At 42.3% G+C, this 72,089-nt stretch overlaps 1 protein-coding gene across 3 annotated transcripts; it reads left to right on the plus strand.

Moving 5' to 3' along the window:
* Positions 1-36,351: 36,351 nt before the first annotated feature.
* On the plus strand, positions 36,352-38,381 carry LOC147430913 (peroxidase 21-like). Of its 3 annotated transcripts, XM_086493453.1 has the most exons (4): positions 36,352-36,781; positions 37,066-37,254; positions 37,445-37,613; positions 37,758-38,381. In XM_086493453.1, the coding sequence occupies exons 1-4, from the start codon at positions 36,551-36,553 to the stop codon at positions 38,156-38,158; spliced, it is 990 nt and encodes a 329-aa protein (XP_086349579.1). In that variant the 5' UTR covers positions 36,352-36,550; the 3' UTR covers positions 38,159-38,381. The 3 variants fall into 3 exon arrangements, with proteins under 3 accessions (XP_086349579.1, XP_086349580.1, XP_086349581.1); XM_086493454.1 differs by lacking the exon at positions 37,066-37,254 and having other exon boundaries at positions 36,354-36,781; XM_086493455.1 differs by lacking the exon at positions 36,352-36,781 and having other exon boundaries at positions 37,104-37,342.
* Positions 38,382-72,089: the final 33,708 nt, after the last annotated feature.

Below are 72,089 nucleotides of genomic sequence, written 5' to 3' on the forward strand. Positions count from 1 at the left end.
TAGTTTCTCTCTTTGTACCAAGCTTGCCTTGTGTGAGGGGGTGTGTGTTCTCTCTCTAGCTCCTACAAAGAGGGCTCACCCCCTCATGTGAATAGAGATGTGCTTTGACTTTTTGAACACCATAACCCCTCAAGCACCTCAGGCACCTTAGTTAGCTAGCACGACAAGCACCTCAAGGTTGGGCCACATTCCCACCTCAAGATCATTGCCTAAGGTCAAAGGACTTTTAACACTAACCTTTGGAGGTCTTTAATGAAGCTAACCCTAAGGTATTTAAGCTCCATTAGTTAACCTTGCTCTTTGACAGACCATCTCTCATTTGGACCCCTTTACCATTGGCCCCGTGTTGAGATAGATCTATAAGCACGTGTCTAAAGTCTAACCCTCGTTCCTGTTTATTCTTTCACATTAAATGATCAGTTTAATATGAGAAAATCATTTGGGTAGGTTAGCTATTAGATTTATGACAGCTTTGGGAGCTACTGGCTCAGCCCTGAATTGTTGGGAATTATTTTTAACCTACACATAGAGGACGATAACCAAGTTGGTAAGGCCTCTAACAAATTGATGGACTCAAAGTTTGGTCTTGCACAAGGTAATAGAAGCTACTATCCCATTGCCAAGATGCAAAACCCTTTTAGATTTTAGCAAATCAGGTGGTACTTAGAGCGGGTATGAGTGCTAGTGAAGCTTGAGTATATTTCAAAGGAGAACTATGCAATCCTGCATATTGCTTAATCTGGAGGAAAAATAGTATGGTCCAATTTGTTGTTCCACAGGTTGAATATACTGAAATCCACCAAAAGTAGAAGAGGAAGGATAGGACTACCAAAATTGGATCCTTCTTATTAGCCTTGCAAATACATGCCATGTGTATGACTTCTTTGGGGGCGGGGAGCACCCCTGAGAAGATTGAAATGTAGTCATTGGCAGGTAAGGGTTATTCCATGTCCGAGAGTGGAGATGAGAGAAGTAGGTATGTGCATCTAGAAAGAGAACATAGGGAACTCAAAAAGGAGAACTTGCAAGATGTAAACCAAGGTCAAGCCACATCTTCAGTCAATATGCAGGATCAAGAGAATACCTAGAAATCTTTAGGGGTGGAATTTGATGCAGATATGGAGACATTATTAGCAACCCCTAAAGAAAATTCAAAGCAGGATGCACAAAGTATGTTCTCCACTAAGCCCTCATTGAAGCTGAAAAGGAAGAAGATGGACATCAAGAAATTGATGACAGAGGAGACTAGCTGTTGGGAGCCAAATAATCATTGTTGATGCTTGTAAGGCCCAGGAGTTGGTCAAGACTGTTGTGGGGTAGAGTCAAATGTTGTTCTTGAAAGGGAGAAATTTCAGTTGCAGAGTCAAATTTTTTATTTGCAACAATATCAAAGAGATTAGAGGAGGATGCAAAACTAATTAAAGACCAAGAGGATTCTATTGAATATTTAAAGCTGGACTTGGGGAAGGCAAAGGAAAATGCAATGTTTTACAAACCTCAGTTGGGTAGAAGACAAAGTGTGGCAGAATAACTCAAAGAATGAAAGGAGAAGTGGGTTGCAAGCATGACTGAACAAACGAAGTTATCACAATATTATTACTCCAAAATTCAATCAAAAAATAGTATTATCGAGCATATTCAAACTTGTAAAGAATTAGAAAGAAAACTGAGCGACATGTCAAAGGATGATCTTAACTTAAATGGTTGGTATATGTCAATCCAAGATGTAGTGTTGAAGTCTGAGATCAGAAAACAGGGAGAGCAAGTGTGGCTGGAATTGAGGGAAAATCTGTTTTCCTAGGTAAATATTCCTTTGCTAAGGAGGAGCATAGTGTTGAATACATGTTGTTCTGAAGAAGAGTTGAAAAGTTATACATGGAGATAGTTGGGTTGGAGAAGACAATTGCTACAAAAACAGTTCATGTGCAAATTCAGGAGGTGGAGACAATTGTAGGAGCTAGTCATGGAAGTGAATCACAGGAGACATGTTTACATTGGTCCAAGCTACAGAGAGTCAAGAAGGCATATAGAAAGATCAAAAGTGCAAGAAATTGAAGATATTATCACAGGTTTGCTTGACAAGGAAGTTAAAACCAAGAGCATGATTGCAGAAGTTATTCAAGAAGTACTTGGGAAACTGCAGGAGCAAAGGAATCTGTGGATGTAACTAATAAGGAGGAGTAGATTCAAGAAAAGAAGGAATCTGAAGTATCAAGAATGTTTAGAGAAGTTGATGTGGAGATGTCTAAGCCAGTGAATACTTTGGAGGTGCCCCTCGGGGAGTTGCCAAAGTGTTCAACATTTAAGATGATAAATTGAAAGAGTGTGTCATAGTCTTTTATGGTGTAGCTTGTGTATCTTGGTTTGAGTACCAAGCACTGCCCTTTGCACTATAATAGTTTATGAACACTTAATTCTAAACAAGGGATTTTGTGGGTTCAAGTCAAAAGTTTTTGTTGGAAAAAAATTTCCACCACCGAGTTGTGGCAAGTGTTGAAGCCATACTTAGCATCTTTCTTACTTTTAGTCAAGTGTTTGTAGGTTCAAGATTTATTCAATAATTTTGTAATGCAAATGGGTAAAAACCTCTTCAGATCATGGGCAAGTATTATCCCAAGGATTTGTAACATTTTGAACATATTCAATGAAGGAGAAGAGAGAGTTTTGCACCCTATGTACTCTGTATCCATGGTATTCTTAAGTAATATGTTTTCAATTGTTGTGCAGTTAACTCTTTCTTCCCTAATTCTCATTTAGGACCTGAAAAGCATCTATCTGTAATTTTTTTCAATGGTGCACTTAGAGTAGGAAGTGTTTGTATCTTTTGGCAATCTCCCATAGCCCCAATAACAATGTGTCTCATCCCTCCAAAATGTATAAACCAACTCTTTCATTTCATATGTGATTGGACTTTGATGACATTGCTTGTGGCATGTAACCAATGAAAAAAGTCCACCGTTGACATCAATGTCCACACACAACTTTGTCTTGTGTAGGATGTGATGGGAAACCTTTAGGACCCATCAAAATTTTACAATAGAAATGTGCTCTTGAAAAATCGTTATCGTCAATGTTTCATTCTTCATGAACAACTCCTAATTAGAAGTTTGTTTCTTGAGAAGGTTCAATGTGTTGCAATCCTTGGAAAATATTGTGTGTTGAATGATGGCCTCCTCATTGGAGGAGGGCACATGATTTGTTTGCAAAGCAAGATGTTTAGCAACTACATTCTAGGTTTTTGGTCTAAATTCTAGGGCAATGGGTTCAATACTCCATTTGAAGAAATTCACAACTTTTGAAGTAAGTTTCTTTTGCCTTGAATGTCAAGGTCATGCGCTAGATTTTGCTCTTGTGAGAAGTTTTGCACCTTAATGGTTTCTCTTTCTTTCTCTCTCATATTTCCTATTATGTAATGATAGTAGCAAGGCTTGGATCGTGTGATTATTGTGTGTTGGTGTTACTGACATCAATGAAAAACTCATGTACCTTTATCTAGACATAATTAGGCATAGTTAATGTTCCAAAGATTGGGCATGCCATTAAAAAAATATCTCTAATGTTTCTTACCTCCATAGCACGACAAATGGAGTGCCATAAGAAGTGTGTTTCATTGCATTATAAGCTTATTGTTTTTTTTGCAAAGAGTCCAATCTCCATATATATATATATTTTTATTTATTTATGTATTTATTTATATAGGGGGAGAGAGAGAGAGAGAGAGAGAGAGAGAGAGAGAGAGAGAGAGAGATTCTCTTACATAATACCAATAATCGACTCATGACCAAATATTACTATTGTAGCCAAAATAGGCCCTTTTGTTGTTGTGTGCATGTTTGAACTTTTAGAGGGGATGGAAAATTATTGTTTGAATGTATTACATTCTCTTTAAAAAGAGAGGTTGTGATAGTGCACAATGACCTACATTTGGTTTTCTTGTTCTTATAGTGCTTGATAGCCCCGCAGTGGTCACTCATCAAAAGCACCCTCTTGCATTCAACAAATTATAATACCCGGTAAAAACATGTTATATTTACATGTAAAACCTCCATCCCACTCTAATGGATACATAAAAGTATACATTTTGAATTAATACTAATCTTCTTTAGGTAACTCACATGACATGATACACATTTTGAAAAGTGACCTCTTTGGGTTGCTAGCATTGTTCGGACTTGCACTTTTTGTACATAATAACCCACATGTAAGTATGGATCATCTACATAAAGAATGAGAAGTGTAGCATCATGCCCTTCATGCTTGATGTGAAGAGTAGGATTTGCAACACTATTACAAAATCCATGAGAAGCAAGAATCCTATCATTCTTCTTATAATAGTCTTTTAGAGCTTGTTTGATACCATAGAAAAACTTCCTCATTTTATAGGATTTGTGTGGATAAGTGGGATCCACGTAACCTTAGGGCTGATGTGTAGACTTCTTCTTGCAAATATCCATTGAGAAATCAAAACTTCACTTGTATTTGATGAATTGAATGAACAATTAGATCTATGGCCATTATCATTGTTGAAAATTCTACATCTTGAACAAAGATTTTATCATAATCTTCTCCATAGAATTGGGTAGATCCCTTGGCACATATTTTTCCCTTGTGCTTGTGAATAGAGACAACTAGACTAAGCTTCACTATGTAGATTTTCTTGCTTTTAATACCCTTTTCCTTGAAGGGGATTAGCTAACTCCCATGTATCATTCTTCAAGAGAGCATTGTAGTCCTCTTCCATCGTTAGAATCCATATCTCCTTTATGGATGCTTCTTCCTACACTTGGGTCTCCTCAATGTGTGAAATTTTAGCCATAAATGCTAAATATGGGCTTGAAATTTTTGATGTACAAGTGAACCTTTGATGTGGTAGCCTTAACTTTGTACATTTCTTTAGCCTTGCTATGGAATTCTCTTGTACTATGCTTGTTTATATACTTAATGTAGGACTGTTTGGATACAATGTAGCACTCCCTTTGAGCACTCTCATGGTTGATTCTAAACTCCATAGTTGATTTTTGACTTTGTGTGTAAGTGTGTAGTATGGCAAAAAGTGAAGTATAACAAGCTGAAAGAAATGGGCCTCATATAGCATCTATCCATTTTAGAGCAATCATATGAGAGTAAAACTATGGATCTCATCGTTGACCTTTTGATGAATTTGAGTGGGCTTGATGGAATTTGGACTATGAGGATCGATTTAATGAGAAGGCTTACTTCATACTATGGACCACAGACACTAAAGACCGACCATTTGGAAAAGTTGTTTGTCTCACACATCTTTTTGCTACATGCAAAACCCAAATCTATTTTGCTAGATAAAGACCTCCTATTTAGGATCTTTAATCTAGAGAGAAGCGTGTGAGAATTTAGTCAAATTCTATTTGTTGTCTTCTCCACAAACTGACGTGCTACTAGAGATTACCAACTCCATGGTTCTAGACTTGTAAAAGTGTTATATCTTTGAAAATAAGTCTTAGTGAGAAAAGTGTTTGCCATTGGTGGAGTTTTCTTACAACAACATGATTCACACTTTGACGAAGAAGGTACCATTTGAGATGATCAAGGTTGGGGAGAAGGTTTTGCCTATCTTAGTGGGTTGAATTTGGAGTAGTGTGTGTTGCACAAGAGAGCATCCACTCCACAAATTGAGATAGAGCCAACCAATTTGACTTTGACATTTTGGGGGTGCTAATGTGATGACAACGCTCTTCCTATTGACTCCCACAAAGAATGTTTTATCATAATGTGTGTTGTTATGCTTGGAATTTTGTTAAACTAATTGATGGACGTACTCTTGCAACAAATGTGTTGAAATGTATTTAGCATTCTGTTTTGATTTTCCCGTGAGGTGATACGAATGATAAATATGAAAAGATTTAATTCATCTCAATATCTACCAAAGGTTTCTAAGATTTGGATGTATGGCTAAACAATTTATAATGATCAAGATTTGTGTTTAAGATCTTGATAGGGATAATGATGTGAATATTATTGCTGATTGTCAACGACCAATGTTCTTTGTGCTAGTGCATGGTTTCAATAGTCAAATGCATGAATGCATGAAGTTTGTGTCTATGAGCTAGTTTATTATTTATTATCTCTTTTGCAAGCATAATCAAGGGGCTGATCTAAATCGAAGGACCCAAGTTTGAGTCTGGGCGTAAAACACGATGAGATATACATCCATTTCATATTGTTTGGAAGGTAGAGCACTCAAATATTTTCAAGGAGTTCAAAGTTTGTACTCTCAAATCCCAAGCTAGGACAGTGACCATGGCAATTTAGGGATATTGATCTCGGAGAATCTTACTCCCCTATATTTATTTCTCTCTTTAGTTTCTTGGGCTCAATGTATTTCAAGTTGTTTGTACATTTCTATATTCCTAAAAAGATTTTTCTCTAACTCCCCTTAGTATGTATACATTTGTAAGTCAAAGTCTTTCAACATAACCTTGTATGTTCTCACATAATATCATACATAAGTTAAGAGTGACACCTTGGGTTGATCCATGAGTATGCGTCATCTAGAGTTTTCTTGTTAAGAGATTTAGTGGGACTCCTATTCTCAAGATAGACTAAGGTGTAGATTGCTTCAGCCCAAAGAATCTTCACAAGGTTTTCTTCCTCGACCATGGCTCTTGTGTCATCCTAAGCGAATCTATTCTTCCTCTTTGCTACTCCATTTTTCTATGGAGTGTAAGCACATGTGTAATGCCTCTTTTTCCCTTGTTCCAAGCAAAAATATTCAAAATCCTTAGACTTGAAATCCTATGACTCTATTCTTACTCTTTGCTACTCCATTTTTCTATGGAGTGTAAGCACTTGAGTAATGCCTCTTTTTCCCTTGTTAACTGAAAAGCCTTCCATTTCTTTCTCGACGAGCAATGGTCTTTCTTGGTCCAAGATGCCTCGATATCTTTTCCCCTCCACCTATGTGACACTTAGGCCTTTTTCAAATGGGGCAAATAAAAAAATTTGTATTTTTTCTATCAACACTTCTACATATTCACACAACTCAAAAAAACTGGCATGATGTGTTGGGGTAAAGGCGTTCTGTTTTTGCCCACGATCGAGCAACCAGCCATCCATCCACTGTGTGTACACCCATTCCTTGATTCTTCATATACCAAAAAGAATAAGGAGCTCTTCTTCTAATTGAGGGAAGCTCCACCCACACAGTGTAGTCTTTGCCCCTTCTCCCCTTTCACGCACGCATCCACATATGCACTTTCAATTGGTATCAAAGTTATGGTGGTAGATATGAAGGCCTCACAGTGAGCTCATTGGTAATGGCAATCATGGATCTTGAAGGATTTGAGTCGTCGCGGATCTCGGATCGGAGGCAGAAGGGAGACCTTGGAGCTTGGAGCTCCTAGCATTTGTAGGTCCACTTGAGCTCAAGAAAGAACCTTGAGAAAAATGGCATCTCTACAAAGAATCGAGTAGCTAAGGAGAACCGACGGATTTGTGCAGTAGAGTTGAGTAGCAGGAATTAGGTAGCCACATAGCAGTAGAGCAAGCCATTTGTTTATGAAAATCAGCCACAACAAAGATTTTTTAGAAGATACGAGGAGATTATGGATGTGTGTGTGTGTGTGTACCACACACATTCTCTCTCTCTCTCTCTCTCTCTCTCTCTCTCTCTCTCTCTCTCTCTCTCTCTCTCTCTCTCTCTCTCTCTCTCTCTCTCTCTCTCTCTCTCTCTCTCTCTCTCTCTCTCTCTCTCTCTCTCTCTCTCTCTCTCTCTCTCTCTCTCTCTCTCTCTCTCTCTCTCTCTCTCTCTCTCTTTGTGTTTGTGGGAATCAAGTAGAGTGAGAGGAATCATTAGGTGTAGAAGTGGGAAACTTGGGATCTTGTAGCAACTTGTCGTTGAAAGCAAGGGAATTTTCATGCCTCACAATAGGAGTCGAATAGTAGCAAAGGCAAGCAAGCATTGGGTAGGCAAAGAAGCGGGCAATATGCAATAAATTATATTTTATTTTTGGCCTAAGTTGTGTATCACACACATACACACACAAAAGATGACAAACAACAAGAAGAGTCTAAAAACTTGTGTGTGCATCAACACCACACACACACACACACACCTAATTGCATGTGAACTTTTCATAAGTGGCGCATGCACTCCGCATCGGCAAGTCCTTCTACTCGGCATTTTCTCTTTGTGGTGGCCTTTTGATTTAGAGAGAGAGAGGGAGAGAGAGAGAGAGAGAGACGTTGGAAGATGACCTTGGATCTTCTTCTCGGATTTGACATAGCGAGAGCAAGAGAGAACATGTTTTGGCTCTCCTCTGGTGTAGACTTTCCATTGGCTCTTCTCCCATGCCCATTCCAAAGCGGTTTTGCTCTGATGGGCTCTTCTGGGAATCCTAACCTCGACTTACCAAGAAACAGATCAAGAGAGAGCAGCATTGGCTCTCCTCTAGCCTGCATCTGGAGTAGCTTGGCTCCAATGTTGTCTTCTCTTAATGATTTTGGCTTTGAAAATCCTCCCTTTTTGTCTTCAGCAACACACATCTAGCACATACGACTCCGACATACCATTTTGGAGCGGATTGCCCATGAGAGAGTTCGGCTCTTGAACTGCATTTATAACCATAGGCAAGGGTTGTTATATATATTCAATTTTTGGTCGATGAGTTTTTGATCGATAAGGTAGTGTGCCAGGCTTTGGCATTTCTACTCACAAGTTGCATCCTTTTCCATGCAGATTATATGGCACGGGTGTTGTGCTCATGTATGACTGTGTGGGTCACTCCAAAGAGTATTTTTAGCATGGTTTTGTACGTTTTTATGCTATGTATGCATATGCAGATATCAAGTGAGCTAGTTACAACTCACGAGAGACAGATTCATAGGTTTATATGTATTTTGGATAGGTACAATTGTCCAAAGAGTTGCACGTTCCAGAGTGAGCTACATTGCCAAGATTTTGGTAGTTCATGTATACCATATGTGGTCTTGCTACTTAGACATTGAGTGTCTATTCATACTTTCTGCAGTTTAAGTGAGGTTTTTGAGATTTTTCTCAAATTTTAGGGGGAACTTTGTCTGTTTTTCCTAGATTCTGATGGTTAAGTAGTCGAGTGTGATTGTCACTTTGTTAGTGATCAAGTTTTTAACTCTCACTTTGATATGTTTTTTTCAGTTTGGAAATGGATTTAATGTTCTTGTATCCACTCTTGCACGAGTGCGAGTTGCATATGCTCGTGTGGCTACATATTACAAGTAGTCATAGGTTTTGGTTCTACAGGTTACATATACAAGTTATTTGCAATTGTTAAATTGTGCATGCAATTTTGTAGGATGCATATTGAGCATCCTTTTTGCTCGCTACTTATGTATATGGTTATGCATTTGATGCTTTGGTGAGAGTTATTTATCCTTGAGTCTTTGCTACTCATTGTGCATGCATTATCACTTTGCGCTTGTCTATGTGCTGACTTTGATTGTTTTAGAGCAGAGGTTGGACACTATTATTGTACCTTGTTTTCATAGAGCTACATTTTTCATATGCGAGCATTGTTTTTTGATGTGGTTCATCATGGTTAGTGGTTGAGTGAACTCCCACTTTGTTGCCATTTTGGCATGGTTTATGGTTGAGTTTTTTCTTGAGATTTTACTCAGTTTACAAGGGAGCCTCTGTCAAATTTCTTCCAATATTTCTTGCCATACTTTTGGTTTTTTGACATCCATCATGCATGGTAGTTCAGAGTCGACAGTGATGACTTGTGAGAGATGGTGGTCTCGTAGTTGCCGATATATCAAATGTTGGTATTGTGCTCACACATGGCATATAAGGTGCCACTGTTTCAAACGTATGACGTAGAAAAAAAGATGTATGTGTGATGCAGATGAGGTTTTGACACATGCCAGGGTGGTGGCTTCCTATGCCACTAATAGTGATGCCAAGTTCACCTTTAGCGTTCCTCTTGCTTATATTTCTTTGAGAGGTGGCACTTCTCCCTATTGATTACTAGATGAGGATGCAATTCTCCACGTCACACCACACTGTGATCAGTGATTTAGCACTTTCTCCAGTGGGAGATTTGTTTGTGTACACTTGGTTGAAGGTTCAACATTTTGACATTACATGGCAAGAGATGTTTTCTTGTCATTACCTAGTGGTGCGTCCATATGCTATGACATGTTTTCTATGTTTCTCAGCTGAGATAGAGCTTGATCTAAGTGGGACAGTTAGGAGACTATGGGTGTTTACTAAAAGAGAAATCTTTCTAGATGCATTTTAGATCACTAGTGGTTGCCATGGATCTCAGAGTGCCTTGGTCTACCCTATGTATGTATATGAGGTACAAGACGATATAGTCTCAATTTTGTTGTTGGCATGCATTGAATGAGAGACAAGACATATCTCCTTCATGAGTGAGCTCCACCATGAATTTTAGATCACTAGTGGTTGCCAGGAATCTCAGAGTGCCTTGTTCTACCCTATGCATGTATATGAGGTACAAGACAACATAGTCTCGATTTTGTTGTTGGCATGCATTGAATGAGAGACAAGACATATCTCCTTCACGAGTGAGCTCCACCACGCTCACAAGATAGAGCTTTTAGCTATGCAAGACATGCCAATAGATTGTGTAGAGACAGAGGTAGAGTGGCAATTTTCTAGTGAGACAACATTTGTAATTGACGTCTATGCAGGCAGAGTGCAGATAGATGTAGAGCAAGTATGCTCCCTAGAGACACATACAGAGATGACGAACATGAAATTCTTTGATATGCTCATGCTAGTGATGAGTTGATGCCAGGACACAAGTTCCACCTATGGAAGAGAAGGATGTAGCCATCCTAGTGTCGGCAATAGCACATCCATACGTCATGAGTAGTCATGGTGACGGAGTGCATGAAGATACCGCTAAGAAGGCTAGGACAACTAGGTTTGTGCAGACACCAGCATTTGGGCGTCTCATGTACAACCTACTAGTGTTGATGCTCGACCTAGCATTTGCATTGGGAGCTAGTGTAGATTATCAATCGTATGATACTTAACACTAGCATCATGCAGTGTGGAGCTATGTAGACCATACAACTTTGTCTGTGGAATTTGCATGCAAGCTCTAACATGGATACACATACTCACCTATCACTAGAGATGATGCAACTACATGTAGATCGAGCGAGCGATCTAGTGGACATAGGTTGAGATAGTCTCTCACCTATTTTCTTGTACAAACTATTAGTTTAGCTAGTAGGATTACTCATCGCATGTCACCTTTAAGTGGGAGTATATTGGGGTAAAGAAGTTATGCCTTTGCACATGGCCAGGTGGCCGACCGTCCTTTCACTATGTGTACACCCATTCCCTTATTCTTCATATACCAAAAAGAATAAGGAGCTCTTCTTTTTCTTGAGGGAAGCTCCACCCACACAATATAGCCTCTACTCTTTCTCCCCTTCCTTGCACCCATCTGCATCCCCACTTTCATGATGATTGGGTCGACCATGTGGTTGGAGCAAGAATTTAAAGGCTCTACTATTTTGGAGTCCATGCATGTGACTAGGAGTCATGTTTTTAAGCAACAACACTCAAGTGTGATGGGCAAAGTCCAAAAGAAACTTGAGAGCGTGTCAATTTTCCTATAGAATCATGGGTAGACCTATGGCAGTGAACTCAATTTTGGAAAGGTTACAAGTGGCATTGTCCATTGTGTGAGAAAGGTTTGCCTTAGCTTAGCTTATGGCCCACCAAAAATTGAGATTGGCCACTTTCCAATGACGAGAAGAAGAAGAAAAATTGGAAAAAAATTCAAGAAAGTAGCTACAAAATCTTGCAAATTTAAGAAAAACTTGTAGTTGCTTCTAGTTTGCATCTTAACATGGAGAAAACTTGGTTGACTATGGAAAAGACTCTCACACATTGCCCTTGCCTTGTCGGAAATGAGCCTTAGCTTAGATTCACATAGAGGCATCACCCATCCTCAACCTTTGTTGCATTGCACAGCTTCAAAAGTGAGCTATCAAGTCTTTAGGCATTGAGGCATTCTACACTTACTAGAGAAACATACTTTTTCTTGCATTGTTAAGCACAAATGGTGATTGGGTGAGTTGCATATCGCTTGGAAACCTCTGCAAGCGTGTGCAAGTATTGAATCTCCCTCTCTCTCAATCATCTTTAAAAGTGGACTTTTTCTATCCATGATTTGGTCGGGGGAGGATATTATAAAGTGAGTGAAGGGCGTGACATGTTGCTATGTATTTCCCATGCAATTATGTGTGAATGAACAGTCTTGAGAACGCCTAATCTCATGTAGCAACAATCCATTGGCTTGTTCTTTCGTTTGCCAATGATGTGAACATTTGTGAAGGGCCCCTTAGGGTCAGTTTAGACTGCAAAAAAACGAGTATATGGTAATGAATTGCATCCCTCATGGCATCATGTGAGTGTGTGGGGCAAAAGGTTATGCTCACCTTTGTAGACCTACAAAACTTTGGTTAGCCTCCAACCCTTGAACGAGATGGTGTCCACACACTTTTGCAGTGCGAAAAATGGACGAATGTTGATCTTGCAACCTAATCATCTCCAACCTTACAAGGTAGCCAAGAGGCCATACATCATTTGCTACCTGTTTGTCAACACTTTTTAAGGTTGACGAGGTTGTAAGCAATGTGAATAGGCTTGCTTAGGAAGGGTCTTGGGGGCGGATGTGCTCTCGTGTAGTTTGAATGAACCCTTAGCCATGATGATTGCTCTTGAAACTTTTGAAGTTAAAGACCCCCCCCCCCCCCCCCAACCCCCCTCCAAAATGATCGTAGAATGGCAAGGGCCCTATATGCATGCACATGTCAGGACAAGTGTAGGACCAGTCACCGCCAAGGGCCAAGATGGACATGCAGTCAATGGGGTCCCTATATTTAGCAGGCCAAGGGCCTATATAGGGCATGGCTGGGTGGAGATTAGCATGTTCAGTTCCCTTGCCCTTTCACTGGTATCAGAGCAAGGTGGAGAGGAAAAAAGAGGGTGGAGCCATGGCGGGGAGAAGATGGATTTCTCAAGAGTACCTAAGCATGGTTTTCTTTCTCTCTCCCTCTCTCCCGGAATCTATCTCTCTCTCTCTCTCTCTCTCTCTCTCTCTCTCTCTCTCTCTCTCTCTCTCTCTCTCTCTCTCTCTCTCTCTCTCTCTCTCTCTCTCTCTCTCTCTCTCTCTCTCTCTCTCTCTCTCTCTCTCTCTCTCTCTCTCTCTCTCTCTCTGTGAGGTCGTGGACAAACCCTCTGACAAGAGAGGTGCGGGATGCCGTGGGCAGGCACCCTAAGCAGGAGATGGAGGAGATCTCGAAAACCGTGGGCATGGCTCCTTAAGAGGCAAGGAGGTCAAAACCGAGAACCAACGGGTGTGCAAGGTCGCTTGTGGCGAGGGAGGAGAGAATGTCGACCATCACGTATCACGGCGAGGACGGTCTCAATAGGAGCGTGCAGCCATAGCGGGGCGATCACGTCACAGGAGCGACACAGTGGTCACACCACAGCGAGCGGAAACTCTTTCTCTCTCTCGCGGCACTCTGAAGTGCCATAGCTACGCAGTTGACAGTTTTGGGGTTCATATTCAAATGCCCAAAGACTTAGGAAAAGGACTTTTTTATTAAAAAAATTAGCCTAAGGGCACGTGCCCACAGGATTTTCGACTGTAGCTTTGAAGCTTTTGGCTCAGGAGATTTTGGCAAGGAAGCCGCCTCTTGGAAGGTACCGCAAGCTGCAGCTTGAAGATCCTTTAAGCTAGTTTTTTGCAGTGGCTAGATTTTAGTGATGGATAGATTGTCGATGTTCATGCCAGTTGTAATGGTCAGCTAACTAGACAACCATGGATCCATTAACGTCGCTTCATGTCTGACGGAGGTTTTTGATATAGACGTCTTCGATGGACGGTAAGTACCATGACCTGGAGATTAATGTTTGAGATTAATGTCTTATCTTCATTTAATTTTTTTTGCTAAAAGCAAGATTTGAGACTCTTCCTTATGATAGAAGGGGAGCTAGTTTCCAGGTATATTTGTCACAGATAAATATCATGCTGTTCAGGCAAGACCTGTGACATACCAATACAGGCAAGAATCAATGCAGCATGGCATGCATTAAACAAATGATGCAAATGATAAGTATTTGTTGAAGTTCAATGGGATTACACGGGAGTCCGGCTCGTCAAAGGTATAGTTTGTGTAACACCACTAGAGCATTGCACTTCCACTATAACACCAGACACTCTGTCAAGGACGAGGGAACTTCTGGAGTCTTTCGACATGCTTTTTGGTTGCTGTCAACACACAACAACAATACAAGGAATCCAAATCTAAGACTTACGACTTCATTCACAGGCAACGAGCCATTGTTAAGTCATTTTCGTACAGTCACGATCCCCTACACGATAGGTGAGGCAAGATGTGACTTGTGACCTCTCTCAATGCGAGCGTTATCCAATCAGATTGTTGCAAGCTTATAGGATAAGCTGAACGCTACGCATAAGATGCACACAAGCATGGGCGCAATACATACAAGGCAGTAACTTAAGGAAAGTTCCTCAGCCCATCATACTCTCTATCTCTCTCTCTTATTTCTCTCGAAGAATAATGCACCCTTTCTAAGAAGCTTTTGCTACATGTTTCGCTGGTGAGTCCTCCTGAACCAAGGTGCTGTAACTCTCAGCTAGAAATTGGGCAAAATGCCATCTACATTAGTCTTCATTGGTTTGACGATTAAACACTAACTGCCATGAGGGCTATGAGCCACACACGCTAGGTAAGAGCCATTGTTCAATCTAGGGTAAACCCCAATTGTTGGTATTCATTGGATGAGTGTTCTCAAGATCCAATAGCTCTACCCAGTGGAGTACACATTGACGTTAATGGACAAGCAAGAGTCTTGTCATTGATGTTTAGTGTGTCATTTTGCACTACATGTTTCACTGTGACGTTCGACTTGAGTTTTTGATAACCTTAAACTCCCATTAGCTGATCTCTACCACGGAGTATAGATGCAACAATAGGTTGAGACAGCATGGCTGTCCATAAGAGCTAGGCATTTCACTTGTGTGGATCTCCGGCTCCCTCTATAGCATTACAGATTGTCTATGGACATACTGTTGTGGGGTAATACCCGGCGGTGATTGTTACATCTCCCCATAGGCATTAAGGATCATAGTTGGATCTATCCCAGTTCTACTTTCAAGGAAAGAAGCCAGTAATCTACCATTGGGTAGCATAAAAATTAAATTTGGCTCTATTTTCAAGGAAAGAATCCAGTAATCTACCATGGGGTAGAAGAAAAATTCAACTTTTCAAGTTGATTATCATCATTCTGTACAAGGTTAACTGGGTTGGTTACCGTTACCTGCTAGTTGAGCAGTTTTTACAAAAGGTCTTACCAAGGGATTTGACTACGTAGATTCTACCCAACGGGTTTGGATTGCGAAGGCAACACCCAGGGCTTCTAGTGCAAAGTTGCTTGTTTTTTTACAGGTGGGAGATGTACTCCTTGCATTTGAATACGGGTAACTTAACTTTTAGTTCAATCCCCAGGGCCATGCCAAGGGCATGTCAAAACAAGTATTTTGGGTCGTAGAGTCCAATGTACATTATGCTATTATGAATCCACTTGTAGGATTTGATTTGGCACATGTTGTCACATGGGATACAACATGGTCTAGGGACTCAAGGAGTTCGGTTTAGCCAGTGTGGAGCAAGGATAATGAGAGTCCCTCTCACTCCCATCGTAGAGTGTTTGCAATTACCTCCACGCACAAGTACATCTTGTACTTGACGAATGTTCTTTTTTAGACATTCTTACATGAGACATATTCCACATGTGGAGGATATGAGTCTTTGGGACTGACACTGGCGTCCACTATTTCAAATATGTGTCATGACAAAGTCCCTAAGTGCTGGTCACATCTGTTTTCTAGACCATTTTTAGCACGACGTATCAGGAGCAATTTTAGTGGCCAAAAAATTGTCAGATACTTAGCGTGACTTGTTCATGTACAAGTACTACTAAACAACATTAAAGATGGTTGTTTATACATATAGCAAGGCTCTAAGTTGTTAATGAAAAAGTTTCATTGTTGTACCTAGAAGTGATCAATGTTTCACCTTCTATTACGGTTCAGACGTTTCAGCAAAGCTTGCAAAAGATTGCAACTGAAAGTATTTAGTTTCTTTTCAGAACTATTTACGTTCCTTTAAACGTGTGCTAGACACATCACGTTTGCCATAAATATTGGCAAGAGTTACCACGGATATACAGGTTCAGATCGATTTTTTGCTAAATGCATGCACACTAGGTGTTATGGGCCCTTGTGTTTAGCAAAGGCTGATTTGGAATGGCATGCATATTCCTCAAGTTGTGGCTTACGAAGCATTTTGTACTCTATGTGCAGTATCTCAATGAGTTTACTTTTTGGTCTACCAATCATCAATAGAGGTCATGGCTCGGTTTGGGTGTTTGTGGATTTCTCAAGTTAACCACGATGGTTATTCCGGACATTGTTGATTCCTCAACAATGTTACACAATATTGTGATTCCCATTTACCATTCATTTGGTAAATGGGAACACACCTCAGTACTGTCAGTTGTCCAAGGGGATAGGCAGATTACAAAGTGTAATCTGGTGCTGAAGGATATGCAAAGTGTGTACGTTAGCACCAAACGATCCAATCAGTAAGCATTTATTGCTCTACTTAGAGTTTGATTACTATAAGTTAAAACATGTTTGTGACTAGGTGTAGTCTCTTCATGTATAACTCAGGTTCTCAACCTTGAACACTCGTTAGGGTGGGGTTGTTTACTGATGATGAAAATTGGGAACAAGTCAAGGACTTAAACTTGGCTGATGAGTTATGTCAGTAAGTTACTTTCATGGAAAGTGACAAGAAGTACTCTTTTTGGTACATCTTTTTGTGATAAACTCGTTTACCACGCTCATGAGTGTTGTAAATGGAGTCTACACACTATGTTTGGATAGAAACCGGTACCATCATATGGTTACAAATGGACAACAATGTAGAAAATCAAGATGTTACTCTTGGTTTCATTGAACCTCCTATTGAACCAGTGTCGTGAAGCTCCGCTGCCATGTAGAGAAAAAGAGTAGAGAAATGCAAGCTAAGCTTCTTTGAAGCCTACACATTTAGTGAGTAGTGATCAGGGCTTGATAACAGGCCAAGCTTAATGATTCATGTATGCCAGATGCGGCTTAAAAGGGCCAACATATGCCTCAATGATGTCAAAAATGAGTACGCTTGCAATGACCACAGATGAGAGATTATGATCTAAAACTGCAGTGCTTAAAGTGCTCTATCGGCCTGTCTTTACGGCTCGTCGATTGGAGCTACGGTGAAGAAGTTATGGCAGTTTGAAGTTCAAGTCGATTGCAGATCCGTACCGGATTGGGCAACTGCAGCAGTTGAGGTGACAGAAATGAAATGATTGCATGGGCCTGGAGTGCTCACTTTGTGGAGCGTGTCGATCTTTTCATATCAGTGATCGGAGTCCCGGTCGCCAAGATATTGGCCAATAAAGATTCACCGGGGGCCGGCTCCGTACCAGTCGAGTCCGCTCGATCGGTGTCCCATTTTGGAATTTTGAGCAGCGACCAGGGTTTTGAACGCAGTAGAATAAGTGCTCGAGGTAACAGTGCTTTGGTTGAGATGTATGCTGGATGTGATGCACTTCAGAGAGCACAATAAATGCTTGAGTGGAATATCTTTTAAGGTCGTCTCTTGATACGGACAGCAGATTTCATGATGAGGTTGCTCGACGGAGGCTGCTAGGGAAAGATGTTATGCTTACCAATGCCTTGCCCGATATTTTAACAGAGTGGCGCCTTTACGAAAGCATCATTTGCATGCCAAATGTGGTGCCCTTATAGAGGAAGCCGGCCGCCAAAAGGCCGCCCAATTTAACCCATGAAGGCCGCCTAATTGTTTTGCTTGGCAATGCTTTGGCCGCTATGCATGTCGAATGTGGTGCCCTCATAAAATTGGCTAGACCGTCCTACGGCAACCAAGTGGCAAGGCCACCCAAGAGCTTAAATCAATGGCCGCCCAATTTCTTAAATGAAATAGGGCTTTTGTGTGTGAACAAGGAGGAAAAGAAAGCGTGAAGGCCAGGGGCGACGAGCAGGCAGCGTGACGGAGGAAGAGAGATGCGCAGGCTGCGTGGGTGCTCCAATGAGCGCGATGGAGAGAAGAGAGTTGCTCAGCTAGCATGGGTGATGCTGTTCAGAGCCACTCGCGGCACATTCTGCGTGGGTCAAAATCCCGCCGTGCCACATCATCATGCCGCTTCCCACGTCCCTAGTAATGACGACGCCGTCATTGCTTAGGGAGGGCTAATAATAGCGGGGGCAAAAAGGGCAAGAAGAAGGGAGGATACAAAAATATAACGAGGATATTCTAGAGGAGGCAAAAGGGGGAGCAAACGAAGAAGAGGAAGGTGGAGAGGGCTCAGAGCAAGGAGGAAAGCTCTCTCTCTCTCTCTCTTGCTCTCATGGTCGGGAAGAGGGGAGCTTGAAGGAGAGGCGTGAAGGGAGGAGCGGGGAAACTCTCTTCCTCTAGCTCTTGCTCTCGGCAATCGAGCTCCATCTCTTTCGAGCTAGCTCTCGGCTAGTCTTAGGTAAGAAAATCAAGCAAAGGAAGGGAGAAGAGGAAAATATAACGAAGCCGAAGCAAAGCTTGGCAAAGGAGAAAGGTAAGGGAATTCACCGAACGGGCTTGGTCGAGAAAGGAAGATCAATGTCGAGGCTTGAGCAAGCCGAAGCAAGAAAAGCATAAGGCAAGCAAAGGAGGCTTGATGAGGCAGGCAAATCAAGGGTTAAAGCGTCAGTTATCAATTGAAGAGCAGGAGGAAGTTACAACTAGAGAGCGGAAATTAAGCGAGTGCAAAGCATATAGAACGGGAAGCTGCAGCACAGTTGGTTATTTTTGAAGCATGATGTTTGACAGAATGAACTTACATGAGGTTTGCAGAATCTTGAAAGTAGAAGAGGGACAAAAAGCGACATAAGAAGATTTCCATCACCAACATCAGAAGTTGATTAAGCATTTTGTTAAGTCCGGTGTCGTTAACGGCTCGATTAATCCTGTAAACGGGAGCTTAAACTCCTAGTTAGCAGCTGATCCAAGTGACAGTGCTGTTAATAGCCCGCCTTGGCTAAGGACTAAGTTGTACACAAAGTAATATTCAATTAATTGATGATTGCGGTGATTGCGAGAGTTATCAGTTAGTTGTTCTTGTTCTCTCTCTTTCACACCTCCCACAGCCAGAGGCCCGGCACCTGCCCGGCTCACGTAGCGAACACATATCCCCCGACATCTTTGGTGAACCCGATGTGAAACGGCCGGGGTGGGAGGTAAAGATGGAGAATTTAGAGCAGATAATGAAGATGATTGCAGAATTAAGTGCGAACAATTTTGATGATAAGTCAATAGTTCCAGATTTTTCAAAGATGCTTCAATTGGTTCAAGGATCTCTGCTTGAGATAGAGATCGTAAAGAAGAAAAATCAAATGGATGAAGCTTTGGATGCAACTTTAGATGCAGTATACGATGAGAGACGAGTCTTTGATGGATACGATCCACAGGGCTACCTAGAGTGCTAGGAGTTGGAGACCAAGGTAAGAGGGATACCAGAAGAATTGATGATCGAATCTTTTGAGCAGTTAGTGAGTTCAGATGTGAAGGAGCAGATTCAAGAAGTTACCAAAGCTTGCAACAGCAACTGGGAGTATTTCAAAGAAGCTATTGTGCAAGTACATTATGAGCAATATGAAAGCTATCAAGAACAGAGCTCAAGTCTACCAGACTACGCAGATATTCGAGGACAAGTACGATCAAAGTTAGAGGTTGTGATTGATGAGTTTATTGTGCAGGATGCTACCTTCTTACAGGCTAATGATGAAGACATAGTTGAAGCTGTGTATGCAAAGTTGGGTTTTGCAGATGTTGTGCATGAAGTAGAAGTCTTTGAGGGTGAGGCTTTACAGCTTCAGGATACGCACGGTAAATTTTTCAAAGAATCTACACATGCAGTTTGGGATACACATAATGAATTTTGCAAAGAATCTATACATGCAGTACATGAAGAAAAGAAATCAGGGGATCAAAAGAGTGAAGTGGCTAAAGCTGAAGAAGAAATTTTACAGGTAAATGAGTGCAACCAAGTTCAAGTAGACATGCAGGAAGATTCGGTTACAGGTGATACTTTTGCTACTGAACCAGAATTAGAGAAAATTTTTTCTGGTACAGATTCTACCATAGAGGTGATTGATGATACTCGTACATGTTTTTCCAAAGAGTTGATTAATGATACAGATGTCATAGGTCAAAGCAGGGCTGCTGTTGAGAGCGGCAAGACCATAGATTTTGGTATACCAGATTTACCAAATTTGGATGTACCAGATTTTGAGGACTTGGCTAAGCAAGAGTACGTGCTTGATTAAGAGGGGGTGCAGACTCCTTCATTGACTAGCTTTTGTGAAGCACATCTACCAAATTGGAAAATTGGTCTTGACTGTGATGATGATGATTCAGAGGGGGTGCAGACTCCTCCTTTGACACGCTTTTGTGACCTAGAGCTACCGATCTGGCAGACTGGTCCTGAATTTGCTGGTGATTTAGAGGAGGAGCAAACTTCTTCTTTATCAAGAATTTGTGACACAGGGCTGACACTATGGCAAGATTATCATGAACTTGATGATGCTGATTTAGAGGGGGTGCATAGTGAAGTGCAGTCTCTTGTTGATCAATATGATTGGTTTCATTGTGCCGATGATACAGACAGGGCATTAGATGAAATTTTCAATGTGCATGCTGAACTTTGTTCTACAGAAGTGCAAAGATATTTGGATGAGGGTAAAAGACTTGAAGATCAATTTACTGCAGATGCGTTTAGTATGAATGTCATATGTGGAAATCTAGTTTACAGCAACCTGAGATGTGCAAGATGGAGGAACCTTTTGAAGTGGTGGACCTAAACCTTATGTGCTTACTGGACGAAGCTTTGGAAGGGTTCTCCAAAACAAATACTAAGGATATCAATCAATCCAGATTCATGCATGAGCCAGTTTGTTTACATTCAGCAGATGATGAACTTATGCAGTTGTTGGATGATGCACTACTTGATTTTGAGCCTCTATGAGATAGAGGATTGTTTTCAAATGCATCTTTTGAGCCTAATGAAGAGGATTTTACTAGAGACTTGATGTATTCAGATATGCATGATTGGGATTCCAATACTAGTGAGAGTGAAGGTGCACTGCCAGTGCTTTTACCTGTGATTGATGATCGACAATTGGATCAGGAAATTGCACATGGGATATGGCAGTATCTGATGCTACCTAATGCCATATGGGATTTGATGTTACCCTATGATGTAGGGGATTTTGAGCTAGCTTTTGACCCAGGAGGTGACAGATATATGCATGATCCTGGGCAATTGACTTATATGCCATATGATCCAGCCAGTTTGCATGAAGATTTGTGGGTTAATTTATGTTTATGCTGTAATGATTGGAAATTCTTGTATATTCCCTATGATCCTGGAGGATGGTGCAAAATTTTTAAAGGAATGCTCATAGTGTGGCAAATGATTGGTTTCCCGTTTGATCCCGGGGGCTACTAAATTGCTAGTTGTTGATTTGAAGAGTACCAGCTATCTGATGTAACAGGTTGCATGGTACAAGGTTTTGGTTTCTAGATTATGCTAGGTCAGAATAGTTTTGGTTATGCATTCAATAAGATTACATGGCTGGCTGCCAACTGACTTCTTTGGACAATTGATGAAGTATCTTTACATCTTTTGAGTTGGTTCTGCTACCAGAACTTGAGGTAAAGGACTTGACGGCCATTCCGTGTGCAGACAGAGTAAGGCATACTTGAGCTTGAAAGGGTTCCTTAAAGAGAGCTTAATGGTCGAGCCGTGTGCATCATTAACTGGGGCAATTGAGTCTGGCGGGGTTCACTAAACAAGTTATCCATGATTGAATGCTTTGAAGATACGACAGATACAGTTCAGAGATTTTTGATGGGCAGCTACCAAATGGTTAAGCTAGAACATTGATGATAGGGTATAAGCCTTATTTCATTTTTCAAATGTTTACCAGTTAAGTGAGTCTGATGATGGTAAGGAGATTAAGGTACCTGTAGCAGATGCAGATTGAAGTGTTGTTGGCACAGACCGGAGGCTGTGCAGGTTCAGAGGGGGTGGTTGTCGTGCAGCTCTGCTGCCATGAAGAGAAAAAGAGCAAAGAAATGCAAGCTAGCTTCTTTGAAGGCTACACATTTAATGGTCAGTGATCAGGGCTTGTTAACAGGCCAAGTTTAATTATTAATGTATGCTAGATGCAGCTTAAAAGGGCCAACTGATGTTTTAATGATGCTAAAAAACTATGCTTGAAGTGAGCATAGATGGGATATTATGATCTAGAACTGTAGTGCTTGAAGTGCTCTATCAGCCTGTCTTTACGGCTCGTCGATTGGAGCTACAGTGAAGAAGTTATGGCATATTGAAGTTTGAGTCGATTGCAGATCCGTACCGGATTGGGCAACTGTAGCTGAGGTGACAAAAATGAAATGAATGCACGGGAGTGAAGTGCTCACTTTGTGGAGCGCGTGAGTCTTTTCAGATAAGCAATCCGAGTTCCGGTTGCCAAGTTATTGGCCGTTAAAGATTTGCCGAGGGCCGGCTCCGTACCAGTTCGGTCCGCTCGATCGGAGTGCCGTCTAGGATTTTTATAGCTTCAACAGGGTTTATATGCATTTTATGCAGTTTGAGAGGTCTACAGGGATTTATGGCTCGTCAGACAGAGTCTGACTTGATCAAATAATACGGCTTGAGGCCGATGACAGTTGCTAGCACTACTGAGCTGAATAATTTCGGCATTATCTGAGAAGCTGATACAAGAAATTAACAACCAAGTGAAAATGAGAATGCCTTCCGGCAAGTGCAATCACCTAAACGTATAACTTAGAAGAATGTGGCATTGTACGAGATTCTGATGCGGGCATATAAAGTAATGATGATATTGTCAGAATAGGACTAATGAGAGCCTTGACGGGGCCGGCATGTATGCCAAATATGGTTGTGTATGCTGTTAGTTACGAAGTACAAAAAGTTCATGATGAACTCTTTATCCGAAATGTCGGCTCATGGGGCATATTGATTGCGGGATATGCTTTGAGAGCCACCTGGAGATGTCGTGCTTGGCATTGAATTGACCAGCAAGTGTATCAAATGGGGTGGGCCCGCAATTGAGATGGCCACAATAATGAAATGGGGTGTCCTAGTGGCCGCCCGCCATTGAGGAAGGTCCGCCCAACCAAAAGGGGCATGGCCGCCCACTCAAACCCAAAAGGCCGCCCAAAGCCATAAGCTAAAAGGACCTCCATTTAAACCCTATGGGGTGTGAATGAAACAAGGGAAAAAAAACTCATGGCGTCGTGCAGGAGTGCAGCGGCACCGTGGAGAGAAGAGAGTTGCTCGCGTAGACCGGCTTGAGCCTCGGACGGCATGGGCCATGAAGGGAAATTTGTAGCTCTCATCATGGCGCCCCGATTTGGCCCCGGCCTCGCCAATTTTGGTGCTAGTCGGCAAATTCGCTGCATGAGCTTGGTGGAAGAAACAAGAAGCTCGGAGGAGCTTGGACGAAGGAGAAAAGCAAGAGAGGAAGCTTGGACTGGAGCAAGAAGGTAGAGAAGGATCGAGAGGGCTTAGCAAGGAGGACACTCTCTCTTTCTCTCTCGTTCTCGAGCTAAGGACGAGGCCGAAGGAGCTTGGACGAGGAAGCTTGTCGAAGCAAGCAAAGCAAAGAAGAAGTAGCGCGAACTTTGGTCGAAGGAGCAAGAAGCCCGGAGGAACTTAAGCAAGAGAGCTTGAGCAAAAAGCTTTTTAAGGCTTAAGCAAGCCGAGGCAAGAAGACATTCCAAGCGACGCTAGAGCAAGCCAAAGAGGAGAAGGCAGATCAAGGTCCAGGCTTGAGCAGGTAAAGGCGAGAAGGAGATTTACAAGCAAACGGGAAACTTGAAGTAAGCAAAAACAAGCTTGAGAAGGAGAACTCGGTCAAAGCAGAAGAAGCACAGGATGAGCCTGGTTGAGGCAACCAAGCAAGGGATAAAGTTTAGGCTAGCAATCAAAGAGCAGGAAGAAGTTAAAAGCTGTGAGCGGTAGTTAAGCCAGTACAAAGCATAAGGAGCAGAAAGCTACAGAATTATTGGCAAAATTGAAGCTTTCTGAATCTAAGGGAACTTGAAGCAGATGAAGCGACAAAAGATAAATTTCCATCACCGTCATCCATTAGAGTTGAATTAGCATTTGTTAAGTCCGGTGTTGTTAATGGCCCGGTTAATCCTGTGAACGGGAGCGTAAACTCCTAGATAGCAGATGATCCAAGTGATAGCGCTGTTAACAGCCCACCTTGGCTAAGGATTAAGTTGTACTCAAGCATTAATCAATTAATTGATGATTATGGTGATTTCCAGATTCAATTGCATCTGTTGTTCTCATTCTCCCTCTTTCACACCTCCCACAGCCAGAGGCCCGGCGCCTGTCCGGCTCATGTAGCGAACACATATCCCCCGACATCGAGTTCCGCTCAAATGAATTGTTGGATACATGAGGGATGTTACGATAGAAAACATTAGTGTTCTTATGAAGATTACATCACTTGTGTTTTCGCGGATGAAAACGCTTCTCCAAGGGGGGAGTAATGTCAGGACAAGGGTAGGACCAGTCACGGCCAAAGGCTAGGATGGACATGCAATCAAGGGGGTCCCTATATTTAGCAAGCCAAGGGCCTATATAGGGCACGGCTGGGTGGAGATTAGCATGTTCAGTTCCCTTGCCCTTTCAACACAATTCTGGATAACATGTGCGTTCATGGCACTTGATTAACCCTTGAACGTCGTGATTAGCTCACCGTCTTTAGCCTGTTTAAATTGTGATTCTTCAACATGCAGGGTGGTTGAAGCACCCCCCCAATGAAAAAGGTGCCCTGAGTTGCAGGTCACCATTGCTATGGGGCCCGCAAGCAAGATTTGGAGGGCCCTCCAAAGATGCCATTTGAGGGCATATGGGGGAACCCTCTTAGGACACACGAGTGATCTTTTTTTTTTATATAAAGAAAGTGGAATTGATTAAGATAGAACATTACAATGAGAAAAAGGGGACAAGGTCCAAAAGATGGGGTTGGACAACCCAAAGAGGGAAGGGGTATTTACATGAAAAGAGGGGACAACATATGAGAGACTACATATACATCATCTGTAGTCTGGTAGCTGAATAGATCCTACAAGCTTTACTAAACCAAAGCTTCCATTTGTAGTCTTTGAACACTTGTGAAAGTGGAAAATCTACAGGATCCTTCAGTAGACTAAGAACCTCCTTGTTGATTCTTTTTGATGTCCAATTCTAATTTGTAAGAAGGTTCACAACTTCTTCCTGTAAAGAGGGCCTCATTTCTTGTTGTCCATACATTCCACAAATACTGAGCTCTCCACATGTTCCAAAGAGTTACATCAAGATCTTTGATATACCCAACCAAAAAAAAATTAGTTGTTAGTGGTTGAGATAATAGGGTGTGTACTCTTTTTTGTATGACAACAAGACTTTTCTGGTTATGGGGACAGTAATAGAATAGATGTTCAAGAGTTTCCTCTTGCCTTTTGCATCTTGGGCAGATTCCTGAGACTCCTATGATGTCCTTTGCTTTGGTTCCTATCCATATAGCTCTATGTAGAGTTAGCCATAATAGGAAGCTGACCTTAATGGCATGTGGAAAGCCCAGATTGTCTTGAACGTGTACTGCCATTGTTTTACACTCCAATTCAATTTCCATCTCTGGTTCAGCTTTTGCCTTAATTGTACATGCATACATCCTTTAGCTTTGTATTGCTAGTAGATGACTTTTGTTGTTCCTTTGAGTGACAGGGCTTGAGGACAAGCCTTAGTACTAATGTTTATCTTTTCCAAAAGCTTGGAGATCCTGGTTGATACTTCTTGAGTTGTGTACCTAGACAAATCAAATTCAGCCATTAGTTCATTATTGGTTAGCCACCTCCCTTCTTTGTAAACATCTTTCTAGGAGAGCACTCCTTTCTTAAATGCCACATGAGCTTTTCCAGTAAGCTTCATTTTGCATTTATATGCTGATTGCCCAACCCATATTGAATCCTGTAGCAGAAAATGAAAGTTAGAAGTAAGAATAAGGGGAAGTTTTTTGTTCTGTTTAATCTCCTGCCATGAAGCCCACATCCTTTTGATTAGCTCTGATCCCTTGAATTTGCAATCGTATTGAGTACATATGATATCTCTGAGTGTCAGCCCTTTCCAGTTGGGATAGTCCTTCAAAACAAAGGTCTTTGTGTCTTTCTTAATTAGACAGGCCCAATAGTCTGTTGACTCAACGGCTCTTGCTATCCACTTGGCAGCCAATTTTGTTGCTTGCTTTGTTATGTCCATAATGCCCTGCCCTCCTTGTTCTTTTGGCAAACAGCAGGTGCTCCAATTTACTTTACTCATTTTGTTGAAGTCATCTGTCCCCCCCCATAAAAATCTTCTGGCCACCTGAATGAATTTGTTGATTTGTGTCTTGGAAAGCTTCCAGTAGCAAAAGAAATAGATCAAAGTTGATAACAAATAATTGTTTAGCACAAAAACTCTAGAGGCCAGTGAACCTTGCATAGCTTGCCAGGCAAAAACTTTCCTTCTGAACTTGTCTAGAACCCAATCAAATCTCTGACTGAAGGTAATCTTGAAACCCATGGGGATTCCAAGTAGCCTGAATATTTCCCCATCTAATATTTCTTTACATCCTGAATCAAGAACAAGCTGAGGAGTGTCCCCAGTGATACATTTAAAACTAGTTTTGTGGTGATTGATGATTGACCCACTAGCCAAGCAGAATGTATTTAAGCAATCCCAAAAAGCCTGTATGGATTGGTTGTCATTAGCCAGCAAGGAGTTAGTATCATCTGCAAATTCTTGAAGACATAGAGGGTTAGTTGAATCAGGAATGTTAATGCCTTTAATTTGACCTTTCTCTATGCAATCCCTGACCAGTCACCCCAAAGCATGTGAAGAAATTGCATACAAAAGAGGGGCTAAAGGGCAGCCCTGTCTAATAGAGCAGGTGAGGAAGATGTTGTTTGTTAGCTGACCATTGATAGCTATCCTGGCAATGGCATTGGCCAGCAAGATATGAACAAATTTGATAAAGTTTCTACCACATCCAATGTCCTGTAAAGATTGAAGAATGAAAGACCATTCCATTCTGTCATAAGCCTTATCAAAATCAATTTTGAAGAAGATGTAGTCATGACCAGTGTTTTGAGCATGTTCCATAGCTTCTCAAAGTGTGATGATATCATCAAGAATGTATCTTCCCTTGATAAACCCTTTTTGTTCCTTAAGGATAATATGATCCATGATGGGGCTGAGTCTTTTGGCTAGGGAGTGGAAGAATACTTTGTATAGAGAAGTCAGACATGTAATAGGTCTCCAGTTACTCAGGTCCTCCCTCTCTCCTCTCTTGTGAATGAGCTTCACAACACCAGTGTTAATCTTGGTAGGAAGAGCTCCTACTCTAACAGCTTCTTGCCACACTAACATAATGTGAGGTATCAAAAAGTCTTGAAATTCTATGTAGAATTCATTGGGAAGCCCATCTATTCCAAGAGTCTTATCTCTACTCATTTTTCGGATGGTTTCTCTAATCTCCTCCTCAGAAAGGGGCAAATCCAATTGTTTTGCCATGGAGGGAGTGATAGTTTCCTTCCTCAAGAGAGCTATCTTAGCTCTTGCTTGTGTAATATGATCCCCTTTTGAGGGAGACTTGGAGAAAACATCATTGGAGAAAACATCAGGAAAAAAAATATGCGCAATAAGGAGATTCTCCTTTTGGTTACTAGCTGTATACCTTCTTTATCCTTAAGAGAAGGTATAAAGTCTTTAGCCTTTTTGGCATGCCCAAAGGGCTAAGGCCATAGTGATGGGTTCCCTTTTTTCTTAAGGAAAAAGGAGAGGTTGTTTAAAAAAATCTACATTTTTTTGATTGGTTGGTTGTCAGACACTCATTAGATTTCATTGGTAGATAAGTTAGTGGACACTCATTGTTTTAGAAGCTTGTCATGAAAATGATAAAACATTGTGGATTTGAGCTAAAAATAGCAAAAGAATTTTAAAGTTTTCATAGACTAAAATAAATTTTAGTTGGTAAATGAAGATACGAAAGATCCCTTGATGAGGTAGCTTCATCAAATAAGTATTACAAAAATAATAAAAATACAAGCCTCTAACACACCAACTCAATAAAGGTCGTGGAGGCCAGAATCCCCCAGACCCAAGGCAGCTCGCGCAAGGGGGGGGGGGGGGGGAGAGAAAGGGAGAGAGAACTACACGAAATCAGAGTCTGCACCTGACCAACCAGTATGTGAGGATGATTATAGAAAAGCCCTTAAAAAGGAGAAGTCTTTGAAAAATCCAAAGGAGAAGGGGGATAGCAAGTGGTGGAAGTGGCGACAGGTGGCTCTCTCTCTCTCTCTCTCTCTCTCTCTCTCTCTCTCTCTCTCTCTCTCTCTCTCTCTCTCTCTCAGTGATTGGCAGGTTGGGCACACCCAAGCAAGACTGGTTACTTTTGATTCCACTAGTATTTCCTTGTGGAGTAATTTTATGATGGACTATAGGGCCGATTAGTGCTAAAAAAGAAGAGTTGCACCACCATTGCTTGGAATCCTACACTACGTTGCAAGATCTCTGTGTACTTTGGTTCTGGTTGCACATGCATTCGGCTCAAGTACTTGTCCTAAACAAACAATTCAACAAGGTGGTACTTCTTCTAGCCTTGAGTCCCTATTTAAGCATGAAGAAAGAGACACCTTCCTTTCCCTCAGTGTGACCCTGTGTCACCCTCCCCCAAGAAGTGGAGGGATTGCAATAGAGGAAGGGAAGCCCTCCCCCCTTTTTGCGTTTTCTTGTTGTCCCTGCAGAGACATTTTGAAATGCTCAAGCGTCAGATTCCAACATTATAGTGCTTGGGTATGCTCACAACATTTTTTTGTGAGAACCTATCCTTGCGACGGTTCTGCCTCAACCAAGTGTGTGTTGAGAGGCGGCAGACAGAGATGGCCAACTTGCATGCGTTCTAAAATGTATAACGTGGATGGCCTAATCACTAGTGCTTTGAGAGGCTACTAGATGCGTTCAAGGAGTGTTTCACCTTCCCTCATCCTGCTCCTCTATGGCCCTTTGTCACCCTCTTTCATCGTGCTCCTCTATCTCCCCATAGTTGTCTTCGCCTTCTCTTCTTTGGGCTACACACGCAATGCCACGCACAACCGTTCCGCCTTCAAGCTGGAGTTGGAGCTAGAGAGAGAGAGAGAGAGAGAGAGAGAGAGAGAGAGAGAGAGAGAGAGAGAGAGAGAGAGAGAGAGAGAGAGAGAGAGAGAGAGAGAGCCATCACACAATCGTTGTATCCTGAAGGAGTACGAGCGGAAGTGCGACGCGAGAGAGAGTGCGAGAAGAAGAGCACGACGATATGGTGAACTCGCTCTACTGTAATGTGTAGAGCATAGTGAGTTCTTATTAGGTTTTAACAAAAGAATATGTGTACATACCTGACGGCCCGCCCACTTACCTGGGCGACCACATTGGGCTTTATACCCCAACAACCTCCCACTTAAAGTCCAATGTCGTACTTTAAGTGTGAGAGAAGCTACTATACAAGATAATATACAAGAGATGTAGAGAAGTGATGTACTACCCTACACCTAACTGCTTGCGAAAATGCGCAAAGCTCTTTGAGGGAAGTCCTTTTGTAAGTAGATCAGCAGGATTTTCTGTGGTGTGAACTTTGACAAGCTGAAGTTGCTTATCCTCGAGCATTTCCCTGATGAAATGATACTTCACATCCACATGCTTTGTCTTTGAGTGATAAATTGGATTGCGAGCCAATTGTATAGCACTTTGACTATCACAATATAACACAGGAATCTCTTCTTTGATTCCCAAATCTGTTACTAGTCGATTAAGCCAAATTGATTCTTTGCATGCCTCTGATGCTGCAACATATTCAGCCTCTGTAGTAGACTGAGTAACACAATCTTGTAATCTAGAACGCCATGATACTGCTCCACTAGCCAATGTAAAGACATACCCTGACGTAGACCTTCGGTTGTCTAAGTCACCTGCATAATCTGAGTCTGTAAAACCCTTTACACTTAGCTCCTGACTCCCATAGCATATACGCATACTCTTTGTAGCTTTCAGGTATCTCAATATTCCTTTCACTGCCTCCCAATGTTTCTTGCCTAGGTTTGGCATGTATCGACTTACTACTCCCACTGCAAATGCAATGTCTGGGCGAGTAGCAATCATTGCATACATCAAACTACCCACTGCAGACGCATATGGAATCTTATCCATTTCAGCATGTTCTTCCTCAGACACAGGACAATCTTGTTTGCTAAGTTTCACATATGGTGGCAATGGAACACTCAATGCCTTTCCCTTCTCCATATTGAAACGTTGCAAAACCTTGTCAATATACTCTGTTTGAGATAACCAAATCAACTTCTTTGATCTGTCTCTCTCAATGCGCATACCAAGTATATGACTTGCCTCACCCATGTCTTTCATGTCAAACGATTTTGCCATCTTTGACTTCAAAGCTGAAATTTCTTCCAAGTGCTTGCTAGCAATCAACATGTCATCCACATACAAAATAAGGATCAACCAACTACCATCCTTAGCCTTCTTTGTATATAGACAGTGATCGAACTCACTACGTTTGTAGCCTTGAGAAAGCATAAACTTGTGGAATTTATGGTACCATGCCCTCGGTGATTGTTTTAAGCCATAAAGACTCTTTAACAATTGGCATACCCAATCTTCCTTGCCTTTCTCAACAAACCCTTCTGGCTGCTGCATGTAAATTTCCACATCTAAATCACCATGCAAGAACGCTGTCTTGACATCCATTTGGTGCAACACCACATCTAATATGGCAACCAATGCAAGAAAGCATCTCAATGTAGTCATTTTGACCACCAGAGAGAAGACTTCATCAAAGTCAATGCCTTGTTCTTACTTAAAGCCCTTGGCAACAAGCCTTGCTTTGTACTTTGGCTGACTATCATGAGCGGTGATCTTATACCTGTAAACCCATTTACAGGGTAGAGCCTTTTTGCCCCGTGGTAATTTAACTAGCTTCCATGTCTGGTTTTTATGCAGAGCTGTCATCTCTGACTGCATGGCCAATTGCCAGTTCCCAAAGTCCTTCATTTGCACTGCTTCCTTGTAACATGAAGGCTCATGGCAATCAGTCAACATGACATAGTTCATAGATGGAAAAAACCTATCAGGAGGTCGCGTGACACGTCCAGATCTACGCACAATAGGTGGCTCAGGCTCAGCCACAACCTGTGGTTCCAGTCTATCCTGTCCTTGCTCCTCTTGAGCCCTGACATTTTGTCTTGCACGTGCAGGTCCATCTTCTTGGAAGACAACTCTTATAATCTCCTCAACTTTCTCTGGTTTAGAATGATATTTGGCTTCATTAAAGTGAACATCATTGCTGCGGATAACCTTTCTGGATTCGGGATCCCAAAGTCTGTACCCCATCTCACCAGAATTACCATAGCCTAGAAAGATGCACTTTCTACTCTTTGGCTCAAGTTTGTTCCTAAATTCCTTTGGAACGTGAGTATATGCCTCACAGCCAAAGACTCTGAGATGCTTGTATGAGGGCATTTTGCCTAACCATACCATCTCTGGCAGTGAATCCTTCTGCAAAACCTTGCTAGGAGATCTATTTACAAGATGAACAGCTGTTGATACAGCTTCAACCCAAAACCCTCTCTTGTATGGTCCTATTCATCCTCTCAGCAACACCATTTTGAGGAGGATTGTAAGGAGCAGTAAGTTCACGTTTTATACCTTTTGACTCACAAAAGTCGTGAAAGGCCTTTGAAACATACTCTCCACCATTGTCAGTGCGTAAGCATTTAAGCTTCTTGCCACTCTGATTCTCCACAAGTGTCACAAACGTTTTGAAAACACTAAACGCTTCATCCTTGTGCTTGAAAAAGTAAACCCATACTTTCCTCAAGTAATCATCTATAAATGTCATAAAGTAAGAAGCTCCCCCTAGAGATAGGTTAGGCATAGGTCCACACAAATCACTATGAACAAGTGCCAACTGTGTATCTCTTCTACTGCTTCTATGCTTATGTGGCTGCTGTGTTTGCTTACCATACAGACAATGTTCACAGAATTCAAAATCATTAAATGAAAATCCAGGCAAATAACCAAAACGAGACAAGATTTCCATTCCCTTCTTGGACATATGTCCTAACCGGCTATGCCACAAAGGAACGTTCGGTTGCTCGGTTACATTGATTACATTTTTAGAGACATTTAATACATAAATCATGTAAAGTCCTCCAGACTTTACTCCATGTGCTATTGTCATAGAACCCTTGGATATCTTCCACATGTTCTCTCCAAAAGTGGTGACGTATCCAGCATCATCAAGTAAACCTGTGTTGATCAAGCTCTTTGTAATTGCGGGAACATGTCTCACATTCTTCAGCGTGAAAGAAGAGCCATTCTGAAACTTCAATTGAACATCTCCAACACCTAAGATCTCACATGTCTGCCCATTGCCTAGCCGAACATGATCTTTAGTGGTCACATAAGAGGTAAACCACTCCTTGTTTGGAGACACATGAAGTGATGCCCCTGAGTCTATATTCCAGTCACTCAGTGCATTTCCATCAGATGCTGTAAGAAGAGCTGAGTCCATTGTATTCTTCAAGAAGTAGATGTCTCCTGGCACTAGACTGTCATCCTCTGCAACAGTGTTTGTCACATTTATTTCTTGAATCTTCATTGAGGACTTGTTCTTCTCACCATGGTCTTCAGCTTTCTCTTTGCCTTTTTCTGCTTTCCATTCTCTGCAGTCTCTTTTCACGTGACCCTTCTTGCCACAATGGTAGCATTCTATGTCACTCTTGCCTTTAGCACTGCGGGACTTGCTACGAGACTGATTCCTCTTTCCACCTTTGTACTTTTCTTTGGTCCTTCCCCTGACAACTAAGGCTGTTCCTTTGCCTTTGTCCATGGTCTTTCTATTGGTTTCTTCAGTAAGCAGACTTCCTTCTACACCTGTTGTGTTCAAACCATCTAGAGGTGCAGAATTACTCAAAGCTGTGCGAAAAGTGTCCCAACTTTTCGGCAATGTGATCAACAGGAACATAGCTCTAACAGGTTCATCAAACTTGACACCTTGAGCTGACAACTGACTATAGATTGTGTTGAATTCATTCAGATGATTGGATATAGGTGTCCCTTCTTTCATCTTCAAGTCAACAAGCTTCTTAAGCCAGTATACCTGTGAAGCTACACTCTGCTTCTCATAAAGATCACTCAGCTTTAACCATGCTTGATAAGCCGAAATCTCGTCTGCTACATTGAAGTAAACGCTTTCTGCCAAAGTCAGCATAATGGTAGAAAGTGCCAATTCATCCATTTCGCTCCATTCATCTTCGTCCATATCTTCTGGTTTTATCCCCTTGAGCTTTATAGGTTTTATCTGCTTCTTTTGTACCAACACGTGCCAAATCTGCTTCTTCCACAATGGGAAATTGGTTCCATCCAGCTTCTTGATATTGTAAAGAGCAGTGTCCTGTGATCTAGCCATAGCTACGCTTCACAGTGGTTTACTTTCCTGGGAAAAATTCGGCAGAGTTTCCCCTGTAAACTGACCTCTGAACCAATATCAACCTGTCAAATGAACCAAGAAAGCTTTAGATTCTGCATAAATTTCGGCAGAGTCTCCTTTGTAAAATGGCTCTGGTGTACTCAAAAACAGACAAGAAAACAACTCAAAAAACACTGTCTCTCTGACACTGTAAGCTGCGGGTAAACCTGTCCTGCACCTGTACTGTCTCTCACTGTCCTGTCACTGTCCTGTAAGCATAGACTGTGACAATGCCTCAACGGCAGTAAAGCAAAGATGCAATCCCAACTGTCTAACTCACAGTCAATACATCCTAGCTGCCTATCTAAGGGTGCTCGAGGGATCGCTCCAAGACCTGTATCACCGAAAGGATCTCAACATTCGAGAATCCCCCAGCTCAATAAAACCTCACTCGACCCTCAACAAAGGCTGCAGTAAATCTGACAGTACATAGACTTCCCACAAAGTCATACATCCACGAATTTCCCATTGTATGTTGTAACCGCTGCGGCGGTTGTTTACTGCGTGACTCACAGCCAGCAAACCCTCAACAGACATACATCATCTCTGACAATACATCCCATGTGGAAGTACCTGCAATGTCAGGATGAAATCTGGAATATTAAGCAGCAAACACAAGCTACCTGATGAACTAGTGGATGTCGCCTACAGTCTGTGTGTAGATGCGCCCGTGTCGTATGTGACATGCCTCCAAGAACTGTGAGCCGTCCTTCGATGTGTAGACAGCCACAAATCAACACTCTGGGAGTGTTGATATCCTCAGCACCTGCAGTCGTAGGCTGAAAACCCCAAATTTGCAGAGTTGGATCTGCACCCGTCGAGACCACGTAGTCGAAAATGGCCTGCGCAGACCTTTGTCGAAGCCGAACGGTGGCCGAGATGACCTCAGCATGAAATTCTGAGAACACCGAGCCCTTTGGGCATACCTACAGGATTTGGGGCCGTGTCTTTGCCTGTCGAATTTCACTCCAATCTAAGCTGGTGACTCTAGCCTCCTGCAGTGCTGCCCCGAGCCTCGATCTGAGCTCTGATACCAATTGAAGGAGTACGAGCGGAAGTCCGACGCGAGAGAGAGTGCGAGAAGAAGAGCACGACGATATGGTGAACTCGCTCTACTGTAATGTGTAGAGCATAGTGAGTTCTTATTAGGTTTTAACAAAAGAATATGTGTACATACCTGGCGGCCCGCCCACTTACCTGGGCGACCACATTGGGCTTTATACCCCAACATATCCTGTCTGTGGTCGACAAAAATCATCCCCCCTCCCTTCCCCAACCTTGTTCCGGGGAGAGACAATGACCCATTTCTAGCTTGGATACCCTCCCAATTATCCCCTTCCACACCAATATCCACCGTACTGCCTTTCCACGTCAGCTTCCAACGTCTGAGCTGTCACGACTCTGAGAGAGAGAGAGAGAGAGAGAGAGAGAGAGAGAGAGAGAGAGAGAGAGAGAGAGAGAGAGACCCAACATCCTAGCAGCGGCAATTTGCACCCAACAGAAGTCTACGTTATCAGTGGCACAATGTTAGGTCTCCATGATAAGCCGTTCGTGATGCTATACTAGTAGATGGATGGGGAAATGATGCCCTTGATCACCTCCTTGTTGTACATGATCGCAATATCATTCCCCCAAGCTCTCCACAGAAAGGACAATACGCAGAGCTTGAGCAAGAACGGTCTCTTCGCTTGGTTGCCTGTTTTTCGGGCAAACGCAAAGAAAACTGGGGCTTCCGGAGCACGACTTAGCCCATTGGTGAGGTGACTGGTGGAATTGTGCCTTCTGAAGTTGTTGCGTGGACTGTTGGTCCCTGCATGTCACAAGCTAGGTGGCAGAGAAGGGCTAGCCAGCTTAGCACTGACCATGTATGGTGGGACAACATTGATAAAGTTGTCGCTGCATCAAGGAAGCACATAGCTTGAATCACGTTTTCTCAAGGGCATGGAGAGGCAGAAGAGGGTGTAGCACTCTTCAAAGCTAAGCCGAGCTGTGTTGCTGTCTGCGTCCAACAGGTGCATGAGTTTGTCAAGCGGCTATGGCCGGATGACATTCACAGCCATGGCGAGCAGGCGGAGCTATGCAAGTGCCCAGTTGGACACGACGCCTCTTGATTTTAATTGAGATAAGCACAAAAAATTCCTATGGCAAGCCTCGTGATTTTATCACTTTTTTCGTTCTTGTTCTTTTTGAGAAGGGTAAGAACTAGGGAAGAGGGGAAACATGGTACAATGTCCAAAGGAGGCAATCTCCAAGGGGGTGTGAATGCAAGAATCTCAAGGTAAAGGGAGTCAACTTTCAAGGGGCAATATGAAACCCATGGTCCGAGATAAAACCATAAAAGGCAGGAGTAAATGAGGTATGGTGGGCACAATCACCTCGCTAGGTGGCACACACTTCTAGAAATTTGCCAAATCTATGATGTAAACATCACATCACTCCAAAACGAGCTTTATGTGGCAACATGAATGGGGTTAGAAAAATAATGTCTTCAACTATAGCTGTTATATTGATATAACCTTAGGGCTTCAAAGGGAAGCGTTGTGGATAAAGCTAAATCAGCATCCGAATGAAAAGGAGAATAGAAAGCTAGGGGAAGGGGAACTAGGAGTCTTGCTGTAGAGAAGAGTATAAATGGGTAGATCAGCGTGTAAAATATGATGTATTTTGTATTAATACAGCTAATATCTAGGGAGAGTGTCTAGACTCTATGTGTGTATGCCCTCTCTATTAATGGAAGCTTAGTCATCTCTCTTTCTCTCTCTCTCTTTCCATTCTTGTGTGCGATCATGGAGAAGCTAATGCTGATTTTGCTTCATCTGGTGTTGTTGCTTTCAATGTGCTTCATTGCGGTAAGCCACGCTGCCTCCTCCTCAACGGGCTTGAGCTATGGCTTCTACTCCAAGACATGCCCCCGAGCTGAGGAGATAGTGAAGGATCAAGTCAGGAAAATCTACTACATTCATGGCAATTCAGCCATCTCCTTCCACAGAAACGTCTTCCATGACTGCGCCGTCAAGGTATAAATCGCTCTTTCCCCTTAATCTGTGTGCGCGCTCGCAGAGAGAGAGAGAGAGAGAGAGAGAGAGAGAGAGAGAGATTGGCTAATTTCTGAAGGGGATTATAATATGTGCGAGAGAGAGAGTGAACGACAGTAATGGGTAGTTGCATTAACGTGTATGAAATTGATGGGCACTGCGCAGGGCCGTTGTGGGTTTGTCACGTGTGTGTGTGTGTGTGTGTGTGTGTGTGTGAGAGAGAGAGAGAGAGAGAGAGAGAGAGAGAGATTGCTGGTGATGGGCAGGGTTGCGATGCGTCTCTGTTGCTGGACTCCACTCCTGGGCATAGAGGAGAGAAGGAGTCGGAGAGGAATTTTGGCATGCGCAACTTCAAGTACGTCAATGTCATCAAGAAGGCCTTGGAGCACGAGTGCCCAGGGATCGTCTCCTGTGCCGACATCGTAGTTCTTTCGGGTCGCGATGGGGTTGCCATGGTCTCTTTCTCTCTCACACACACACACACGAACGCTCTCATTTCAGCAGCCGTTAATCTCCATTGCATTAGCATGCAGTCTCTATGTGGTAAGCAACCATGCATTTGCCTGTCTACATGCTTGCACAGATACTTGAGCGAGTGCATTCATAAACACAATATGGAGCTCATGAGGCTTTGCACTGTTTCAGCTTGGAGGTCCTCATTTTGAAGTGAAGACTGGGAGGCAAGACACACGAGAGTTTAGCATAGAAGCTGATGCAGACACCTATTTACTACCTCATGACACGGATGTTAGCGCCTTCCTGGATTCCATGGCTGCCCTCAATATCAACACTGCCCAAGCGGTGGCACTCATTGGTATGTAGATTAAGTACTTGGGCAATCCATATAATGTATGCAATTATATGATTCTTGCGGCACACTTGGTGCAAGGAAGCAAGTGTATGTGTGCATGCTTTCTTGCAAAAAGGCATGAGAGCTTAAAGGCTTCCATTTTTGCAGGAAGTCACACTGTTGGAAGAACCCATTGCAAGCATCTTGTGACGCGCCTATACCCAACCGTTGATCTCACATTGAATGCAAACTACTCTGTTTACTTGAAGATGAGGTGCCCGTCATCAACACCAGATCCAAAAGCTGTTGAATACTCACGCAATGATCCAGGCTCGCCAATGAAGTTTGACAACAATTACTATCGGAATGTGATGCAGATGAAGGGCCTTCTCAAGCTGGACAATGCACTCTATTTGGATGCTCGTACGAAGCCGTATGTTGAGAAGATGGCCCAAGATATCAACTACTTCTATGAGCAGTTTGTGGAAGGTATGTCAATTTTGACAGAGTACAAAGTGCTCACTGGTGCACAAGGTGAGATAAGGAAGCATTGCCAATGGGTCAATTGATATGTGCGTCGTGTGGCACTATTGATATTGCTTGATTCTAGTAATTAGCGATTGCTGTTGCCGTTGCCGTTGCCGTTGCCGTTGCCGCTGCCGTTGCCATGTAAATATTATCATGTGCTTGCTTGTAAAGATGTAATCAGTGTCAATAAGGCCATTGCCAGTTTCTGTGCTAAGACTTTAATTTTATTTGCAACGAATAAGGCTAATGCTATATTTGTATGCTTATCATTGCTCCCTGTCGTCCTCGAAGTTTCATCCCTGCATACATGTGGCAATAAAATTATCATCTTCTATCATTTTGCAATCGAGGTGAATTTTCTGTGGCGGTCCACCAATTTTGTAAATGTCCCTGTGTGTCTGCTTGAAAGTTGTAACTTGGACTAAACCAAGCTAATGGTTTTGCTGAGGATGCCTCTACTTTTCTCATTTCATTGAAAACATTGCTATTTGGTATGCTTCTTCAAATGCCTTGTAGGTCATTGACAAGATTTCACAGTGTTCCTAGAATAGAGCTTTTGTGGCTTGGTAGTCTCTCACGCGCAGATGCGGTGTGCATGTACACATGACATTTTGTGCGCTTTCTCTCTCCACACATTCATACACAGCTGTAACATTGTCATGTCCACACGTGTGCTCTATTCAAGCTCTCTCCTTAACAGCAAACCAAGATTCTACCTATGCATCTTTATCTAGGCAAAAGGAAATCTACTACAATGAAAAAGATAAAGGAGGGGATCCCCCACTAGTAAGGGCATTATCGGTCAAGGATAGTAATCTTGGGTATAAAGGTGATGGCCTATTCCATGCACCAAAGCGCTTAAAAGATTGCCAAAGAAACCCCTTGTTAGATTGCAATCATTCCGTCCTTTGGAATTCTAAAATTGAAGACCTAAGCAAAGAGATGAGGATAAAAACTTCACCCTATACCCTATTTTGGAAGAAGTATAAAATGACACGGGTTCCTGGTTAAGTCCATCTAATTTTCCTTGTTAAATCCTTGTAATTTTACTGGGTGGCTCATTAGAAAGTCGGTTTAGGTGTTATATGCGTAGCAGAACATGTTGATCAGGTGCACTTCGCTCGGTTGGAGCATGGGCAGGTTGTAACTATTGCCAAAAAAAGAAATATAGGGAACATGATTACATTATTGAGTTCTATTTTTTCCATAGGAGATGGACAAATATGAACTGCAAAAGCCTTAGTGTCCATACTCATGATCAATAAAAACTATTGAAATTTGAGATTAAGCTCAAATAGTGAATGGAACCCTAAACGATACCTCTTCCAAGTGCATCATAAACTTAAATAAGCGAAATGATTGCCCAATGTGGCCATATATCTACATTTCTCTTCCCCATCTCTATACTTTTAATTAAAACACTTTGCAATTGTTTGTGCCACGCGGTGGGAGCAAACGGACTAGAGGTGCAAGTAAAGGTCAAGGCATGTATGCAAGGAGAGGGAGGCCTTGTCTTACTGGGGTAGGTAGCATTGGAGGCAAAGGCAATGGAGGGGGGTAAGTTAATCCCACTCTAGTCCCCCCTCCCCTCCCCTAGCACTATTTCAGCACGTATATCGAATGATGTGCAAGCGGTGGGATATAGGGCGCTAAAGTGGAGCACATTTTTTGCGAAGTTCGGACACCATCCGATTTGTCCTTGTTTATTTTTTCTTGTCCATGTTCACTTTTGCTCTTGTTCGAGATCACTTTATCAGAGACTGGTTTCGCCTTGGGGACAAGTAACCCCACGTGGGCGTGCGGTTAGGGCGTTCGGCTGCCAAACAAGAGGACTCGGGTTCGAACCTCTCGATGGGCGGGGTCACGGATCAATCTGTCGACTTTTCTCTGTCGGTCGATCTCCTCGAGATCTTTGCAACGCATTTGCCACCGTTGATCCCATCGATTTGGGGTCATTAAGATCCCGTGTTAGATAGTAATGTGACGTCTCTCTCTCTCTCTCTCTCTCTCTTCATCCCTTTGTTGCCCCTCCACCCCTTGTCTTCACCACCCTCTCTCTTTGTTGGAAGTTGTTGATCTTCACTCCTAGATTATCACTTGCTCTCACTCGCACTCCCAATTCGTCACTTGCTCTCATTAGTGTTCTTGATTCATCCCCTCTGCTCATTTGCTATTACTCTGGTCAACCACTTGGTGCTACTCACTTGGAATTCAAATTTGGAAGCAAGATTTCAACGATCAAGGAGATTTAAAAAAAGTACAAATGAGGATAGATATATGTAAGAAAATTTCATGCAAGACTGTGAGGATGGTGGACATAACTCCACGCAAGAATGCTCTTTTACACTTTCGCTTCAACATATGATTTTAATTATAAATTTTGGCATGATAGTGCTTATGGAGTTCTACATAACCATGCACAAAAAACTTATGCTTGGCATTTATTTTGTCATATACATAAATTATGTTATGTTTTGGACATAGTTATTTTCTTCCATACAATTTTTTTGCTTCTATGGATGAGCAACGAGTCATTTACGGTTGAGTCTAATTATTCTATATGCAAGCAACATATGATATTTTTTTCTTATTGGTTTATGTATGAGGGGGCTCTTTGCATCATCTATACATTTCACAAAGAGACGGTCCCAAGATTAAAATGTAAATCCTAAGGAACAAGTGATTAGATTAGGGTATGGAGGCATACCAAGAGGTTGCAATCTCTTGTTTGAACACAATACACTCAGTGGAAACAATTTATGAACTCTTTAATTGGAAAAAACTTCATTTTTATCTCTTTAATTCAGTTACACATCCACATGCAAAACCAATAGCATATCAATATCGATCAACACCAAATTGGTAGGCACATTCCTTAGACTCTCTCTCTCTCTCTCTCTCTCTCTCTCTCTCTCTCTCTCTCTGTTAGAGCATAAGTCTTTGGTGGAACATAAATGAGCAACCAATGACAATCTTAGGGAGGTCTGCACAGTATTGAAACGGTCCATTGTGGACAAAATCTCTATCAGTCGTTGGTGGAGATTGTTGATTTAGAAGGGAACTGACACTTAACTTGGAAAATCTACAAAGCCTAATTGCAAACATCAAAGAAGATCTAGAGGACAAATTTCTAGATACACAAGAGCATTGGCCAATCATGTCTTATTAGAGTATATTAAAACAAGCCAAGACAAAGACGAAGAAAGAGGATGATGAGGAGATGGATGATGATCAAGAGGATGACACCATGGAGGGAAACCAAGATTTAAAACAAGATGATAACGATGATGAACTTGCGGATGCTCCAAACCAAAGCTAAGGAGGGGGCTAAAACACTTGATCACTCATAGCATCCACCTGACCAAACCATAGACAACAGATAGGATTAGAGACCTAGGAGCTAGCAGGAAGATCAAACACCATACCGAGAAATTGAGATTCATAAACAACAAATGGTATTTACACAAAGAAACAAGGGGAAAGCCATATGAGAAGACCTGGACTTAGATCATACATCAGACCAGGAAACTGAGATTCATCAACAACAAATGGTATTTACACAAAGAAACAAGGGGAAATCCATATGAGAAGACTAGATGCTTTATGTGGGTGCAAAGAGGATGATTAAGCAATAAAAATATATTAGCAACCATGAATAGTAGACATCACACTACCCTCGCATCCAAATGTCATCCAGGTACTTGACCGCATACCTAAGTACATCCTCACATAGAATGATACTGCAGTAAACCCTTAGATAGAGAAGCTGACATATATAGAGTCTGGGAATTCAATTAGAAGTGCTGATAGGCAATAGGCTAGCCTACATATGTATGCATGACATTATGAATGAGGTCAAAGGGCTCTTAGAAAAATTACAAATTTACCAGAAGAAACCTAGACCATAGAGTAGCTGCAATCTTAGAAAACAAGGCATCCAATAGCAAAGTGTAGCTCACTAGAATGACCATCAAAGAACAAGAACAAGCACTGGAAAGTTTGTTCCATTTGGTTAGAGTTTTCAAAAAAATGATACAGCAAGAAAACTAGATTGTCCTAAATTATATTGAAGTAGTATCAGACTCCCCTATCCTTATGTATGCACTTCCACCAATGAAAGAGGATGAATTGCCTAAGCTCTAGATCCAACTTTGTACCTGGTCTACAACAAATCTATAAATCAGATGAGAGATATCCAGATTATGGACCAGATAAGGGAGTGCTACGAACAAAGCAAGGCCCTATGGGTAGAGTGGAGGACTGCACTCCATTGAAAAGAAAGTTACATTTAGAGAGCTCAAGGATGACCTGATCAATTTCAGAGGAATGATGGGTCAATGGAAGTCCCAAGATAATCCTTTTAACTAAGTACACAAATGAGCTATTGCAACTATCATTAAAAGCTTCAAATATTCTAAAAGAGGAGTTACCAACAAAGCTAGCTCCAAACCACAATTCAAAGAAATGGTTGAGGTTCTATTCAAAGCTAGAATTAAAGCTAATCGGCCATACCCAATTGGATGGATCCAAATGGCACCCATCTATCATAAACTGACCAAGATAAGGCTAACCAAAGGCAAAACGACTTTGTATGACCCCGACACAAAAATATGGCATGCATTAACACCTTATGAGGTGGAGATGCTTGCTGAAAGAAGGGAGAAATTGGTCTAGTACTCCTCAACAACAATTGGCGGTCAAAAGTGGTCAAGCACTAGCTCAGCAAGTGTAGAGACCTAAAAAGAAGAAAGCTTCAGACAAGAGGAAAGCAAAGCAAAAGAGATGAAGCCAGACCCAATGTATGGAATACTGTACATTAGAAAATTCAAGAAGGTTACTAGTCATAAAATCTAATATCTAGCTCACCCAAATGATTTTCTCATATTAAAATGATCATTTAATGTGGGAGAATAATCGGGAGCAAGAGTTGGAATAGAGACATGTGCTTCTAGATCTATCTCAACAAGGGACCAAAAGGAGAGAGTTGTATCTCAATAGGGGTCCAAAAGGAGATTGTTTACCAAAGAGCAATGTGTAATAAGTGCTTCTAGACTTATCCCAATAGGGGACCAAAAGAGGAGAGATGGTTACATCTCAATAGGGGTCCAAAAGGATATTGTTTACCAAAGAGCAATGTGTAATATGTGCTTCTAAACTTATCTCAGCAGGGGACCAAGAGGAGAGATGGTTACATCTCAATAGGGGTCCAAAAGAAGATAGTCTATCAAAGAGCAATGTGTATCTAATGGAGCTTAAAAGACCTTAGGGTTGGCTTCATTGAAGACCTCCAAAGGTTAGTGTTAAAAGTCCTTAGACCTTAGCCAAGCTAGGGTTGTGCTTGAGGTGGGAACCCGGCCTAAGCTTGAGGTGTTGGTCATGCTTGGTGACTAAGGTTCTTGTCATGCTTGATGAGTAAGGTGCTTGTCGTGCTTGCTGACTAAGGTGCTTGAGGTGCTTGAGGTGCTTGTTGACTAAGGTGCTTGAGAGGTGCTTGTCTGAAGGGGATCGGGCAGCACCACAGACGGAGAGTGAGAGAGAGAAGGAGACACACGACACACAGATATGGGTGGGGAGACTCAAAGAGTGAGCAGCCCCCTATACACTTATGCTATGTATAAGGTATACAAGTCAGTGGGCGCCCAAACTTTGGGCGGCCGGGCAAGGCACATGCGCCTATACCCCAACAACCTCCCACTTAAAGGCGATGCCTTTAAGCAAGAGAACCTAGTCTAAAGACTACAAAACGCGAGAGAAAATCGCTCTCAACCGATGCCCACTGGCTGGCTGTGATCGTGTGCATCCGGTTGTCCTGCTCCCGTGTAAGTCCATACACCACCAGACGTACCGCACACGTACTGCAAGTATGTACGCAATACCTGCATATCTCCCTCGTGCACTATGCCATCATCAGTCAACAAACGACTGACAACCCCAAGTGCAAATGCTCCCACTACAGCTGCGATATCCGGTCTCAAGATCAGCATCTCATACATGAGACCACCGAATGCCGATGCAATGCTAGCGGGCCCTGCTAGCTCTACGGAGCATGCATCAACATATATATCCCTGGCAATAGGCATCTCTGACTGACAAGGCGTGTCAGCCACATGCATCTCCTGACTGTCCACAAAAGACGCATCAACCTGTCGTACAACCTCAGAGAAAACCGGCTGCTCTAGGTGTCTGTTGGAAGACATATCCTGCACAACTATATCCCCATGCTCACTGTCGAGCATAGAAAGGAATGATTGCATAATCGCTAACGTCTCAGCCTCCTCTGCAATCATCCACTGCAAACATGACCACTCAATCTGTTGTGACTCACTAGAGCTCTCATGCTCTAACTCCGCATGCATAGACTCTTGCACAACGTCCTCCTGTCGTGACTCACTAGAGCAAGACCGCTCTACTTGTCTATCCTGCATAGAAGTATCTCGCATAACTGACTCTCTACTTTGCTCAGTTACTAGCAAAGCATGCATGTCTGACTCTGTCACCTCTCTGTGTGACTGCTCAAGTCGTGCCCCAAGTGTGTGCACAACGAGCTCACTACTCTGCACTCCATGCAAAGTACCCTGCAACCCATGAGCAAAAGAGACTCGCCTGCTCTTTCGCTCTCTACCTGGCTACATGATCACAGAGACAACACCGTCTCTCGCGTGATCCACATGCAATGGGTAACCTGTACCACTCCTGGCACCTCTCGCAATCACTAGCGAACCCAAATGCATCACAAAATCTCGCTCTCGTAGCGAAATCTGACATCCACAATCTCTAAGCTGACCAATTGAGATCAAACTCACTGTCAAATCTGGTACATAGCGCACATGTCGTAACAAGTAAGATGCACCACTCGGTAATGACAGTCTCACATCTCCTGCACCTGCTATCACATGCACCGATCCATCGGTCAAACGTACACTGCCAAGCATCCCGCTAGAATAGCTACAAAACCATGCACGATGCGGCGTGACATGAAACATAGCATCTGCGTCTAGCAACCACTGCGAAGGGAGTGCACTATCCACATGTATAGCATCTCGTGCATAGCTCGAGGTAAGAGTGACATCCCCGTCACTAGTATACTCCGACACTACATGTGCCTCAACTGTCAAAGCAACTGAGTCCATGGCATCACTACATACATCTCTGAGACTGCCATGTCTCCTACGATGTCGCATACGACGAAAACAACGCCGTCTAACGTGTCCAGAATGACCACAATACCAACATGTCACCTGTCGGCGTGCTCGTGAATGTATATGTCTCACACGAGTCCGTGATGACTCAGATCTATCATACATATCATGTAATCTGCGCCAAAGTGCTCTCGAAGTAGTCTCATACATAACAAGAGCATATACAGATTCCGCAAGGTGCAAAGAGAGCGTAGATAGTGCCATCTCCTCTAGCTCCTGCCACTGATCGTCAGACATGTTTGAAGGTCTACCTGCATCACCACTCAATGGTTGATGCAACCTTCGCTGTGTCAATGCATCAAGCATACACTCTCTCCATGCCGCAAAGTCTGACCCATCAAACACGCGCATCTGTGAGAGGTCACAATTTGATCGATCACTTGTCTCTGCCATGAGCACAATGTAGCAAACTAGAAAGCAAAACCACCTCACCAACAACACCTGGAAACTGTCTACAAATATGGCCAGAAACACAATGTAAAACCTGTGAGACACACTCCAAAATAGAGCTCCCGCAATGTCAATACAAGCCTCGCATGCTCTAGTATCACACTGCAATCTGTGAGCTAATCACCAAGCCCACACTGTGCGGTATCGATGCATACACACGCACAAATCTCCCACCTGCAGAGAACACCGCACGCAAATGCTGAGTGCAACCCGCAATCTCTACCTAGATCGCATAAATGATACGCATAAAACTCCTGGGAAAATTTCGCCAGAGTTTCGTCAGTAAAACGTCCACAAAACAAGTAACCAAACTGACTGCACACTCAAAATCATGAGCAACCAAAGCGCATCAAACCGTACTCCAAATGCATGCACCAAATCTCCACACTTTGCATACATCATTGCAAACACCTGCAAATCTAGTACACAAATATCTGCTCTACCTGTGACTGTCAAAAAACATGCTCGAGGCATACATTGCCGAGCTCAAAATGCAATCACATTAGTCTCCCTGAGCATCAAACCACATAAGGCATACATCGTATCCTCCCACCTGTGAGGAAACTTGCAGCAAATGTCACTCTCACATCTGAGAGCAAACCATGTGTGGAATCCTCGACATACAATAAACAACTGCTGCTGCTGCAAAAAATTCAGCATTCAGAATTTTAAAATTCTGATATGACGAGCGCGTCCGGAGCGTGCCAAAACCCCAAGGTAGACTCCTAGATCACATGTATCCGAGTCCGGGTGTGAAAGCTATACCAAAAAACCTTCGTTTCGACCCAAAAAACGCAACATAAACTGCCAAAAGAGGGCTGAAAAATGCAGCTCCTCAACCGTAGCTCGAATGAGGTTTCTGATGGATCGAATGGCTTCGAAAGGGGGGTAAAATGGTAGGACACCAGGACACCTGGGGGAAACGCTCTCGGAAAGCTGAATTTGCCAATGCCGAAGTCGAAACCCTGTTTGCACTCTTGAAAGTGCGCGCGCACGCGGACGTGATTTCGGGAATGAAACTGGCTCTCCGTTGTCGTCGTGACTGTGCACACACACGCTCCCTCCGCACCTACGCTCTGATACCTATTGAAGGGGATCGGGGAGCACCACAGACGGAGAGTGAGAGAGAGAAGGAGACACACGACACACAGATATGGGTGGGGAGACTCAAAGAGTGAGCAGCCCACTATACACTTATGCTATGTATAAGGTATACAAGTCAGTGGGCACCCAGACTCTGGGCGGCCGGGCAAGGCACATGCGCCTATACCCCAACATTGTCATGCTTGATGAGGAAGGTGCTTGAGAAGCTTCCCATGCATGGGGGGTAAGGTGGTTGAGTCAAAACGAGACCCTACAAAGGAGGGGGAAAGCCCCAAAGTTAGGAGAATCTTTGATTTAACCTCCCACTCACCCAAAGGGCACCCCCTTTTTCAAGGGACACATGGACACATGTCAAGCTCTCCCTATGCTTAGCCACATGGTGTGCTTGAATCCTATTGACGTGGCTAAAGAGGGGTCCAATGAGCTTCTAGTTCAATTCCATGTTGCTTGAAATGCATTGTGCATGTGATTGGCTAGGCTTAGAGGGGTCCAATGAGATTCAAGCTTGAGCCAAAAGGAGGGGTCGACCAAAGTACGCAAGGGGTGTGCTTGGGGGTATACACTCTCTTACACACTCATTTTTCACACATTCTCACTTGGTGAAGGTAGAGGAACTCGATCTCCTCTCCAAGCTTGTTGAGAAGTGAGAGCCTACAAAAACACTCCTGGCTATGAAATGCAAATCCAACCAAGAGCCATGCTTTAATGCTTAAGCTTTCCATCTTCTCCGTCTTCATTACTATGATATTATGCTATTCTAAGCAAGAAGAGTGATGATAAGTGAGGAACTATTTCTTTCTCCTATGAATGTTTCTTCTTCCTCTTCCCTACCCTCATTCCCCGCTAGCTCTCTCCACCTTCAAAGGTGTTTGAGGCCTTGGGACTGAGGCCGGGGATGGTTCATGTTTTTTACAAAGTCTATGTTATACTCGTGATGCATGAAGCTTTCCATCTTCATAGCATCACCAAGGTCACAAGGAACACAAATATTGTATTATACCAAGTCTATCTTGATGGGAGAACTTATAATACAAAAGGCTATTGGAGGGGGGACCGGCTCCACATAAATCCGGTCCTCAATTGTTATCAAGTTCTCTAAACTCTCTCTCTTGCAAAACATTGTTCATGCCAAGTTAACTAAGTACCATGTTTATGTTGCTACCATCTATTAAGTTCACCCGCTATGCTCACAAAGTAATCTCACAAAAATGCTTTCATTAAGTCTCCTAATTCTGCTATTCTCAAAGTTCATAGGTCATTTCTATTACACTACTAGACCATGTATGACTATGAAGCCAGCCAACCATTGTGTCACCTATAAATAGGACCCATAAATCCCATTTCAGGGATTGATGGATTGGAACTCATGTATCTCTTGTAACTCTAGCCGCTAGACATTTTATAGAGCTTTTGAGCACTAATTGTTGTATCACTTGTGCTTCTAAACATTGTGATTTTGAGCCAATTTATAAATTTGAATCCACATTTTCAATTGTCCTGGTTCATGCCATCTTTATTTCAATTCAGTTGTCTGTCTGCATTTGCAATTTGGTCTTTTGAAGTTTGATTTTGTTTATCTAATCTGACTCTGAAATTGTAGCCCTAGACTAGCTTTCAATTGATCAACTCATTCCATTTAGATCTAGAGTTACATTCGGTTTACGTTTTTGTTTGCGTTTTTTAGTTTTGGTTATCATATTTTACTTTAGGTGTAGTTAATGATTCACGATTTAGATTTCAAAGATTATAAATTTAATTTTAAGTTTATGATTTAATTTGTAGGTTTAGGTTAGGGGCTAAGTGTTAGGTTTAGATTTAGGATCATGATTTAGGTTAAGAGTTAATGCTTGGATATACATTGTAGGTTTAGTTCTAAGTTTTTATTTTAAAGTTGCACTTTGGGTTTTGGTTTCAATTTGCATTTTTTATTTTATGTGTAGTTTAAGGTTTAGATTGTAACTTAAGTTTTAGGTTTACGCTTTAGGTGCATCTTTAAGTATAAAATATGGTATTGTTTTAAGTTTTCATTTTGATTTGTATTATTGAATTATAATTTACAATTTAGGTTTAGATTGTAGATTTAGTTTTACGTTGTTGCGCACATTTTGGGCATCCCATTTTTTTGTAAATTTTTATACATATGGACATGATGTTGTGTGTCAAAAGGGCAGTGAGATTACTTTTTGTTTTAGCTTGCTTTAGCAAGCACATGTATATGCAGTTGAAGCGACTAGTGTAGCGCATTGTCTTGAGTGCTTGTAAGAGTTTTTTGAAGTGTCACTTGCATATAGCAAAAACTCATGTACAAACATCAAAAAAATATCATAACTTTTCAATTCTTGGGTCGTTGTGCCTCCTCCATGCTTTTTGATTCAAAGGGTGAGCCTCAGCATCAAATTGTCACTAAATGAACTATAAAAGGGCAAGCCACAGGTACGAAATGCCATAGTCATCAGCCAAAGGGCAAACCTCAGGTAAAGAATAAAAGCTTTTAGCTTCCAAAAGCTTGATATGCTTCCAAGATACTCATATGAGAGTTAAAAAAAGATCTCTGATATCCACTTAACATTTTCAGTGCCATGATTTTTATACTTAAGTAAATACTTGAGATGTAGCATACCATAGTGTGTCAAAGTGTTTTGATGGTCTATGACGGTCTCAGGTTCAAGGATTTCAGAATCTTTCTCTAAAAATGGTGGATCATCAATGATAGAAAGTGATGGTAGAGAATCTTTGAAAGGACGAAGAAGACTTATATGAAATGTGTTGTGAATTTTTCAAGAATCAGGGAGAGCTAATCGAAAGAAATTAGTATTAATACAATTAGTGATTTTAAAAGGAATATATTACCATGGTGGTAGCTTGGACCGGTCTCTACGCTCTTAAGACGTCTCTCTTCAATGCAAAGCATCACAAATTCTTCTTCTTTGAATTCTATGGGTTGTGTCTTTTTATTTGCTTGTTTCATGTTTACATGTGCTTTGTGAATTTCTTGTTTTGCTTGCTTCAAGATTTGGATGTGTTTTCAAGCAATTTCATCAACATGTGGTGCTTCATGAGAAATGTGAGACAAAGGAGTAGGCAATGAATACCCATATACAATTTGAAATGGTGATTTTCATGTGGATGAATGAGGAGTGTTGTTGTATGCAAATTGAAGCAAGTGGATGTATGTGTTTCAAATTCGTGGTCTCTCATGAGTGTATGTTCATAAAAGATCTACAATAGTGCTATTGGTCACTTCTATTTGTCCAATAGGTTTCAAATGAAATACAAAAGTAAGTCTATTTGAGTGTCCAAATTTGTAAAAAGTGTCACCCAAAAACCATTACAAAAACATCTATCTTGATAAGATATGATAGATTTAAAGATTTCATACAAAACTAAAATATGCTTAAGAAACAATTGAGCCGCTTGCTTAGCTGAGAGAGTCTTCTTATAAGGTCGGAAGTAAGTGAGTTTGCTAAATCTATGTACGATGGTCTAAATCATATCATTTTGTACATGAGTGTGTGGCAGTTTAGTAATAAAATCCATAAAATTGTATTGCCAGCAGAATCAAGAATAGGTAAAGGCATCAACAAACCATATTGCTTACCATGAGGACACTCAATTCGTTCAGAAACAAAACATTGTGCATTATATGTAGCAATATCTTTTCAAAGGGCCAATAAGATTGAGATTCTACTATGTGAATTTTTGTGGCAATCTCACAATGGCCTATATAAAGTGGTTCATGGCACTCTTTAGGACAAGTTGATGAAATGCAATGGTTCTACATAATTTCTTTTCAAAGAATAAATTTCCGTCATAAAAAGAGTATTATTAAGAGCTTTGTTATCTAGAGATCTTATATACCACGTGCATTCAAGAGGTATTTATAAAACCCTCTATTCTATATGTTTTGATGTATATAGAAACCCATTTATGTCACTTTCTTAATAAAAAGATCCCTTATGTACCAAAATTTTCACTTTTTCAATTTAAAACACCCTTATGTATGCATATTTTTTGCAAGTTCATAAAAGAATTTAACCCCTTCTATTGAACTCGCATGCTATCGTACATATTTTTGAGTGAATCTCCCAAAGGATGTATGGTTACAAAAGTAAGAATAAATTCAGTAAAGTCAAGAGTCATGAGCATAAGTATCAATCATTGTTTTTTAAATTAAATAGACACAACAAAAATATGACTAATTGATGGCATGCTACTTGGTGCATCTGCAACCTTCTTTTTATCTCTTCATTGATACTGAATGAGTGGATGAAAACTTTGAATGATTAATGCCCACTTTATACGACGATCAAAGATAGTTGGTTATGAAAGCACTTTATTGCTCACTTTCAATCAAAAATTCCAATCCCATTCAGTAATGTTTTTACAATTTCAAAGCAGGCGCAACAGCTAGCAATTCTTTGTCATAAAAGCTATTATTGAGTTCATTGGATTTCAAGTTTCTACTTTTATATGCAATGGAATGATTATCTTGCATTAATACAATACCAATACCACATCCACTAACACCGGTAAGAAGGGTCTTTTTAAATCAAGAATTTGCAAAACAAGGACGTGTGAGTGTATATTTGAGTATCCCAAAAGATTTTTTATGTTGATCATACCGTGTGAAAGATGTGTTCTTGTTTAAAAGGTTTGTGAGTGGTAAAGCCAAGTATGAACAATTTCGAACGAATTTTCTACAATAATTACACAATCCAAGAAAAGGATGACTGTCATAAATAGCTTAAGATCTAAGCCATTCCTTTTGCTGCATTGAGTCTTCTTACGATTCACATGGATTCCTTCGTCAGAGACAATGACTTCAATATTTAATTTTAGTTTTGAATAATCATCTTTTCTCCAAGATCCAAATGAAGTTTGGTTTCATGCAATAATTTAAAAACCAAAAAATACGCTAGTTATCTTTTTCATTCTTATTAAAAACCATAATGTCATCAAAGAAAACCATAACACAATCTTGATGCTTCAAAAAGATGTGATTCATCATGCATGAAAATGTAGTACGTGCATTTGTTAAACAAAAAGGTATTATAAAAAATCGTATTAATCAAATTGTGCTCAAAACAAAGTTTTATGGACATCGTTTTCCAACATACACACTTGATGATATCAAGATTTAAGATCTATCTTACTAAAAATGGATACACCATGACTTATCAAGCAAGGCATCAACACAAGGAATAGAAAAACAATTTTTTTACTCTTGGAGGCCCAAGATGTGTATCCAAGGCTCGAGAGAGGATGTTAGATTTTGTTGATCATCTCAAGGGTTTCCATATCTTGATCTAGCCTTGTGAGGCTCTTCCAAGTAAATCTTGTCTATTAGCCACTTGTTGACCTTTGTACCTATTTTTAATTTTTTTGTTGTCCCCAATTGGACAGCCAAGCTTGCCCCACCCTAATAGGGGTAGAGGGGAATCCCCATTCTACAAAGGGGCATTCCCATCCTGCGAGTGTTGGGCAAAGCTTCGTACCTCTCGTGTATAAGAGTTTGCCCTCACAAGGCTTGTCCATTGTTTTGTTTAGTTTTCGTAGTCAAGTAGGGCACGCCCGGCCACTCCCCTCATACACCAAAAAGGTATACAAGAAGAACGACCAGGACTATGCACCCAGAAACCGAAGCCAGGCTTGGCCATTCTCTCTCTCTCCTCCCTGTACTTGAGTTATGCCTTGCAGGTTAACATTACAATTGAGGGCAGTTGCATTCTAATGGGAGAGTGCGAAGAGATTTTCTTTTTGTATGGTAAGACCATGTTGTTCATAACAGAAAAAATATCTTTATTAACTTTGTCTCTCTCTCTCACCACATCTGCTCTGCACTTTGAAAAGCAACCATAGCTGCTGCTTCCAAAGATGTACAAATGAAAAGACCAGAACACACTTGGTCACAGGGTTCCATATCAACTTCAAGACAGCCAACAAACGATACTTCCTTACTGCATGAAAGTCCATCTAAGCTACAAAAGAAATGAACTTGAATTTTAAAAAAAACACAAAATCCTCGAATTGCGTTCTTCTTTCAAAGGTAAGATGTTCACTGCAATGATGCACCGGTCTGCCTGTGACCTTATCATCTTCCAAGTTCGCACTATCGTCATTCAGTAACTCCAACAATATGCCAGGCTCAGTCGTGACCACTGCCTTGCTGAACGTGGCAATGTTACTGGAAAATCTGATGTGAACTCCCAAAGGTTAAAGTAGCTTATTAAAGACATCATTACCAACTCTACTATCACAGCTTTAGCCAAGAGCACTTTTCCTCGCTGTTCCAAAAGACATAAGCATGTTACAATTTACAGACAGCCATGCTTCCATTCATACATCTTGTCAAATTAAAAGCTGTTGAAGCAATACTATCTTTCAAGCCTATTCCCTCACACTATGGAAACAAGCAGGTTCTCCTTGACAGAGATGAACTGGCTTTGCAAAATCAAGACGCCGTCTAGCACAGGTATGCTGGTGTAATACAGAAGCTACTTAGGTCAAAGCTAGTATTTTAGAACATGTAGACATACCACTTTACTCTATGACAAATACAGTTTCTAATTTAGTACACGTAGACATACCACTTTTCTCAATGATGAATATAAAACAGTTTCAAAACAAGATTGCACCAAAATAAGACAGCACCATGCACTAAATGAAGAAATAGCCATTACAAAGCACCGGTCAACAATTGCAACGAGACAAGCAGCTCATCTCCACTGAGGACAGCTATTCATCCACATCAGAGATGGCATCAGGCACTGTAGAGGGAAAGTGTGGTTGGAAAGGCCCCCACCGGGAGAGCAACCCTTCCCCTGCCCGCTACGATGGAGCTCATATGGAGAAATAACACAGGAAGCCATTAGGAATTGCCCGCTTATCTGAATCACAAGAAGGAGATTTGGAAGAGGCATGAAATGCATCAAATTCACAATCCTTTCTAACCAAAAAAATGGGACCAGGAGATGGACACACGTACGAGCGTATACCACAGTGGCACAATTGCCACAGTTTCACAGACACCAAACAGCCACATTTGTCCACACTAAAATCTCAAATGAAGCACTTGCACATGCCCCTGACAGTGTCAATAAAAGCATAAACTATGCCCACAATATCCAGGAAGGCAGATCAATTCACTGATAAAACTACTTCAGCAAATCAGTGACAGAAACAAGGAGCACTCATCAAAACGTGCCCACAGATGAGACCACTACCAGCGCACTTTGTAATGGGGCAGCACAAGTGCACAACCATATGTAAAGCTTCCATACATGAGCTCCGACTGCCCTAGCCTTGGCCTGAGATATTACACTTTTAGTATACAAGAGGATCAACACTTAAAATGTTATCAGTTTCAGAAAGACCTAATCAGCTCGACTTGTTGGTCTGTGCTGCAACTTCAGCTGCAAAGTCCTGGCTTCTCTTCTCAAGACCCTCCCCAAGAACGAAGCGTTCGAATCTCCGAACCTTGATGTTCTCTCCAATGGTGGCCACCGTTTGCTTTACAAGGTCCTTAATAAGGAGAGAGTCGTCCTTGATGTAGGCCTGCTCAAGCAACGCAAGCTCATTCAGCATTTTTGCAATGCGCCCATCAACAATCTTAGACCTGATGGCCTCAGGTTTCTTCAGCAAATCTTCCTTCTGCATCTCAATTTCCTTTTCTTTGTTGATGAACTCTTGAGGGATGTCCTCCACGGACACAAATCTCACTTGCTGGCATGCGACCAGCTGCATAGCAAGGTCATCTACGAGCTGCTGAAAGATTTCCCCCCTTGCAACAAAGTCAGTTTCACAGTTTACCTCAATGAGAACACCAATTCTGTTATCATGAATGTAGCTGCCAATGCGGCCCTCTGCAGTGATGCGGCTGGCCTTCTTCTCTGCGCCTGCAAGTCCTTTCTTGCGAAGGAACTCTCTTGCCTTATCGAAATCCCCATCATTTGTTTCAAGAGCACGCTTGCAATCCATCATGCCAGCGCCAGTCTCCTCCCGTAGCTGTTTGACGACGGCAGGTGTGACCGCCGCCTTTGCTGTGGTGGTCTCCGCGGCGGCGACAATAGGTAGACATGTGGAGGCATGTCTGTGTAAGCTTTTCATCTTCGGCCATGGCGAGACCCGAACCCTAGCTACCCCGAGCCCATCCTGACCTGAGAGTCTTGAAGACGTGATAAACGCTCTTCTTGTTGGTTCGAAAAGGGAGGTATGGGAGGCGTGCTGCGCGAGCTGAGATGTGCAGGGCAAGGCAGCAGGCGCCATGTCGAGCTCGTCAAAACTTGGCTTTGGGAGCCTTTAAAACCACACAGGAATTTGCGGGATAAGCCGCTCCTCTGGACCCATTCACACACAGTCTGTAGATTGAGCAAAGTTTGCTCGCAGACACAATTGTGCCCATTTTTCTCAAAAATGGTCTCTCCCAAGATTCCACAAAGGTATGACCTAGTGGCGATGGAGCATCACATGGGACCATTTTATGCAAAACTTCAGCTTGGAGAAAGAGAAGCTCCAAAGCGGAGAATATAGTAATAACATTAGTTAGTATCAATTATACAACAGTATGTTTTTGATGGCGTGATGGCCTATACGCAAAAGGCATGGCCATAAAAACTCCCAGAGAGGTAAAAAGGGCCTCGTTGGTTTTAAGTTTGTTTTAAAGAGAGAATTCAGTTATGTTGGTGATTGTGAAATTGAAAATCTTTGCATTGCAAAGATTTTGATTTGTATTATGCTCTTTAGTAGACATGTGCAATTAGCGTGATTCACTAGTCCAACTACCGACTAATCGTTTGGCACTTATCTTCTTAAATTATGCAAGTAATTCATCAAGCTATACATGGAATGTTTTCTATTATTGTGTTGTGTCCATGATATGGTGATGTTTGTTTATGTTTCTTGCGATGGAGCACAAAATATACAATTTTTTTGCGAAAGCTCCCACTTAAGACTCCTAATTGTGGAAGTCAGTATTATATCATATCGATTATGTGTTCTTTGTTGTTTAGGTTGCCCAAGCATTTTGAATGGTATGAATCCACTAGTCTCCAAGCCTCAACAAGGTTTGATCACAAAGCATGGTTCAGCAAGAAGTTGCCTATTAAGTAGGCACAAGGTGACAAGCATATAATAAACAGAAGAAACACTTGATAAGCTATCACCTTGTAGCAGAAATGATGTAAGCAAATAATTCCATATCACAAGGTGTTTCTTGATATGTGCATTGAACGCCTCCCACATTCCCCATAAATATGATTGAGAATTGCAAAAACTACTTCCGACTCTATGCTAGAATTCACATAGCTGACTGTCTAGGTAGGGTAGGTTCATATGGCACGCTTAATTTCTCCTTTAAAAATATCAATATGCAAAGAACTTCCTATATCAAAGGCTCCTTGTATGACACATGTTGTTAGTAAGTGATAACATCTGGGAGGACACATTGATGCATTTTCTCGAAAAAGCTAAAATCTTCCTCACAAGTCCAGCTTTGTAAACCCTTCAATCAATGCAGTCCATGGAATTACATCTTTTTTAAGAAAATGATAAAAGAATTCCCATGCTTCTGTAAGTAAGCAACAACTTACATATAGAGCCACCAAAGCATTATGAAGAAGATCGTTTATCTCATACCCAAGCTTTGCAACCGCCATGAACATGTTGACACCTACCTCTACCCTTCACAAGCTCAACATGAGCTAGTTGGTCCAAATTTCTACTAACCAATCTAGCAGGATCTTTTAGTGTATGTAAAGAACTGTTACCTCATCTAGATCCATTTTGTCCAAGAATGGAATGCTTCATCACCATGCTCAAGTTCTATGTACCCTACAGAAGTGCATCCAGATAATTATGTCCTTTTCAATAACAAGGATGCATGTGACATTAGTTCATAGTTCACATAGATATCCACCAACATGTTTCATCGGGGGGTGCACCTCTAGGATAACCATCTATATCATGTGTATTCAAATGGTATTAAAAAAATCCCTATACTTATATGCTATGAGATGATAGAATGACCCCTTTTTGTTAGGAAACTTATGAGGTTTCCAATGAGAAATTAGTTGTTAATAAATGTAATTGTATTAAAGTTTTAAATTTTTTTAAAACTAAATACCCCTTATGTGCTATACTTCAACTATTGGAGGTGCACTTTTTGAGTCACCAGTATAATTGCAAGCTTTTAAATTGCCAACAAAAGTGATTGTGTCAGGTAGCATTGATCTACTAGCTAGATCTACATATGGCTAGCAATACCTCAATACCATGCTAGGTTTTAGGCCCCGTGGCCCGGTTGTGGCTGGGCACCCGCCCATATTTACTCTATTCTTTGGTTACAATGACAATAAGGAGATAGAGAGAACAACTCTCTACAGCTCCACCCACATCATGTGTCATCTCCATCTCCTTCCCCTTCCCTCCTTCCCTCTCTTGCACTCACCGCACAAGCGGCTCGTACAAGTGGTATCAAAGCTCAGGAGCAACACCCAAGCCCCGACTATATCCCGATGTGTGCAACAACTCCATCGAAGATGGGATCTTGGAGTTTTTGAAGCTCTGCAAAAATGGGGATCCGCGGGCAATCAGAGGAGCAACACAGTGTCAAGCAGTAGAGCTTGACCAGAAGTCAAAGGCATTTCTTTTTGTAGCAACAAGGCACAACATCGAAGGCTTTGCAAGGAGCATAATCGGGCAGTGGAGGAGAATCTGATTCTGAGGCAATCGAGTAGGGAAAGCTTCAAAAAGGACCTCACTGAGCAAACCCTGCAGAACTGAAGCTCAGCAGTTGAAGGGTTTTGGTGAGAGGCACCGAGCAGGATAGAGCTTGGAGAGCTTGAAATCTAGAAAATCAGGCAAGCAATTAAGCAGCTTTGTGCAGACAGAGGGCCTTGAATGCTTGAATGCTTGTGTGTGTGGTTGCACACACACACACACACACTCGGAGGTCTTGGCCCAAGCAATGTCGTGTACTCAGAGGAGCTGATCACACTCCTCCCATCTCGGCAGGCTCATCTGACAATCTGCAGTTTGCAAGTAAAATCATTTTAAAAAAAAACTTTGATTACACACTTAGTGTGTGCAAGGCCTTGATCCCACCATAGCATTCGACATTCAGCCTCACACTCCTCGCTCCCACAAGCGAGCACCTTGACAACCTAGCTCGACACGAGCGTGAGAGAGAGAGAGAGAGAGAGAGAGAGAGAGAGAGAGAGAGAACAAGATTTTTGACATCAGCTTTGGAGACTCCCAGTCGACGGTGGGAGGCGGCCTTGGCATCGGCGATTAGCCATTCCGACACCGTTCTTGCCACTCGTCGACCTCGACATGTTTGACCCAGTCGACGAGCTAGCTCATGACGGCTAGCACCTTTGCTCGGCAGCGGAGACACAGCATAGGCACCGGATTTGACTTTGGTTTCTTCCACGACATCTCTTGAGCACTCATAGCTGGGAGAACGCTTTCGTCCGGCGGCGGAAGGCGACACTGACTTCGTCAACAATCTCCTAGAGACCTTTTCTGGGTGCGCACGGGCAAGGTACCTCTGTCATAGAGGAGTGACGCCCGACAAATGCATCGAGCACTCTTGGTGGCTACTCGACTAGCGCATTTTTGTCCGACGGTGGAAATCGACACCGACATTCCCATATGGACATCGACATGCAGATTACAGGGAGCTTTTATGCCCGTTTACACACAGTTTCTCCAGGTTTCTAGACACATATAGACACAGCGCTTTTCAAGCGATTTTCGACAGCAGTTTCTTTGTGGACAGATGCGCTGATAGATGCATGTTTGCTTTAACACACCATAGTGGTATTGAGCTCTTCTAAGAGCAGATATCCCCGCAGGGATCACTTTTATTACATGCAGCAGTTCTTGCCGCCTGTTTGAGCGCGGTCATTCATGTACGTTGAGTTATAGACACTGCCTATTGTACTACATACGGAGCCATTTTTTGGCTATTTTGGTAGTTTTCTCGGCCGTATCAGAGACTCGGGCCGGAAGAGCCCTTTTTGTGACTGTGGCTAGTCGTTTTGTGTTTGCTTTAGCCTTTGGAGGGTCATTGCATGAGGTTTTCTTTGAGGTGGGGTATTCTTGAATGTTAAGATACCTTCGGTGATACAGGTAGTTGGAGTTTCCCTCTTACGGTACCCTCGCCATAGGATATGTATCTGGACGGTTTCTTGTGCTTTTGATGCTGAGTTGGTGGTCACACTGCAATGGTTTTGAGCAGTTTATGCCCATTGGTTGTTCTCAGCAGTTTATGCGCTTACTTTTGGTATGTTGTATTTTAGAGTTTGCTCCTCGTACAGAGGAGACTCTATCAATTTTTTTCCGCGAGTCCATTTTTTATGCGTTCTTGGCACTTCTAGTTGTTCTTACAAAGTGATTCTACCACGTTTGGTTTGAGTTTTTTCTCCTGTTCTAGGATAAACTCTGCCAAAATTATCCCAGGTAAATTGCCATAATGTTTTTTTCTACATTCTCTTGAGTCATGGCTGCAAGTAGTGCTTCCAAAAGAGAAGAGTACTACATCAAAAAGTTTGATGGCACAAACTTTGCTATTTGGCGGTGGCAACGTATGCAAGATGTTTTGATCAACAAAGGCTTGATAGCACACTTGTGTGAAAGAAGAGAAAATGCGTACATTGATGAACAATGGGAAGACTTGAATGAGCGTGCTATGGCGACCATTTGCCTGCACCTTGGTGAATCCATTTACTTTACCATAATCGATAAGACCAATGTCAAAGACTTATGCGATGCTCCATGTGCACCATGGGATGGCAACAATGCCTCAAAACAAGGTTTTCTTGATGAAGAAGCTTATGCGCATGAACATGAAAGAGGGCACTAATGTTAGTTCTCACTTGAATGAGTTCAACAACATCTTTTCACTGATTACTTCAAAAGGCCTCAATTTTGCTGATGAAATGAAGGCTATTTTCTTGCTATGTTTGCTACCATCATCATGGGATACCATCAACACAGCCATAAGTAATTTTGCACCTACTAGAAAGATAATTTTTAGCGATGTTGCTAGTGTGTTACTCACTGAGGATATTCGAGGTCAATTTCTTGATGCGAATAGGCATGGTGATGCATATGTGGCTAGTGGCAATCGTGACAAACAAAGGCTGCGTGGTCGTAGCCACATTCGTTCTCAGAATTGTGGGCAAGGTCGTAGCAAGAGTTGCAGCAAAGACATGCAAAATATTGTATGTTACTAACTGTCATAAAAAGGGACACTTGAAGAAAGATTGTCGCACAATGCAGCGTGATAAGGGCAAAGAAAAAGCAAAGTCTGACAAACCCAAAAGCAGCGTGAAAATTGAATAGATTAACATGGTTGAGTATCCAGCCAATTGAGACAGTTTGTGATGTGCCAAATGATGTGTTGATTCTCACATCGGATATGAGTCTCGATGCATTTTTAGCTCTTGACAAGTGTTATGCGCAGAATTGGATTGTAGACTCAGGTGCTAGCTTTCACATGACTCCTCACAAGAAGTGGTTTTCTACATACACTGCCACACATGCCACAATGAAGCTAGACAATTCTTATGAGCTTGATATATGCCGTGTGGGTAGCATCAAGTTTTCTATGCGTAATGGCACTGAGTTTATGCTCCATAATGTCAGACATGTACCCAAATTGACAAAGAGTTTGATGTCAGTTGGACAGCTAGATGATTTGGGTTACACTACCATATTTGCTCATGGTTCTTGGATTATCAAGAACGCAATCTGGTCATCCTTAAAGGCCAAAAGTCTGGCTCATTTTACTCACTTTATGTCTCTTTCGTGAAAGAGAATTCCATTTGTGTAGCCGAGCTGCCGTCTACAAAGTTGTGGTATAGTTAGCTAGGACATATGAGTCAAAAGGGTTTTGGTTATATCCCAGATCACTCTAACTTCTCTTTATGTGAGCATTGTATCTATGACAAACAGACTAGGTTGATATCAGTGCCTTTGGACAAGGAGTTAGGGAGTCCTCTATCTCGTTCATAGCGACTTGTATGAATCTGTGCCACTCTAGGGGGAGCATTATACATGGATGATATCATGTTTAGGTGGTACCAAAAAGGAGTGTCTTGGACACTCCTTTGGGAGGAGATGAAATGTGTGGTGGGTTATTCATTTTCATTTCATATAAAGGATAGATAAAATATTTTTTGGCTGAGAGGTTGGAATTAAGGCGGGCTGGAAATTCCATTTCACTTTAACACTAAATCTTAAAGTAGAAAACTGCCTGCGCATTTAAATTTCCTCTCGTTGCCACTCCTATGGGTTCTCTACAGTACTGCCTCAATGTGTCCCTCCGCCTCTCTCTCTCTCTCTCTCTCTCTCTCTCTCTCTCTCTCTCTCTCTCTCTCTCTCTCTCTCTCTCTCTTAGCCTCTGCTATTGGGCTCGTGCAGCGTCTGCAAGCTTGCGGGCTCAATGCTCTCTCTCTCTCTCTCTCTCTCTCTCTCTCTCTCTCTCTCTCTCTCTCTCTCTCTCTCTCTCTCTCTCTCTCTCTCTCCATAGCCGTTGTAGGTGCTTGCGGGTGCATTGCAAAGCCTATCAACCAGCTCCTCATTGCCAGTCATATTTAGCTTCAACGAACCTCTCTCTCTCTCTCTCTCTCTCTCTCTCTCTCTCTCTCTCTCTCTCTCTCTCTCTCTCTCTCTCTCTCTCTGAGAGTACAATGGCACTGTTTTCATTGTCTTCATTGTCGTGTCATTAGCATCCTTGCACGTTCCACATGGAATCACATAATACTCATAATGGCAGTGCAAACCCCCTTTACCTTCCTCCATTATTTGCTACACAACATATTGTAGACGGCTGGATAGTTTCACCATGTGGGAACATTCTCTTATGAGAAGGGCAGTGAATTACTTAGTAGTTACTATGGTAATTACTACAGTAAACCCGAAGTGTATAAATAGGGCCCATTACATTGTAATCGGGTTGGCAATTGTTATCATTTGGGTTAGCACTTTGGCTACACTTGTACTTGAGAATCATTGGCAGTTGTTGTCGGCTGTACTCTCTTTGTAAATCATATTCACTGTAATCTCTTATCTGTAATCCCAATCATGGCAGATATTCCAGTTACACTTACTTCTCGTCCAGTATTCTGAATCTGAATCTGAACATTATTTCCAGTACATGGCACTGATTCTTATTCTAGTATCCAAATTCCAGTCTAGTTTCTGATTTCTGTCCAGTCTACTGTCTGAAATCTTCTCATGCTAGTAGCTGAAATCTTATAACACTGGAATTAGTTCTCTCAAGAGATCAGCTCCAATTCCATTTTGGCGATCACGGTGGCTCGAGCTGAAGCTCGTTGACTGAAAGACTCTTCTCCCAGTTGGAAGTTTTCAGCAATGGAACCTAAATCCAGTCGTGGCTGGAAATCCACCATTCGTGTTGACCCCATTCCTAAGGATTCAGGAAGAGAGTCTGACCCCAAGCAAGAGAAGATGATTGACATTCAGGCTCAGGAGGAGCATAGTGAGGCTGATGAGGCGCAGGACTCACAACAGTCCAGTCATTCTCGACGCCGATGGGCAGAAAGGGAACCACGGAAAACCAAGAGTTCCAAGAGTTCTCGGTCTAGGTATCAGTCCCAGCTCAGCAGGGAGACTAAAGGGAAAGTGAAAGTGCAGGATGAGGGATCAGCTGCTGATCATCAACATTCTTTGCAGCTTATTACCCTAAACAGGCAATTGAGACATCAACAGGCCTCCATAACCAGACAGTATCTGGAGGATAATGATCTCCTGTCTGATTTGGAACGGTTTCAGAGGCTGTATGTTGGAGCTAGGGAAATGGTGGAGCATTGGAAATCAGCGGCTTTCCATGATAAAGAAGCTTGCAGTTTGCCTGCGAATCCCAGCACAGTCCAGCTGCTGGAAAGAGTTCCTGAATGGATACTCACTGCTGAAGAGAGAGTGACCAACCAACACTTGCAAAGATAGTCTACTGCAGATTGTCGCTCTCTTGCCTTGGAATTAGAACTTCTGCTGGGAAACAAACCAACTTACTGATGTAGGAAGGATGTTAGGGAACAGTTAAAGGAGGTTTTGGTATAGATGCAAACTGCCATAGGAGTTTTGGATCAGAGAGTCAGAGCCATTCTTGAGGATTAGATAGCCACTAGCAAAGGACCTCAGACTAGAATGTCAGTCGGAGCACAGGCAACTGCTCTCCGAAAATTGTTCCAGCTAGTGAGAATCACCAGAAAGATGATACAGCAACAGAACCAGACTGTTCTCAGTTTCTTAGAATTCGTGCATGATTCTCCAGTTCTCTTGTATGCCTTTCCAGCAAGAGAGACGGAGCTCTCAAGATTCTTTCCAGCACTGTATCCTCAACATCCAGAACCAGTTGATCGCCTTACATACTTCAAGATTATTGATGAGCTTCAAGATTGGTATGAGCGATCGACTGTGGAATGGAAGACTTGGCAGACGTTGTTCAATGATGCTCTCCAACTCAATGATATTCAGGCACTGAAAGAGGATATGCATAGGATCCGGATGTGTATGGGTCAATGGAAGATTCAGATCAGAGGCCTGACCAAGATTACTAATCAGCGGCTGCAACTTACTATCGAATCTTCTAAATTGCCTGAAAAGGATATTGCAGCTAAGGCGGGCCTGGCACCACAGTATAGGGAGATGGTTGAGATTCTTTTCGAAGCTCGAGTCAAAACTAATTAGCCTCTTCCAGAAGGATGGATCCATACTGCTTCGCATTGTCATAAGCTAGCGAGAACTAGGATTACCAAGGGCCGGCGTACACTCTATGATCTTGACACCAAAACCTATCATTCCCTTACGCCTTATGAAGTAGAGATGACCACAGAAAGGCAGGATTTTAAAGTGTTGCAGAGTGCTTCAAAGTACTTTAGAGTGCTTGAATGCTTAATTAAGAGTTATCAGTCCCAGCTCAGCAGGGAGACTAAAGGGAAAGTGAAAGTGCAGGATGAGGGATCAGCTGCTGATCATCAACATTCTTTGCAGCTTATTACCCTAAACAGGCAATTGAGACATCAACAGGCCTCCATAACCAGACAGTATCTGGAGGATAATGATCTCCTGTCTGATTTGGAACGGTTTCAGAGGCTGTATGTTGGAGCTAGGGAAATGGTGGAGCATTGGAAATCAGCGGCTTTCCATGATAAAGAAGCTTGCAGTTTGCCTGCGAATCCCAGCACAGTCCAGCTGCTGGAAAGAGTTCCTGAATGGATACTCACTGCTGAAGAGAGAGTGACCAACCAACACTTGCAAAGATAGTCTACTGCAGATTGTCGCTCTCTTGCCTTGGAATTAGAACTTCTGCTGGGAAACAAACCAACTTACTGATGTAGGAAGGATGTTAGGGAACAGTTAAAGGAGGTTTTGGTATATATGCAAACTGCCATAGGAGTTTTGGATCAGAGAGTCAGAGCCATTCTTGAGGATTAGATAGCCATTAGCAAAGGACCTCAGACTAGAATGTCAGTCGGAGCACAGGCAACTGCTCTCCGAAAATTGTTCCAGCTAGTGAGAATCACCAGAAAGATGATACAGCAAGAGAACCAGAGTGTTCTCAGTTTCTTAGAATTCGTGCCTGATTCTCCAGTTCTCTTGTATGCCTTTCCAGCAAGAGAGACGGAGCTCTCAAGATTCTTTCCAGCACTGTATCCTCAACATCCAGAACCAGTTGATCGCCTTACATACTTCAAGATTATTGATGAGCTTCAAGATTGGTATGAGCGATTGACTGTGGAATGGAAGACTTGGCAGACGTTGTTCAATGATGCTCTCCAACTCAATGATATTCAGGCACTGAAAGAGGATATGCATAGGATCCGGATGTGTATGGGTCAATGGAAGATTCAGATCAGAGGCCTGACCAAGATTACTAATCAGCGGCTGCAACTTACTGTCGAATCTTCTAAATTGCCTGAAAAGGATATTGCAGCTAAGGCGTGCCTGGCACCACAGTATAGGGAGATGGTTGAGATTCTTTTCGAAGCTCGAGTCAAAACTAATTAGCCTCTTCCAGAAGGATGGATCCATACTGCTTCGCATTGTCATAAGCTAGCGAGAACTAGGATTACCAAGGGCCGGCGTACACTCTATGATCTTGACACCAAAACCTATCATTCCCTTACGCCTTATGAAGTAGAGATGACCACAGAAAGGCAGGATTTTAAAGTGTTGCAGAGTGCTTCAAAGTACTTTAGAGTGCTTGAATGCTTAATTAAGAGTTATCAGTCCCAGCTCAGCAGGGAGACTAAAGGGAAAGTGAAAGTGCAGGATGAGGGATCAGCTGCTGATCATCAACATTCTTTGCAGCTTATTACCCTAAACAGGCAATTGAGACATCAACAGGCCTCCATAACCAGACAGTATCTGGAGGATAATGATCTCCTGTCTGATTTGGAACGGTTTCAGAGGCTGTATGTTGGAGCTAGGGAAATGGTGGAGCATTGGAAATCAGCGGCTTTCCATGATAAAGAAGCTTGCAGTTTGCCTGCGCATCCCAGCACAGTCCAGCTGCTGGAAAGAGTTCCTGAATGGATACTCACTGCTGAAGAGAGAGTGACCAACCAACACTTGCAAAGATAGTCTACTGCAGATTGTCGCTCTCTTGCCTTGGAATTAGAACTTCTGCTGGGAAACAAACCAACTTACTGATGTAGGAAGGATGTTAGGGAACAGTTAAAGGAGGTTTTGGTATATATGCAAACTGCCATAGGAGTTTTGGATCAGAGAGTCAGAGCCATTCTTGAGGATTAGATAGCCACTAGCAAAGGACCTCAGACTAGAATGTCAGTCGGAGCACAGGCAACTGCTCTCCGAAAATTGTTCCAGCTAGTGAGAATCACCAGAAAGATGATACAGCAAGAGAACCAGAGTGTTCTCAGTTTCTTAGAATTCGTGCCTGATTCTCCAGTTCTCTTGTATGCCTTTCCAGCAAGAGAGACGGAGCTGTCAAGATTCTTTCCAGCACTGTATCCTCAACATCCAGAACCAGTTGATCGCCTTACATACTTCAAGATTATTGATGAGCTTCAAGATTGGTATGAGCGATCGACTGTGGAATGGAAGACTTGGCAGACGTTGTTCAATGATGCTCTCCAACTCAATGATATTCAGGCACTGAAAGAGGATATGCATAGGATCCGGATGTGTATGGGTCAATGGAAGATTCAGATCAGAGGCCTGACCAAGATTACTAATCAGCGGCTGCAACTTACTGTCGAATCTTCTAAATTGCCTGAAAAGGATATTGCAGCTAAGGCGGGCCTGGCACCACAGTATAGGGAGATGGTTGAGATTCTTTTCGAAGCTCGAGTCAAAACTAATTAGCCTCTTCCAGAAGGATGGATCCATACTGCTTCGCATTGTCATAAGCTAGCGAGAACTAGGATTACCAAGGGCCGGCGTACACTCTATGATCTTGACACCAAAACCTATCATTCCCTTACACCTTATGAAGTAGAGATGACCACAGAAAGGCAGGATTTTAAAGTGTTGCAGAGTGCTTCAAAGAGCTTCAAAGTACTTTAGAGTGCTTGAATGCTTAATTAAGAGTTATCAGTCCCAGCTCAGCAGGGAGACTAAAGGGAAAGTGAAAGTGCAGGATGAGGGATCAGCTGCTGATCATCAACATTCTTTGCAGCTTATTACCCTAAACAGGCAATTGAGACATCAACAGGCCTCCATAACCAGACAGTATCTGGAGGATAATGATCTCCTGTCTGATTTGGAACGGTTTCAGAGGCTGTATGTTGGAGCTAGGGAAATGGTGGAGCATTGGAAATCAGCGGCTTTCCACGATAAAGAAGCTTGCAGTTTGCCTGCGCATCCCAGCACAGTCCAGCTGCTGGAAAGAGTTCCTGAATGGATACTCACTGCTGAAGAGAGAGTGACCAACCAACACTTGCAAAGATAGTCTACTACAGATTGTCGCTCTCTTGCCTTGGAATTAGAACTTCTGCTGGGAAACAAACCAACTTACTGATGTAGGAAGGATGTTAGGGAATAGTTAAAGGAGGTTTTGGTATAGATGCAAACTGCCATAGGAGTTTTGGATCAGAGAGTCAGAGCCATTCTTGAGGATTAGATAGCCACTAGCAAAGGACCTCAGACTAGAATGTCAGTCGGAGCACATGCAACTGCTCTCCGAAAATTGTTCCAGCTAGTGAGAATCACCAGAAAGATGATATAGCAAGAGAACCAGAGTGTTCTCAGTTTCTTAGAATTCGTGCCTGATTCTCCAGTTCTCTTGTATGCCTTTCCAGCAAGAGAGACGGAGCTGTCAAGATTCTTTCCAACACTGTATCCTCAACATCCAGAACCAGTTGATCGCCTTACATACTTCAAGATTATTGATGAGCTTCAAGATTGGTATGAGCGATCGACTGTGGAATGGAAGACTTGGCAGACGTTGTTCAATGATGCTCTCCAACTCAATGATATTCAGGCACTGAAAGAGGATATGCATAGGATCCGGATGTGTATGGGTCAATGGAAGATTCAGATCAGAGGCCTGACCAAGATTACTAATCAGCGGCTGCAACTTACTATCGAATCTTCTAAATTGCCTGAAAAGGATATTGCAGCTAAGGCGGGCCTGGCACCACAGTATAGGGAGATGGTTGAGATTCTTTTCGAAGCTCGAGTCAAAACTAATTAGCCTCTTCCAGAAGGATGGATCCATACTGCTTCGCATTGTCATAAGCTAGCGAGAACTAGGATTACCAAGGGCCGGCGTACACTCTATGATCTTGACACCAAAACCTATCATTCCCTTACGCCTTATGAAGTAGAGATGACCACAGAAAGGCAGGATTTTAAAGTGTTGCAGAGTGCTTCAAAGAGCTTCAAAGTACTTTAGAGTGCTTGAAAGCGTCAAAAAGTGCTTTACAGTGCTTCAACGTGCTTCAAAGTGTCACACAGTTCTATTTAGTGCACCAAAGTGCTTCATAGTGCTTCAAACTACCATAAAGTGCTTCATAGTGCTTGAAAGTGCCACAGAGTGCTTTGAAGTGCCACAAAGTTCTTGAAAGTGCTTTTAAAGTGCCATCAAGTAGTTTAGAGTGCTTCCAAAGTGCATCAAAGTATTTCAAAGTGCACCAAAGTGCTGGTAAAGTGCTTCAGAGTGCTTCAAGTGCCCCAAAGTGCTTTACAGTGTTGCAGAGTGCTTCAAAGGGCACCAAAGTGCATGACAGGTTGCTTGAGAGTGCTTGAAAGTGCCACAAAGTGCTTTAAAGTGCTGCGGAGTGCTTAAGCAGACACCAAAGTGCCCCAAATTTCTTCAGAGTGTTCTCCAAGTGCACTGAAGTGCTTCACTAGCGGATATAAGTTCATTAGTACAAAAAATTGAAGTAGAAACTGTGAATTTCCAGAAATAGACACGAACTCCCACTCTTCACCAACTCCCACTGCTCAACCAACCCACCTCACATGTGAAAAGGTGGAGAAATGACATACCTACTTTTTTTGTGGACAAAAGGTGAAGTCATACCTACTTTTGTGAAAATACACCCCAAGGTGGTAGTAGTAAGTGTTGCAATTAAATTTTAGTACTTTATAGTATTTTTTAATGTCTTTTGTGTGGTAGAGGCATTTGTACATGTGGTTCCAGGAGGCTCATCCTAACATTAGGATGTCCCTTAGATGATTTGAGAGTCTGAAGCCATACTTCATACGCAAGTTGAAGGACCGCAACACCTACTGTTGTGAATACCATGTTCAACTTGTTTACTTGAAGGAAGGCTTAAATCAAATGCGCCATGGAAGATACGGGCTACATGGAACGTCATGCTTTTGTTTGTGTCTTGTGTGCAGTCCAAGTGGTGGAATAGCGCAATGCACAGCATCAAAAGCCACTTTTTAATCCTTGACAGAACTATGGGAGTCTGTATTGTGTCCAAAGCCAATTGATAGTGCTTTTCACTGTAGCAAATGTCTTTTGGGAACATGCACTGATTGCGGGATTAAAAGGCTCTTGTTGTGTCCCGTCGAAGACAATGATGGTATCTCTAGAATGATTGTCAAGCTTTTTGACAAGGTTCCTACACATAAAAAGGATGAAGAGGTCTATCTAAATGTCAAAAAGACCTCGTGGTTCAATAGCTCAGTCCAATGAGTTTCATTTGTGTGCTTCGAGGGAAACTAGGGAAGTTCATCAAACACAACTACTTGTACAAGTGGCAAGCTCAACAGTTCAAGGCTTGTTTGGCCAATTTTCCTCACGATGTAGTGGTGTCTATAGTGGATTTTGCAAAGAATTACTCCTTCAAGTACAGAATGAGATCCAATCAATGCATTGGTATTCATCTTAGGTCACAATATTTATTCATAGTTCATACTTACGGGATGCGCTTGGTGCTATACAAAAGACGACTCACTTCTACATCTTTGATGACAAGACACATGACTTGTTTGTGCAGCACTGTTTTCTTTTGCACAATGAATGGCTGAAAAGATACGGCTATAGTGTCAAGCGACATTGGGTGTGGTCGGATGGTGTTGTGTCACAATTCAAAGCAAGGCGGTCATTCTATTTTGTTGCATGATTCTTCATTATGACAAGTGTCGAAATGACGCACAATTTCTTTGCTTCAGGCCATGGAAAGGGTGAACACGACCGGGCAAGTGTAGTGGTCAAAAGAGCTCTCACACACGAACAATTAAAATCTGACGGGTGGGTGTTGCATAACGCTTCAAGCGTTGTTGCATTCCTCAATGCAACTCTCAAAAATCAATGCCCACAGACATGCAAGAAAGTCAATCGTGCTTTCTGGGAGGTCACGCTCGGTGATGTTGATAGAGTTATAGCATGGATTGCAAGCGCATGACAAGGTCACGATCCTGGCACTATGTCAATGGCTACAATCAGACGCATATGCATGGACTAAGGCACAGACTGCTCTCTTGCTTTTGCAGTGCGTGCATCAAAGGTCAATGGAGGAGATGTGCCAACAAAGATCATGTGCAAGGGTGGGTATACTTTGCAAATACAACCCACAATTATGGATGAAAGCAATGGAGAAGCGTCGAGCGAGGATGAGGATGAATACGCCCTAATGTATGCTGGCCACCACGATCATCTAAGCGATGCCTTGATGGTTGGCCAGAAATTTGCAGTGACTGCGGAGGAGGCAAGTGCAGACTTCTACATCTTGAAATGCACCAACACAAAGCGCCTGGCCAAAATAGAGGAAAAGGATCAATGGCACAACATCATTAAGAAAAATTCGTATGTGGTTGAGGGCCTATTCTACGACAAGGTAAATGGCCGAGGTGATACTTATGTCCTTTTGGACAACAAGCCCACTCCTCTAATCTACTCCCATATGGTGCGATGCATCAGCTTTTCTATGTCCCCAAGGGAAGGTGAGCATAATGTATATGATATGTCAAATGACATATTTGAGCAAATCTATAACAGCATGCCCCTCCCTTTTTAATAGCAAATTTATAACAACTTGTAAGATTTATCTTTGTAAATTTGACTTGAGGACTTGGCCAACACTTTTAACAGTAGCTAGCACTTTTATAAAAAAAATAAAAAGGAGGCAGTGAACTATATTGAAGAGAGCCAGGAAGGATTACATCAAAAATCGGGGGGGGGGGGGGGGGGGGGGGGGGGGGATCAACTGACTACTTCCCTCTAAAATTACAGCCAATCACCCTTGTTGAATAGCTAGCCCTTTTCACAATAGAGTGATAAAAGATGTCTTTTAAAACACTTGAAAGCACTTCTAAGCACTTGGGCAATTGACCAGCACTTTATTAGCCCCCTGAAACACTTAAAAGCACTTCTAAGCACTTTACCAGTCCCTTGTACCACTTGACCAGCTCTTCGGACCACTTAGGACCACATGACTAGCACTTTGGACCACTTGATCAGCACTTTATACTACTTGACAAGCACTATGAACCACTTGACCACCCCCTGAACCACTTGGCCAGCACTTTGAATCACCCGACCAGTACTTTTAACCACTTGACCAACCCCTGAACCACTTGGACATCACTTTGTTCCACTTGACCACCATTTACCAGCCCCCTGGACCACTTGACCGGCTCTTTGGACCTCTTAGGACCACCTGACTAGCACTTTTAAGCACTTTACACTACTTGACAAGCCCCTTGAACCACTTGACCACCCCCCTGAACCACTTGGCTAGCACTTTATACCACTTGACAAGCACTCTGAACCACCTAACCAGCACTTTGAACCACTTGACCAAGCCCGTGAACCACTTGGATAGCACTTTGTACTACTTGACCACCACTTCACAACCACTTGAACCACTTGACCAGCTCTTTGGACCACTTTGGACCGCCTGACCGCAACACTTTGTATCACTTGGACGACACTTTGAACCACTTGACCACTTAACCAACACTTAACACCCAATCCAGTTGACAGCAACAGAAACAGTTGACTTGCAAAATTCTTCATAGTATATTCAGGTTTAGATACAAGAACAGTTAGCTTTATAGGAAGTTAGCTTTTTCAAGGAGTAAAGTCAGTTAGGTAGAAGACTTCTCTGGCCATTCTTGCCAACGTGGCCACTTATAATTGGTTGCTGGAGGTGGCAGTCTCGGTGCAAGAATTTTCTATTGTGCTCGTAGTTTTCCATGTGCCAGATCCCAGTCCAATTGTGCAAGTTCATCCTTCCTCGCATCAAATGGACATTCCCTAACAGTCTTGGCTCTGTCAAGAGTCTCAGCCCACTGTATTATAAATGAGGCAACATCCTCCTTGAGTAAATTTTCCCACCGCCTCTCATTTTACTTTTCTATCCCAGGCAGAATGACAAAGTTACTGGGATCATTGAAGTACATCTTATAGAGGGAATCATCCAGGAGTAAAGTGTTAGACTTATTGAACTTAGGAAAGAGGTACCAAAAGGTTTCTAGTTTTTTTTAAGCATTTGCTTTGGGGAGTTTCCATATTCCCAACTACTAACATGGCAGCAGTTTTGTGTCAGCCACCCACTCAGACAACGCTTGGCCTAAGATAGGCACTTGCCCATACCCTTCTCAAGATTGTGGCAGGCGCGCGACAACCACAGAAAAGTATCTGCTATCTGACTCAGTCCAAGCAAGAATAATTATGCATCATTCCGTACATAGTAGGTGACGTTATCATCCCCCTTTGTAGACGGCTGGATAATCACCAAGTGGGAACGTGTTCTTAGAAGATGGGCAG

The sequence above is a fragment of the Adiantum capillus-veneris genome, chromosome 21 (genome assembly GCF_014529385.1).
Source record: "Adiantum capillus-veneris isolate H3 chromosome 21, ASM1452938v2, whole genome shotgun sequence".
In the NCBI taxonomy this organism is placed as follows: domain Eukaryota; kingdom Viridiplantae; phylum Streptophyta; class Polypodiopsida; order Polypodiales; family Pteridaceae; genus Adiantum; species Adiantum capillus-veneris.

What these genes read in the sequence shown, in the direction of transcription:
- LOC147430913 (XM_086493453.1), top strand. Translation starts at nt 36,551, where the DNA reads ATGGAGAAGCTAATGCTGATTTTGCTTCATCTGGTGTTGTTGCTTTCA. An exon ending in GTCGCGATGGGGTTGCCATG is followed by an intron (nt 37,255 to 37,444) that starts GTCTCTTTCTCT and finishes GCACTGTTTCAG; the next exon opens with CTTGGAGGTCCTCATTTTGA. An exon ending in CCAAGCGGTGGCACTCATTG is followed by an intron (nt 37,614 to 37,757) that starts GTATGTAGATTA and finishes CCATTTTTGCAG; the next exon opens with GAAGTCACACTGTTGGAAGA.